The sequence below is a fragment of the Pagrus major genome, chromosome 3 (assembly GCF_040436345.1).
Source record: "Pagrus major chromosome 3, Pma_NU_1.0".
Classification (NCBI taxonomy): domain Eukaryota; kingdom Metazoa; phylum Chordata; class Actinopteri; order Spariformes; family Sparidae; genus Pagrus; species Pagrus major.
This window is the reverse complement of record NC_133217.1, coordinates 20,613,554-20,685,642: the sequence shown is the minus strand read 5'-3', so window position 1 is coordinate 20,685,642 and position 72,089 is coordinate 20,613,554. Positions and strand designations below refer to the sequence as shown.

Genomic DNA, 72,089 nt, shown 5'->3' with positions numbered 1-72,089 from the left:
AGTGGAGAGGGTTATGTAAAATAAATGACATCGAGGCAAGGATGAGGGTGGGTGTTCATTTACAGGACCACTTGGTAAAGAAATGTTAATGAGCAGAGAAAGATCTTCATTGGCTGATTTTTCTTCTGCCTAAACAAACTAAATAATCAAACTCTCTTTGTTTTCATGACTGAATAAACAAACTGACATTAAAGGACAACACAATTTATACTGTTTTACTTTGTTTAGATGTTCAAACAGTGTTCTGGGACCTTATTTTCCTCTGAGAGCAGCTTGTTTATTCACTGATGGAAAAAATGCAAATTTCTGTGTTTGTATTATTTGAATTTCTTCTCCAAAACTACATTGTAGTCCTTTAAACTATGGAGGTTCTCAACTGCTTTAGGCCAGGTAGACAGAGTATAAGTTCTAGCTCCGTTAATTGTGGCAGTGGCCTTTTCTAGTAAGCAAATATCTTTCAAATATAAAGTCAGCCAGGTTCTCTTCATTGCAGTGGTGGGTTTAAACCAGTTCTTAATTATAGTTTTCTTAGCTGCAGTTGAGGCTGAAAATACCACCGTTTGTCCTGAAACGTTAAAAAAGTATTCGGTTTGTACAGGTTAAGAAAGAGAACAGGGCAGTTGAGAAGAGCTTCATTAATGATAGTGCCTACAATATTACTGATACATTCCCAAAGAGGTTTAACGGTTGAGCAATTCTAAAACATATGTGAATAACTTCCTCTAACAAAGCCGGGACATTTAATACAAGTGTCACTGTCAGCCAGTTTTAATCTGAATCTAGGTGTAAGAAAAAAATGTGTGGACAAATTTTAATGAATTATCTGATATTTTTCGAATAGTTCTCCTTTAAATCTTGAAAAAATCTTGAATGGTCTGTAAAACAGTGGATACATTTTTTTGAGCGTCACAACCCATGAAATGAAATGACTCATTTCACTGTCATAATTTGAGCCATTTGGTCCAATAACATTTGGAAAGCCTGGAGGAGCTGCACGATTAAATTATTTTATCCCCATTGAAGTTAGCCAGCTCGGTAGATTGGTCATCTCTAGTGTGCACACCTGGCGCATGCTCTATTGGCCGCACAATGTGGAAGCCATGGTCATGGCCTCATGAGACTTTTTGTAGATCTTGGTGTTATACACATGGGTACCAAATGTCATACATGTAGGTAAAACTTAAAATGGGGGCTGCTCCTTAGGGGGCAGTAGCAAGTCATTTTGCCCCACCCACTTTCATGAGTATTCAAGCACCTTCAGTCTGTCAAAAATATGATTTAATAAAGAAAGAAAGAAAGAAAGAAAGCAAGAAAGAAAGAAAGAAAGAAAGGCCCTAATAATTCAAAGCATCTTACTATATATGAAGTTATTTTCCTAACTCTACCGCCTTTCCCTAACAATAACCCTAACCCTGGGTTTCTTCTTTCACTACTTTGTCATTTCATGACGACTCCATACAACCTTCCTTCCTGCTATAACCTATTTCATTGCTCGCGCTCTAACACCTTACAAAGTTTACAGAATGTATCATAGCTTAAGGATTAATTTGATATGAGTATTTCCTTTAACTAATGATCAAATAACACAATCTTATCAAAAACAAAGGAAAGGGAAACCCTAGTTAAAGAGATCATTTGATGCACTAACATTATCATTACAACATTATCAATATGGGATTATTTGAAGAGGATGATAAAGAGTCTTTCAGTATCAGTCAATAAAATCATTTCAAAAATGCCACTTATTTAGCGACAGTATGTTTGATTGACCAGTTCTTGTGTCATCTCCTGAGCAATGTTGTCCAGCTGCTCCTGGGGGATCCACAGGCATCCCCAGCCTTGACCCTAAAGGTAAGGGTTGACACATGCAGTAGATTGGCTGGTCAAATGTCCTCCTTGCCTTCCAGCTCCTTGATCCCAAAAAACAATTTTAACCATGCTTAAGTGAATGCAAACCATCCCAAAATCAAAATGTTGTTTCTTTACTTTGCTTTAATCATCGATAGTTGTCAGTTGATAGTATAAGCAGCGCTTTAAGTGGGCCGATACTGAACCTACACATTTAGGTTTTACTCTTTGGCATACTGTGACTTTTTCTTGCGTCCCGGCACTTCTACAACCTGCCGCTACTCATACTACTCTTCTGCCCACTCGACATCACACCCTGGAGGCGGAGGAGCAGCGAGGGCACCGATGCGCTGCCCGCTTCCTTTCAGTGCCCATGATAACCAACTGGGGAGTTCAGGCAGAGTGCACCACAGTGTGGAGCTCTGAGAGCTTCTGAAAACCTTCATTTTGTTTGTTCTGCCACTCCTTCTACTGCTACACTCTAACCCAGTAGGTGGTGGTAATGTCACATCATATTCTTCTTTTGCACTAAGTGATGTTAGCTTGCCAATGATTGACACAGCTCTGTAGAGGGAGAGATGACTACAGTAACAGTATGAGAAGATGTGCTCCGTTGTATTATGAGTTCGGTTCAGTTCATCAGTTAATAAACTAGTCATACATACTGTACACATGCAAAAATGCTTTTTGTATCAGAGGCAGGTGATCTCTGCTCATCCCAAACACATCTTCAGTCTTTCCCCGCCTGGGACACCTTTAATCTCGAGTCCTGGACCATGAATGAATTAGTCAAGAATGAGCTGCAGCATTTTGTTCAGAGAAGAGTAAGTCCTGGAGCCAGACCTAGGAAGGGCATCTCCACAGCGAGCATCTGGTGATTAGGCCTTGACCCATAGTGCTGGCCTGCACAGCCAGAGAGAACTACATGGAGCCAGGCCCCTGAGGGCCCACAACCCGCAGGGATAGGGGTAGGGTGCTTTACAAGTGGGCTGGCAGGCAGAGGTAGAAACTTCGGTGTGACTCCGAGTATTATAGGCTGATCCTAGGGAGGTTAAATGTCAATGTCAATGTCTCTCTTGTTGAGAGACTGAAGCATTTTAAGGACACACTGCCACCAATCCACATGTTTATTGCCCTGACTTGACAGATTATTGCTATCCGTTGCTCTGCTCATGTTTTTGCAGCTCACTCTCTCTTGCTTGTTCCACTACACACTTGCTATGCATAACTTCAAACTATCCATACAAAAATGCAATATTAAAGGGTAGAAATTATATATTTATATATGAATTACTGGATGGACAATAATAATTGTTTTCATTTCATTTTTTTTCATTTGGCATTTATTAATACATTCAAAAAGTAAATTAAATGTATCAGTTTAAACAGACTTTTCACTGACAATTCATTTGTTTATTGGTGTAGTTTAACAAAAGTCAAGCCTGAACATTAAGTGTTGGTCTTGTTTGATTAAAAAGAATAAAACAAAAAAATAAATAAATGAAAGGATCCATTTTTCTGCTGCTTTCACCCACGGTCTTCCTCCATTTGCTGATAATAACTGCTTGCAAATGCTGTGGAGCTCCTGCAGAGGAGTGTAGGGGGATTATGCACATTGCGCCTCTCCTGCCTGTCTGACAGACAACACTGAGGGCAAAGAGGGACCACCGACGGTCCGCTGCTGGTACCTAAACACATTGTTACAGCCGCTTGATAACGCTCATCACCGCTTTATCTCATGTTTGTGAAGAATACTGCCCGCTGAGCATCTATTCTCACACAGGATCTGTCCTTCTGCTGGATTACTGAAACAGAGCTGGGTGAGTGATTTTTCTCCATCACACTGTCAGTGATCACAGACAATTTGTTGACATTTTTTCACACTGAGCGCCATTTGCAGACAGGTATACCGCCCCCTTTATTATTCGCACTGTCAGACGCACTGGTTTTATTATGAGAAAACGCAGGGAAACCAGCAAAGGTATAAAAAAAATAGTGTTTAAATGAATCTTCCTTGTAATAATGTGATGCTTGGTGGAGGGAATGGAGCGATGCTGTAGGCCTAATGATATGAAGGAGAGCAGCTGTGAGGTAAACAGCGACGCTTACTGAAAATGAAAGCATAAACTGGACATATATGTGTAATTCATCTGGTGTGTTGGGTCTAATGATCACTATCGTTCTCTCGGTTGTCTTCAGTCTCCATGTTATCCAGCACTGACACAGTAGTGAGGCGTTCGCCGGTCACATCTGCTTTTTCAGACTAAACCATCATGGAGACTGTTGATTGTGTACAATCACAGGGTCAGTACAGAGCCGGGGCTTAGCCTGTAATTATGACTGAGTCTGGGCTCATGATTTGATTAACTAATACTACATTAGATTGAAGTTCTATGAGTAGATTATTATTATTATTATTATTATTATTATTATTATTATTATTATTATTATTATTATAACTATAATTATTATTGTTATTGTAGTTGTTATTGTTATTATTTCAGGCCAGTGGTGAAAAGGGTACAAAAAAATCTTTACTCAAGCAGCAGTACAGTTACATCACTGAAATGTTTCTCAGTTACAAGGAAAACTACTGTTATTAAAACAACACTGAAGCAAAAGTACAAAATATTTTTCTCAAATGTAACTCAGCATGAGTTGCTTTTTAACTGTGTCAGCCGGACCCATGCAGGTCTTCAGTCTACATGACCCCCTGCTCCTGCTCACTTCTCCCAGCCTGGGCCTGCTGCACAGGTTTGTGAGGTTTTGTCTGTATGTCAGGCTTTTCATTGGCCCGTTTGTGATCGGCTGCTCAATACTCAATTATGATTTTGAAAAGCAGCTAAGTAGATTATACTTGAGTACAAGTACTTGCATACTTGAGTACATACTTGAGTACAAGTTAAATTACAAACTTGAAAAAAAAACCCTAAAAAAGTTCAAGTATCCAAACCCCAAAAATTACTTAATTACAGTAATTTGAGTGGATGTAATTAGTTACTCCCGCCCCATAATCAGGCACACCGAACTGTCAAAACGCAGTTTTTGCCTCCTTCAACATATTGCCTATCAAATAAAAACGAAGACCTATTTTAAACAACATAGCCTATACAAACTCACCTCATTTAATGATGTAACTTTCACATGATCTTTATGCTATCAGTATCTATTTTAGCTTATCTATCGATATACTGTATACTTGGGTATTCATATAAAATAGGTGAAACATATATTATATATCTTAACTTATTCAGATTTAGATATTTAAATGGAAAACTTCCAAAGAGGTGAAACCACTGAAATACTTTTTGCAGCTCATTGACACTAATGTTGTACATGTTATCTCAGAATTCTAAAGGCATGCCTTATGAAACAACAAATTCAAAGAGAAAAGTCTACATAATTAAAAAAACACCTAGGTCATATTCGAAGAAGTAAAATTAGAATCTACAAAATTTTACAGTAAACATCACAATATTTCTCCAGTTTATGAGCTGCCACTGAATAAACAAACTGTATGACGCTGTGGTACAACTACCTTTCAGATTCCACAGGGCACGTATGTGTCGCATTCCAGCCGCTACAACTGATCAGCCATTCTAGAGAATGGTTGTGGTTCCACCAGGCTCCGCTCTGCTCTTCGGAGAATACATGAAGCCCTGCTTCTGAATGCTCCCAGAGACGACCTGATAGTTAATGAATCATCAATGAGTAATTCCTGAATAACTGTGATACAAGAACCAAAAAGTAGACGATGATGAGTTGCCAGAGAACAGACTGAAAGATACTATATTAATGAATCATTTGGTAATGATTAGTTCTATCTGTGAAATAACATACTGACCACTTTCCTAATGAATTATTCCTGATTAACTATGAACCAGATGCTTAATGGCACGAGCTAGAGATGAGTCATTAATTACTAATAACAAAACAAAACAAACTATTTGTGGGCTGCTGTAGCTCAGGAGGTGGAGTGGGTTGTCCAGTCACAGGAAGGTTGCTGGCTCGATACCCCGGCTCCCCCAGCTGCATATTGAAGTATCCTTGTGCAAGATACTGAACCCTAAATTGCTCATGATTAGCAGGTCAGCACCTTGCATGGCAGCCTCTGCCATCAGTGTGTGAATGCGTAAATGTGACAAGTGCTGTAAAGCGCTTTGAGTGGTCAGAAAAGTGCTATAGAAATGAAAGTCTATTTATTATTTATTTTATAGAGTGAAAGTGTGGAGGATAAATTGAGGAGTCTCACAGCCTGATGAATGAAGCTGCTCTGTAGTCTGGTGGTCTGGCAGCAGATACTTCTGTATCTGTTGTCAGATGGCAGCAGGGTGAACAGACTGTGGCTGGGTGGGTGTTGTCTTTTAGTATCTTTGGGCTCTGTACAGACAGCTCACTTCACTGATGTCACTGATGCTCTGTAGATGGTACCAGTGATGTTCTGCTGGTTTTAATCACCCACTACAGAGCCTTCCTGTCCTGGGCCGTGATGAACCATGCCAGTTTGTGATGTTTCCACTCAGGATGCTTTTTATTGCTCCTCAGTAAAACTTGTCAAGAAATTGACTCTGGAAATTTGCCTTCTTAAGTTTTCTTAAGAAGTAGAGCCTTTTCTGTGCTTTCTTTATTTACCAAGGTGGTGATGTACAATGACCATGATAGGTTCTCTGTTATGTTGATTCACAGGAAACCTAAAACTGTTCATCTGCTCCATCTCAGCTCCACTGATGTATACAGGGGTGTGTGTCTTGGTTTTGCTGATGTTAAGCAATAGATTGTTCTCTTTCTGTTCTTTCTCTCAATCCTCGTCTTTCCCTTTTTGCACTGACAGTCACACACAAACTGTATGCAGCTTGAAGATCACATAGAATCTGATAATAAATAAAGCAAACAGTGTTGTAAATACTGTAAATGTAAGAGGAGGCACATTTGATTACAGGGTGTTAACATTGCTTATCCATGTATTCATATCCTTCTCTTCCTCCCTCTCCTCCTTTGCAATGTAGTCAGGTAACATCAGAGCCTTACTCTCACCTGAACCTGGCTGTATGGCAGAGAACAGAATTGTAGCCTTTATCCGTCTTTTGAAAAACAGACATTTCTTTGGAACCATACTTAAAATTGTAAAAGTGCTTGAGCATAGCCAACGTCTTTACTGCCTCCAAATTTATCATACAGGACATAACAGAAACAAATGTTACAAGACGTAATGTAAATTATCATTACCTCACGTTATCCTCACCTCAACTGTCTCTCCGCCTCTGCTACATGTAGGTGTGACTGCCAATCTGACTGTCTGGGGTCTGTTAGTGAGGAAGTCCAATATCCAGTTGCAGAGTGTTGAATCCCAGAGTGTTTAATTTTACAATCAGCCTAATGTGTGAGATTATGAATGCTGAGCTGAAGTAAAAAAAAAGCATTCTCATGTAGTCCTTGTTATTTTCAAGGTGTGTGAGGACTGAGTGAAGGGCAGTAGATATGGCATCCTCTGTGGATCTGTTGGTTCTGAAAGCAAACTGATGAGGGTCCAAGCTGACAGGGATGTTGTGTTTGATGTGCTAAAGAACCAGATTCTCAAAGCACTTCATCATGATGGGGGTGTGAGCCACAGGGCGGTAGTTGTTAAGTACTAGACTTTTTTTTAGGTACAGGGACAATGGTGGCTGTCTTGAGGCAGGTGGGAACAGTCTCCTGTGAGACTGAGGTGTTAAAAATGTAACATCAGCTAGCTGATCGGCACCTGTTTTTAGTACAAGGTCAGGTATATTATCTGGACCAGCAGCCTTATTTATATTCACTCTCAGCAGGATTCACGGCTGAGTCTATGTGGAGGAGATCAGAGCGAGCATTAAATGTGTTCAGCTCATCCTGCAGCGTGGCCTCACACATGATGGGGGCGCTCCTGCTTTTGTAGCCTGTAACATTTTGAATCTCCTGTCACATATCTTTAGTGCTAAGGTCCCTCTCCAGTCTCTGCTGACGTCTCCTTGATGCCAGCTTTCTGTCTTGCTCTGGCACTGCTGTATGCTTCCTTGTCACCTGACCAAAAGGCAGCTTTGTTGGCTTAGAAAAGAGCCCTCACCTCTCCGTTCATCCAGGCCTTCTGGTTGGGGAATGATCTTACTGTCTTTGTGACCAAAACATTATCAAACATTTAAGGTACAAGGTGAACCTATTGTCAAGTGTTTAAAAAACAAAATAATGTTTGAAGTTCTTGTGTCCCGCTACATTCTTTTTTGCAATGGAGTGTTGAGGATGAGTTCAGGAGTCTCACAGCCTGAGGAATGAAGACTGTGGCTGGGTGGGTGTTGTCTTTTAGTATCCTTTGGGCTCTGTGCAGACATCTCACTTCACCAATGTCACTAATGCTCTGTAGTTGGACACCATTGATGTTCTAGGCTGTTTCTACAGTCTCTGATTTCCCGTTTGCTGAGTGAGCCTGAGTTGAGCCTCATCCACTTTATTGTCCTGCAACCGGACATTAGCCCGAATAAGCCTTGGTAAAGGAACAGCTCTTGGTCCAAGTCAGGTCAGCTTAGAGCTGATGCCGCCTCGCTTTCATCGGTCTGGTCTGGCTGACCGCTCAGCAGGTGCCGCTGGTTGAGATCCTCTCGCAGTCTGCTGCACTCAGTCCAAACCCCACACAACTTTTTCCGATGTTGTTAAGTGCATGTCTATTGTAGGTAAATATTGCTTCAGTAGAAGGGGGCACTGAGGCGAAAAAATAGAGAAATATATAAAAAATGTAGCAAGTATTGAAGGAGCTACAGGCATACATGTCTGCAAATATGAGCACACAGTTCATACAGACACAGAGCAGTTTGCCTTTGATAATTATGGATAAATATGATGACGTGATTTTCCTTTACTGCATGAGAAGCGCATCTCGTGCATCAGGTGTGAACGGTCTAACCTGGTAATATGGACGGCGAAATGAAAAGCGAGAAGTAACGCCACGCAGCAGCCCTGCACACACATCCAGTGTGTACAGCCTGTCTGACATTCAAAAGCTTTATTTGGCCACGTTCAGCTTAATCAGGTGATAAAAGGCTGAGCCCACTGATGTCTCAAGTTTTTTCTTCGCAAACTTACGATATATGCGAAAACCAATTTTTTTGAACTCCTCCTAGGTAGTGACTCCAATCTGCAAGAGGAAAAGTTATTAAAAGAATTCTGATAATTGTTCAATCAACAATTTCCTGTAGTTAGCATTCAAAACAGGTAGGGTATCATATCTTGGCAAAACTAACTCCGATTATCTCAAAACTCAAGACTTCACAGCTTTAATGAGGGTCTGTGCAAAAGTTGGCACCAAACAGCTGCTTGGGGGATAGAAGTTTATATCTTATAATCAGATTTGTGGATTGGTACAAATTTTGGTGTGCAAGCTCTAGGGTGGCATTTCAGTATATTCCTTCAATATGGTTATGATGATTTAAAGTGGGAATTCACACATACGTACAGAGCCCTGACACTTTTTCAGTACAACCACTTAATGGTAACAAAACTTTGCTGTGCTATGGTCAATTCAGAAGTGTGGCAGTCTGTATTTTTTAAAATATGAAATATTTATAAATGACTGTATCTCCACAAGTCAAACTTCAAATGTTACCAAATTTGACACGGACCTACTCTTGGTGGTCAAATTATGTTCTGATCCGGTCGAACGATGTGTCTGCAGTTATATTAAATATTTTGCTGTCACTTGCAGTTTTTAATCTACTTTCATTATAGTGTTTGACAATACACTTGAGACCGGCAGAATGATGTGCAGATTTTTTCAAAATTGTATCACTAACAATGTTACTTCCCTGTTTACTGAGCTTTTGTCTCATTCGTCTCCTCCCCAGCTCCACTCAGCCCTCCTCCTCCCCTTCCCCTGTCAGTTCAGCTCATAGTAACCCAACTGTCTGCTCTCACAGACCAGAGGCTAATTCAGTTCATAGAAGTAGAAAGTATGTAATAAATTGATACACACATGGATAAATAAATTTAAGTTTTAGGTATGAAACAAGTAGTAGGATTCAGTAAATAAAACTGAAAGGTGTTATTTACAGGATGGACATTTCTAGGAACATTTTTCAGCTGGTGCACTCCTACAACTGCATTTTTCTACTCTCATGACTAAACTACAAAGGGAGTGAGTGAAAGATAAATGAATGAATGAATATAATGATGGACTTGTGGACTCATATCAGGATGTACATTTATATGAATAAATGAGTTGAGCTGCTACACTCGTGACTGCACATCTTATAAAAATATCTGATGCTGCCCTCTATGAGATTACAAAGGGTGACAGGTATGGTTTCATGTATTTTAACTATGATAACTGTTTTACTGTATTGTGGTGGGGGTGCTGGTATTACTAATTACTTAAAGTATGAAAATAATCATGCAGTAAAGTAGTTTCAATCAGTGTTTTCCTATTATATCTGATGTTTTGGGCCTAATATTACAACTGCATTAATATGTGTGTTTAATTTTACTGCTGTAGATGTTGAGTTTGAGCTCATCTTACTACTTTATATACTATTGGCTCGTTTAATCCAAAGCAAAGCATCATATTCTATAAGATCATCATATTTTTTTTGTCATAGCTGTCCTGCAAGAACCAAGTATAGATATAAAGTCAAATTTTCAGTGGAATGTACTTAACTGACTAACAAGCACGATGTGACAGAGAAAACTACACTATACAGAACAGCACTGTCCAATCCAAACAGCCATTTTCTTATGCTCCTAATTTTTCCTTCTCATTCTCTTCTCCTTCTCAAGTTCTTCTCCAATGATGATGACAGTATTTCTGCCATAAGCAATATGTGTTGCATCAACAAAGCCGAAGAAATCACGGTTAAAAAACCTAAACTTTAGCTTAATGTGTAGGAGCTACTGGTTGCTGCATCTTCATGAGCTGCCGTTGCCATAGCATGGTTCCCTGTTTCCTTTGGCTTTGGCCAGTATTTGAGAATTCATGGTATGTTACTTTTGAGAAAATGTTTATTTCAAGATATGTGTCTAAGTATAGCCTAAACATATGAAGATGTTATTGTAAGCAATATTGAACAGCCGAAGTGCAGACTTGTGAATGAGCACTTTCCGCTGAACAGGCAGCGCAAAGTCTTGAGTACAGCATGATGCTCTGAAACTGCTCTGAAACGACCCCAAAAAGAAGGAATCTTTATGTCAAAGATCCCCATTTATGTGTAGCGGTGTTCATGTGTGTCCTTGTTTGTGTGTAAAGTGTAAAAGGATAAGTGAGAGAAAAGAGACTATATGGTATACAACCCTCCTCTTCAGTAGACTTTAAAGCTGACTCGTGGTTGAGATCGAAGTGAGCATTCACATAACTCCTGGAGAGCTATGTGCACGATGCATTGATGTCTCCCTTTGGCATATTTCTGAATTTCCATTAGATGCAGAACTCCTTAAGTATAATAACACCTTATTTCTGATTAGGCTTTTTTCTATCCCCTGTTCTTCTGACTCTGTCTGTCTCTGTCTGATTTACAACTTGAGTTTGATGGCCATGGCACTGGGAACAGCAGCAGCCTCCGTCAGATGCGATCCACACACACAGGCCATTTTGTCCTCAAGTGCCTTATGATTGCAGCCTGCACATCAAGAGAAATGGCTGGATTTGTACACATTATACTGACTTTATCCAGTTAGTTCCATTATCATAACACTGTCCTCTACAGTCAGATATTAATTCCATGTTCACTCAATAGCTGCAATTTCTCCTTCTGTCTTTATTGAAAGTTCCTTAATTTCTATTAAAACGTTCCTTTATTTTCCACCCTCAGGCAGTTTGATGGGTATATCTCATCAGCAGTACATTTTGCTCTGCTTTTGAGACATCTGGTTTTGCATCACACATTTTGGAGTAGTATGTTGCCTCTTTCACTCAAAATAGTTTTTTAGAAATGCTGTGCACAAAGATCAATACATATATTTCGGCTGTTAGGTAAACAGTAATGGGCACGACTCTCTTTCCCTGTTGCCGGTTCTGCCCAGTGTTTTGTAAATTATCATATAGGATGTCATCATACTTGATTATGCCTCAAAAAATGCCCATTATCTGGCTCATTGAGTCTGTGTGTGGTACCTCTGAATGGCAGATTCCTGGAGGCTTAATACAGTGTAACATCCAACAGTCTCTGTCGTATTGCTTTTTTTGACTCATTTGCTGTGGGTTCTCCCATTTCCAAGAAGTGTTTATGCACACTGCTTCTGTCATGCTCTGTCAAAAGCTTTTACATTTAATGTTGGCAATTTTCATCCCGTCTGTGGAATTCAGTGCACTGTGAGACGTTTTCTCCAGTTCAAAAGAGCCAAATTATGCTTTTTTAAAATTGCTATATGTTACCCAGTCCTGCCTCGTTATTCACAGCCAGAGGATTTAGAATATGTCAGGTAACTTGTGAATGCCCTGCCCCTCTGCATCTTTGGACATTTCTTTTACAACCTCTGTAAAAAGGCGTTCTATTGGCCATGGCGCGTATGAGGTTCACCATGTTGGAGTCATTTTATTTAGCCATAATTCTAAAAATTTGTCTCTGATGCTATTACACTTGTGCTCATATCATCCACCTGCTGCTCTGACTCTAGGGTGGGGGCTGCGTCTCCCTTCCTCTGTCCAGCGCAGCTAGTTTCTCCTGCCCTACTGTCGTCTGTAAGCTGGGTTTCCCCTCCTCTCTGGCTGTGTTTGAAATCACATACTAATGTAATGCCTACCTCATACTCAATCAGTATACTGCGTACTACCTACTAAACGAACGTTTAAACTAATCACATCACATTGATTACATTACCGTTCTCCATACATCCATGTGCCAGTGACCGTTGAAAGGAAATTGTTGATCACAAATTGAAATCATCAACATGTCCACCTCTCAGTGTAGCCTAATATTTCCCAGTCTTATTTTAAGGCAAACTAGAGATAACAGCCTTTACCACGTCTCTTTAGCTTTTGTTTGTGGTTCATGTTTGAATTTTAGGTATAAAGTATTAAGCTGAAATAACGATTAGAATCAAAGATGGACAGACGAGATCTTTTCAGATGGTTATCATGCAGTGAACATTTCACACCGTTGCAACCCTAACTGTGGCATATGTGATTATTTCAGTCCTTTTTCTACCACCATTTCAGAATGTAAAGCTTTCTGGCTAATCATAACCAGTCACTGTATTTTTTCTGTAACTAGAAAGCCACTTGTCTTGATATTATTTCTTCCATCACTGATGCGTCCTATATCCAACATCTTGATCTGTAAGGCCCAGTTAGTGTTGGGACTCTGTACTGACCTCTACCCACACAGATGCACTGTGAGGGGAGGGGGTTGGGGGTTGGGGAGGGACTGGGAGACATCCAGCTTCCACATCAGCCTTTAATCCCACACAGGCCCGATTAATTTTAAAGCCGCTTTCAGTCCTTAAGCTCACTTTCAGCACTCTGACACAAGACACCATGCAGTCAGAAATACAGATATGCTTAAGCGTGTTTTTACATTTATGTTTTACAAATGCATTTCATTTTTAACCTATGAACCAAACCACCAAATCAAATAATGTAATAACATCATTATTTTAGTTTGACCCCAGAAATCAATTTGAGAGTTTGGATGTTTTGGTGCTCAGTGTTGAATGATACTTTCCATCAGTTGATCTTTAAAAAATTGTCTGTCTGAATGTTCACCAAAGAGATGGATAAAGGAAGAACAAACATGTCTGTGCACTGTATGGTCAGAGGTGTGTTTAATGCCATTTATTGTTATAGCAGCTGGGTAGAATAGGTCTATATGAATCTTTTGACCTCTCAGCAGCTTAAGGTGAAAAGTATGTTTGATCTTTATCTGGAGAACATCTTTAGACTGACACAGAAATGTTGGTACCTGGAGGATGCCATGAGATCATTATAATTGTGTCAAGATTTTTTTTTTGTTCAGGCCTTGATGGTGCTTTCAGTGAAGATCGTGACTTTTCGTTGGAAGGCATTTCTGGCAGTTTGAATGTTTCACCATGAAACAAAATTGTTGTAACCAGGCCTTAATTTGTGCCAGATGCTACCGGAACAGGATATGGGACCTCCCAGATTGGGACCAGCACCTATTTGATTGCATCCTGCACCTCCTTAGTCACTATCAAAATAAATGTTGTGTTATATTTAGTTATCTTTAGTTAGTTATATTTAGTCATCTCTCCTGTCCTTCTTTTATTTCTCATTGAAGTTTCTCAAAAATCACCTGTGAGTGTATTTTGCAGGCATTTTAAATCTGATTTTTAAAAAGAGATGGAGGGAGCGGTTCTCAGGCATGATGTCTGAAGCGTAGGCTAAATAAAGCTGTGAGTACGTGCACAAAACACGAGCCAAGCTGGCATATGATTTATGCATTTTATTGTCTAAATATTTTGCCATTTGATAACTGTAAACCCCACACATGAGTGGGCGTTGGTGTTTAAAGTAAGATTTTAAAGTAAATAAATATCTGTTAAGGCACTATCTATCGACGAATGAGGTAACACAATGATGATTGAGCCTATGGCCCACTGATGAAAGCCCTTGCATTTGCTGTAATACCAAAGATGTACACTAGGTGTCGGTGGCGACAAAAGAAGTGTGTTGCTGCTCAGTGCACTAACATTACGTCTCCATGTCCCGTTTATTATTGTCTTATTAAACCAACTCAGTCAGACACCCAAGACACTCTGTAAATTTATGGCAGCAGTGTTTCTTTTCTTAGACGAGGACGCTTTTAACCCTGACACAGGGATGTATGTTGGTGTTAACGGGAGATAGTTTCCTCTGCAGGGTGAGACAGTTGGAGATTCATGTCAGAGCAACTGTGGGAAACAGCAGCAGCTACAGTGGTGAGCTAATATGCAACTGCTGCCTTACGACAACACTGAGGGGACACGCTGCCTCAAATTCACAGACAACGATGTCATCGTCCATCATGATGTGTCACTGTAGACGTTGTCATATGCCAATTCGGCAGACATCGCCCATCACTATAACGTTACTTTTATAGCAACCATTTTTTATTCAGTAAACAGGAAGTGTTCCCTTTTTAGCTTTCATGTGCTGTTGTTATGGAGGCGTGGCAATGCTGCTAACTGCCAACTGACTGACGTCACCCAGGCGACACTGGATCTCTGGGAATTAAATCTTGGAGACTGCCACTTTAAGATGTCTGTGCGGTCTGTTGGTCTGAGTGTGCATAGCTGTTCACATACTGAAAAGGATCCGAGGCGATCAATCAGACGCACAGACAGCCAGAACTTGTCACCTAGTTTGGTTTCTTAGCCTGCTGCTTTTTGTAGTTGTTGATTTTCCGGCCCTAGTTCCATTTCCCCCCATTGTAGCAGTCCACAAACAGGGAAGAAGAGTCGACAGGGAGGTGAAGGGGCAGTCGAAGAGAGAGAGAGAAAAAGAGGGGGCGAGAGAGCGTGTATACAGTAATGTTAATCAGCTGTTACTACACACCTCTCAGACATTTTCACAAAGCAACTCTAAGACAAGGGATGTACTGAATGTGTCAGACATCACAAACATGACTCTGCCACACACACCTCTCTCAGTGTTGGATGGCAGAGTTGACAGCACTCAATTCTTGGCTGATTAGCCCTGCTCACTGTATTCTTTATGACTGCAGGTGCACATGTATTGTTGTGAGGCTACAGTGCGTGCCTTCCTGCAAGTTCATAAAGTCCAACATGTGCCCTAAGATGTCTGCTTTAGAAATACTGTGTCTGTATTCTGTAATCACTTGCTGCTAATCTCTACAAAACTATTTGTAGTTATTTGCTTTCACAGACAAGAATGAATAAGTCCTGTTACGTGGCCAATGCCTCTCATTCACGGGCACATTTAATTCAGGAAGAATAGCATGGTCAAGGTAGCTGTGGACTTCAAAACTTCTCTCCAAATAGGACTACTGTACAACAACACGTGCAAACTTCTAACAGCAACACTAACATTAGTAACACAGGAATTATGTGCTTACCCCTACACCCCCCCGAGCAACAACTGCAATCAGCAAGAAACAACGATGCATAAAAGATGCACACATAATCACAAACTAGATCTGTACAGTTTCATCTCATTACCTAAATTTAAAACACGTAGCTGAAGGGTTTCAGGAACACCAAATTGCATATAAATATCAGAATTTACACAGTGCTGCTGCGGTATGTTGCTGTGTGTTTTAAAGACACTGAGGACAACAACCTTCATTATGAAAAGGGCCGTGGTGGACCATGTAGCTGTCCGTGGTGCTGACATGTGAAGATGACAGGGACAGAGTTGCCCATGTGTCACTATGTGTGTGAAAAGTTAATCTTTTTTTACTCACCTCTACTTGAAAAGGAATTACATTCTCCTATCCTTCATTGTGCCAAAACGTTCAGTGACTCTGTCACATAGCTCCTCACAGGTCGTATGTTACAAAGGATTCCATCGATATCCTTGCCAAGTGTCCAAGTCTCTCCTGTCCACAGGTGTTTCTCAAGTAGGTTTTAATCCTTTTCAGGCAGGAAAAAGACCTCTCTGCGGATGTGCTTGTAACAGGTATCGTAAGCATCAACCTCAGCAGCTTGCAAACTTCACATAAGGCAGTGGTCAATTCATCTTTTATGAAAATCTCCAACAGTTCTGCTGGTGGCTTGCCGAAAGAGGGCACCTGCATAGACGACCTGCAGTTCGTTTCCTAGTTCCTTTTCTTTAAAAACTGTATATATATATATTTATATATATATATATATATATATATATATATATATATATATATATATATATATATATATATAGAGAGAGAGAGAGAGAGAGAGAGAGAGTTTCTGTTTTTTAACTTGATTTTGTCCTCAATCTCCACAGCTGGCTGTTGCCATGACAACAGATGAGGCAGAGAGTCTCCAGAAGAAGCCGCGGCAGCAGGAGGAAACGGGCCAGAACCCCGAGCCGCCCTCACCAGAGGAGGAGCAGCTCCGGCCTCGCAACCGCAACTCTGCCAGCCGTGGCCTCTCTCGCCTCTTTTCTTCATTCTTAAAGAGGCGCTCGCAGTGTGAGAGTGAAGCGGGAGAGAAGGAGGACAACGAAGAAGAAGCTAAAGCCCCCATCGCTGATCCTGAACCTGAGCTGAGGACAGAGGGAGAGGTCGCCCTGGATCAGCACTCAGTGAGCAGTGCTGAGGCTCAGGTCAGCATGCGTGCTGTATATCTTTGTCTACAGTACATCTAAAGCCATTTCAGACAATGCAGAAGTGGTTGAAGTATTCTCTGTCAGACTTTTACGTTAATGGTCCTTATGGTTTCATTAAGACATGAAAGAGAGAGCTAAAGAGGAAGAGATCAAGAGACAAGCAGTGAGTTACAAATGTTTTCTGCTCTCTCATAGGCTGCGTCAATGATGAATTTGAAAACGTGTTTGATGTTTAGGCCTAAGTTACCATCATGAGACTTTGCCTCCTGCTTCTTACAGTGATATGTTTTGGCATCTTTTTTCATCATGTGATGTTATCAGAACACAAGCATTGGATGACACGATGCTAAGGTTGGACTCTGGGGCACTGAGGGTGCGGGGGCCTCTTTGTAGGGATAATTACACATTTTTGAGTGGCTTGGGATGATTGAAAACTGGAAAATTGCAACACACCTAAGAATTTACAAAAATCGCATGGTCCTGCAGTGATTGGGCTAGGGCGTGGCCAGTGGGCTCATTTCATTAAATTGAAAACTCACAAATGAAAGCTCTACAGCATTCCCCTTATACCTTCTCTACACAGGAGGGGTATTAGCCATGTTTTTCAGACATTCGCTTAACATCATTCAACAGAATATACACACTAATCTTTTCATTAAAACCATATTTCAACCTTGTATGAGAGTTTGTCTGACAGAGGGTCAGCCATTTTGGGTTTTGTGTGTTATTTTCTCAACTTGTTTATGATGCTCAAAAACTTTGAGCTAATTTACAAGCTGGGGTGTGGCAATCTGGCTTGAAAGCACCCCTACAAAATTTAAACAAAGTAGCCCCCACATTATGTTTCACTGATCATGTGGCATGGCAGCCAACAACATGCAGCAAACTTAACAAGTTAAAAAAAATAAAATAAAATAATTATATCTATATCTATATATATATATACACCGATCAGGCATAACTTTATTACCACCTGCCTAATATTGTGAAGGTTCCCCTTGTGCAGCTAAAACAGCTCTGACCTGTCAAGACATGGACTTAAGACCTCTGAGGGTGTCCTGTGGTGTCTGGCACCAGGGTGTTTTATAGTGGAACCTCTGGGTCCTGTATGTTGGGGGGTGGGGCCTCCATGGATCAGACCTGCTCCAGCACGTCTTACAGATGCTCGATCAGATTGGGATCTGGGGAATTTGGAGGCCCGGTCAACACCTTGGGCCCTTTGTTGTGTTCCTCGAGCTGTTCCTGAGCAGTGTTTGCGGTGTGTCAGGGCAAATTGTCCTGCTGGGGGGCCACTGCCATCGGGTAGTGTTGTTGTGATGAGGGGGTGTACTTGGTCCACAACAGTGTTTGGATGGGTGGTGCGTGTCAAGTGGCATTCACATGAATGCCAGCACCAAAGGTTTCCCAGTAGAACATTGTGATGAGATGATCAATGTTATTCACGTCACCTGTCAGTGGTTTTAATGTTGTGGCTGATCGGTGTACATATATATATATATGTATATATATATATATATATATATATATATATATATATATATATATATATATATATATATATATATATATATATATATTGGGTAGAGAGAGGGAGGGTGACTTGCAGTAAAGGGCCAGTGCTGGAATTAAACCTGGCCTGCTGTTGTAAGGACTCAGCCTCAACACATGGTAGGCAGTCTCCCAGATGAGCTTCCAGGACACCCCTAAATGTTTGATGAGAATCAAGGCCTTAGGATTTGTACAAGTCAATATTGAATCATAATCATAACACCACCTGTTGACAACAGAGCGCTACCATGCATGACAAAATTATTTGATTTAGTTTGAATTTACAATTCGTCTTCACTGGATATACAATAGCATCTGTTGATGTTTGAAACGAGGTTGCCATGGCTGATGGATGACACCACAGCAAACAGGAAGTGTGAATAACTCTGCAATGTCTCATCTAATCAGCCTCAAACTTTATGTGGTAATTGATAAACCACTCCTAATCACAACTGTGACATTCTTGAGCCATAGTGCCACTGACTGGCATCAGGAAGCAAGCCACATTTGACAAATATGTTTTGATTGAGGCTATATGAAATTTACATTGTGTGATCATGTGTTATTAGTGCATGTTCTCTAATGCCACATAGTGGACACAGGAAGGGATTTTCAACTCCTTTGCGCTATGTTGGATAGACGTGGAGATTTAGAGCCTAGTCAACCAACTTACATTGAGACCATGAATGTTGGTCCTGAATTGTGTAGGGGAATGCAAGGGCCTGTTCAACATTGCTTGAATCTGTTTTTTGTTTTTTTTTCAATAATGGCTGATTGTGTTTGTGGCCAGCAATAAAAACATGGGAAAATAAATCTAGTTGGTCCAGTCGTTCTAAGGAGAACATGATATCAATAGTTTGCTTACCACTTTCATGCAGTGTGCATTTACCTTGTAAACCTTGATTATATTGGTCATGAAAGTCAATTAGGAACATAATCGATGGCAAAAAAAGACACTATTCTGTCTGCATGGGCTGCTCGTAATGCCAGTTCAGCAGCAGAAGTTTAAGTCCTTCAGTCACTGTCCCTGGATGCGTTCAGAGAGCCCAACCCACAATCTCAGTAGTTACACACATTTATTACAGAAGAAAATAGTAAAAAGACCGTTTGGCTGCTGCTTTGTCACATAAAGTGTCAACTGAAATAGAAGTGTGTATATTCTGTTGAATGATGTTAAGTGAATGTCTGAAAAACATGGCTAATACCCCTCCTGTGTAGAGAAGGTATAAGGGGAATGCTGCAGAGCTTTCATTTGTGAGTTTTCATTAGTTCCCTCAAGTGTTTTAATGACCATAAAGGCAAACATATGTGTGTGCACATCCATGCCACTGGGACAGTTTAACTTGATTGTAGACAGATTGAAGTTTGTAGTGTTAATGCCTATAGTCAAGTCATAAATCTGTCTAAAGGAATGATTAAGAGGGTGTAGAATGCATTGTCATTTTCTTTGTCAGGCTGTCCAGGTAGAGAAGAAAGAGCCTGAGGAAGAGAAGGTGGAAGAGGACAAAGAGAACAACAAGGAGAAAGAAGAGGAGGCTGTCCTGGAGAAAGAGGAGAAAGAGAAGGAGAAGGAAGAGGAGAAGGAGGAAGAGAAGGAGGAGGAGAAGGAGTCTGGTCCTGAAGGATGCAGTAAGGAAGAGAAAGAGGAGAAATTGACAGAGGAGAAGGCCAAAGCTCCCAGAGGTCCACGCCGACCCAAGACCATGCAGATCAAAGTCACCCTGCTGGACAACGCGCTATTTGAGTGTGAGCTGGATGTAAGATCATTTTCCCTTTCTTTTTCATTCATCATGCACACCAACAATGAAAAATACATTCCAACTGGCTAAATTATTTATGTTTAAAACATGCATCCACATGCTTCTCCTGAAAGTATCATATCCATGTAGAAGTATTAAGCCAGTGTTTCTCAATGGGGGCATTCATACATTCAGTCATTTTTAAAATTCAATGTAAAATAGAAAACTAATTATTTATTACACGACAAAACTACAAAATGATCTGGTCTTAAAAAAAGCTTAAAATGAAAAATGTAAATTGAAAAAGCAATTATACAAAATCTTAAATGGAAATACTCAAACTGAAAGCATTTGTAAAGATGAAATTATAAATGGCAATGAAATAAGACAAGGGAAATCTTGAAATTTTAAACTCAAAATGGGGACTTGTTAAGCTTAAATGGAGTTTGTTAATGGAGAAATAATCAGTAAATCTCAGCAATACATATTCTTTAGGCTACAGCTGTTATGATAAAATCAATGAAAAGGAAATCTAGAAATCTCAAAAATGTTGAGAACCACTTTATTACGCAGTTCTGGGGAAGCTACTTGGAAGCTTTACAAGCTGCCATTTACTTCACGCTGGAAGAAGCTGAACTACAGCAAAGCTACCCTAGGGAAAAATGAGATTGATCAAAGTACAGGTGACAGTTTACAAAATTATAACTAAACATTAAACATAAAAGTTACATGCCAGCAAAAAATTTAATTAACTCAATTAAGGATGCTTTCACACCTAACCTGTTCGGTTCAGTTAAAATGGACCCTGGTCCGTTTTCAAGGTTGGTACACATTGTTTGGGCTGGTGTGAAAGCTGTCGAATGGAACCCTGGTTCAGACCAAACAACTGGACCAAGTACACTTGAAAAGGTGGGTCTCAGATCACTGTCAAGCGGACTCTGGTGTGGTGTGTCTGTGGTGTGAAAGCAAATGTACAAAAATGGAAAATGCAAAAAAAAAAGTGTAATAATTTTAAAAGAAAATTCCCCACTATTCATTGGAAAATGCAAGAAATGTTAGTTTTTGGTTTTATATACATTGTCCATCAGTCAGACACCAAAGGTTGGAATAAGGAGGATAAATCAGTTAGCCAGGTAACTTCTTAAATAGTATGCGACAACTTCTTTCAACAATTTCTAATAAATAGGAATAATGAATATTTCTGATTAATTGGCACCTAAGTCATGAGTGCATTACCCAGGCATGCCTTTACAGCAGTCAGGATGAAGAAAAGGGGGCAGGGCTGGTCAAAGGGGGTTCAATAACAATAGAGCAGCAATGGTAAAATAAAAATTTAAAAATAATTCCTTTCCATGTATTGCCCCAAACTATTTAAGTAGTTAACTACACAACAAATGTAAGTATTTGAATTATAATTGAACTACCATGAAGTTCCTGCAAAATGTAGTTAAACTGCTAGCTTAATTGCTAGTCACTACTCTCCAACACTGGTGTTAACATGAAAACAATAAGACAATCAGTGTTAAAGCCTTCAGTGTTACACTGGGGTTATTTTCAAGTATGTTTTTATTAGAGCTACAGATTATGATTATTGTCATAATGAATGAATGAATGAATTCATTCACTTGGCTTTGTGTTATGGTAATCATGTACCAGGGGCAGTGATCCTGTTTGGTGTAGCTATGCTGGTCTTGGGTCTGATAAACTGCAAGTCATATGCTTTGAGGAACAGAAGTAAGATGCTATTAGCAACCTGGCAGAAGCACTCCCTTAAATAATTGATTAAAATCTTCTCCACTGTTAGTTTTTGTCACTTATTTATAAAACCTTACTGCTGACAAGAGACAACTTTCTGGTAAAGAAGTCTACACTACTCCCTTTATTGAGTGCAAGCGTCATCAAGCTTGTTAGATGTTTGTTAGCAACATCCATGCTAGGCCAGCTAAATCTGGAAACACTGTTTAGAGGGAAACTCAACCAGCTTTGTGACATTACAATGCGGGTAGTATATGCAAATCAACATTAATCTTCCCTACATGGGCTGTTGTTCGAACTACAGATTGTATTGCATCTTTGTATGCCTGCTTCCATGGACACAAAGAGCATAGACGTTGGATTGAGAGAGAGAGCTGCCCTTCTCACCCTCAAGGCAACTTACTCTTTTGAGAGACAGGTTACTTTGCCCCAATCCTAACACATCCCTTGCACCAACCAATCAGCCCTAGGACTGCATTGAATAAGAAGCCTGACAACCTGAAAATAAGCTTTTTATTAAATGTGCACTTCTATTTTTGAGTGAGTGAGACACCAAGTGAAAACATATACATTTTGCTTTAATGGACATAAATTTGACTCATCCCAGTGGCAGGAGACATTTGTTTTTAAGGCGTCAGCATCTCTAATGACTTGGACATGAAAATTACTGTTTTTGTGTTGTGAATATAATAATTGAAATATTTTGATATCCTGCCATCAGTGGTCTGTTAATAAAGAACTAACTTTGAACTCCAATGAAAAACAAGTAGCTACTTGTCATTATCATGAGGTGATGATTAATCTGAGTATACTCAGAATTATGTGTCACTTAATTTGAGGGGAGCATGAAAAGAATAACTAAAGATTAAGTATTTAATTAGATTACTGAGTATTATGTTTGAATGAAGGTACACAAAAAGAGTAACTAATGCTTAAGTAGTTAGTATTTGATGAGTCTACTTGGTAACTACTTAGTATGAAGTTTCACTTTACGTGAAGGTGCACAGAAACAGTCACTACTGCTTAAATTATTTAGTATTTAATGAATGAATTAGTATAGTAATTCATGAGTCATCACTAGTTGGTGCCTCTCAGCAGTTGGTTCATAGTTAATGAGGAACAACTCATGAAGAAAGTGGTCAGTATGTGGTTTCACTGATACTTATGAACTAATCATTACCTAATGATTCAAAAATCTAGTTTCTCCCAGTCTGTTCTCTTGTAACTCATCATTATATACTATACAGTCCTCAGATCACAGTTATTCAGGAAGTACCTAATTGTTGACTTATTAACTATCAAGTCATTCCTGGTTCATTCCTTATTCGCTCCTCAGTAACTACTCACATTTTTGTCTACCTAAAGTGTTACCGTTTTCAGGAAGATATTTTAGTGTACTGTTTAGCTGTGCGGTGCAGTGTATTCAAAACTTTCAAAACGATTTTCTATTCTCTATTCTACTGCATAGACAACCTAGTTCTATCACAATCTTTCCAGTGGTGCGATACTTCTTTAACTCAATGTGTTTGGTGGTCTTTGGAGTCCAATTGTACTACAAGGATGCACTTTATTTCAGAGTGCACTAATGAGATGTAATAAGTCTTAATTTTGTATTAAATTAGACAAAAACTAGAAACACTATGTTCTTTATTAGACAGTAAACAAACACAGTTATATTCTAAGCACACTAATCAGACGTAATAAACTGTACTTTGTGTCAAATTAGACAAAAATGAAAGAAATAGTTTGTTATTAGACAGTAAACACAGAAAAACCCTAATTATCAACCATACACCTAAATAATGCAGTAATTAGACACCTCATATAATGCCTTATTAGATCTAAGATATACTGTACTTAGACAATATTATACTGAATTATACTTTAATTAGAAACCAAATAGGGGATCTTGATTTATATTACATATTACTTTACAAGATCATGCAATCAGAAATTAAGATGCTATTTTTTCCCTTAATTCCAAATAATACTGTAATTAGACAGCACATTAAATTCCACTGACATCGACTTACGATGGCTTTATTTGGCAAACATGCAGTAATTTGACAAAACTAAAACATAAAACACTTTATAGCAGAGCATTAAGGAGTAAGTGAGGAGTCTCATCCTGAGGAATGAAACTGCTCTGTAGTCTGTTGATGCAGCATTGAATACTTCTGTATTGCCAGATGGTAGAAGAACAACTGGCTTATGACAGAACAATTTTTGTTGGCCTTGCTTCCGAGTTATAACTTGCTGTTGGCTCATTATTATGAAGACATGACATAACATTATTAAGGAATGCTGATAACTTTAGCCATGTCAACAACTACCATCTGTTAGTTACAGTTATTAATCTTGTATTCACAGTTTCACACACTACAGATCAAAACTAATGAAAATCAATATTATGTCTAAGCATGATTTGCCCCAGGGGTAGCATAGTGAATTGAAGGAAAGCCAGAATAGACCCTTGGGGGACTCCACAAAAGAGATGAGTGCAGGAGCAGGCACCTCCATGAATAACAGAGAAAGGCCTATGGGACAGAGAATCAGAATCAGAATCAGCTTTATTGGCCAAGTATGTGTACACAATCAAGGAATTTGACTCCTGTTAATTTTTATAATTTTTAATTATTTTGTGTCTTGTTCACTTTGTCTATGTGTGTGTGTCAGAAACATGCCAAAGGTCAGGAGCTGTTCATGAAGGTGTGTGACCACCTCAACCTGCTGGAAAAAGACTACTATGGCTTGGCCATCTGGGAGACACCCAACATGAAGGTGAGAAATTGTCACTAGTGAAGTCTCATTTCCACCTAGCATTAGAATTTTTGTATTTCCATTGTCAAAAATTGTGGATGGTGCCAAAAAAATCGTTCCATACAACCTTTTCTTTCCATCACCCCTCAGTGAGTAAGTTAAGTACCTAGCACACTGATCTAATACTAAAAGGTTGAGTTAGTTTTTGATTTTTTTTTTACTGGTCAAGTCAGATGGTTGGCCAACATGAGTCAAGGTCTGCTCCTAGGTTTCTGCCTCTTAAGAGGTCGTTTTTCTCATCACTGTCGCCAAGTGCGCGCTCATGGGGTAAATTAATTAATATTTTAGACCTGCTCCAATGGAAGTACCATGAGATAACCTTTGTTGGTAATTGGTGCAATATAAATAAAATTGACTTCACTGACTTAAATTCTTACATATTGCACCTTTAAAAGGAAAAATAATTTGCAACTATTTTGACAACCAATTATTACTTTCAGTCATTTTTCAAACAAAAATGTCAACATTTTTTGTTCCCAGCTTCTTAAATGTACACTGCAAAAATCTAAATATAAGAAATAAATGCTTGATTTGAGAAGATATATTTAAAAAAATTCTAATTATCTGCCAGTGCAATAAGAAAATTTGACTTGACAAGATGTCAACAGGAGTATAAATAAGTAGGGCTCTGATAACTTTTCCAAGGTTAGTTAAGTAAGTAAGTAATTTCTGTTGATGAAGGTTCTCAGTCATCCAGGTCATGGTAATTCTAAGTGCTGTACTGTAGGCTACTGGACTTGTTTCAGAGAGGTTTCACCTCTCATCCAAGAGAAGCCTCTTAAGAACTGAACTGAAGAAGCTTAAAATAAGTCTGTGGACTTTTTGCAGACTTTTCCCTTGTATCTAGTTAAAATAAGACAAAGACAAGGCATGTGACATTTACTTGAATCACGTCAAAGAATCATCACTAGTTAATTATTTATACTTAAAACAAGAGCAACAATATTTTGTATCTAAATATAAGATTATTTCACTTGGTTAGATGGTCAGTGTTTGCAATGTAAGGATTTGCTGCTTGTATATGGGTTTTGGACTTTTGCTTGGACAAAAGAAGCATTTGAGGACCTCATTATGGGAAGATTTAAAGAGCATTCATTCACCTTTTTATTGACATGATTATTTCAAGTTTGAAAACACCATAAACAAACATAATTTACTGCATAACCTACTGATGAAATCTGCAGGGGACTGTATTAGACTTTTCTATTTAGCAGAAGCTGTTTGGTGTTGCATGCTTTAAGATTCTTGAAAATTGTGAGCCTATTTTCCTTAAATAAAATGCTTTTTCCCTATTTAGATGCCAAATGACATGATTAAAAGAGAACACATAACAATCTTATGGTGTTACGCTCGGTTGGTGGAGTGTAGACCCAAAAGTGGACAATGAGGCAGGATGTAGGATATAAGGTAATTTAGTGACTTCGCAAGGGTTTTGCATGTAAAGGTGTCCCCGTCTGGGCATGTGAAGGCGTAGGTGTGGTAGCTCACAGTGGCGCTGGTGGTAGCGTGGCGAGTTGAGACTCCGGTCAGCACAGGGTAAGGCTGCTGGCTGCAGAGGTGAGGAGAGCTGGACGCTGGAGCTGGAAACACTGTAATTGGACTGCAGGTGAACACTGGATGTAGAGAGAACACGAAAAATGTTAGATCTCCAAGAGAGAAACATGAAAATACTAGAAGTCATACAAAACGAGGATCTAGCAGGAGCTATGTACCACATCTAACTGATGAAATCATCTGGCAGCAGGTAGTGTGGAGAGCAGGGCTTATCAGCAGGCGCTGATTGCCAACCTGCTGCAGGTGAACGTGTGACAGCAGCTCCGGTTAGCGGGAAGCTCTGCCCAGCCTCTCAATGCATCCTGCAAGCACAACAGAACAAGAAACAAACACCAAGCACCAAATATCTACCACAGAATCTGACCGATCATGATATATGGAACACTTTAAATGCAAAGGATGTTATTGTGTTCTCCAAACTAACAAAATAACCGGAGAACTACTTCCTACAATTGACCCAAATGTAACAGAACCACTGCAGTTATGCCCACTATTAAACTTATTTTGCATCACTGATGCATGGTGTGAAGGGGACACTGTTTAAGACTTTATTCAGGTATGTGATTAGCACACAGATAAACCGCAGAAACATTTGATACCATTTCCAGTAATCAACTAGTTTTCTCCATTGTGCTGATCCAGAATCAGTCCTTTATTATTTATTTCTCCTGCTATAATTACAAAAATAATGTATTTATGTTTACATTCAGATTACTTGACTATTTGTGTGACTGTCTGCTTTGCCCAAGGCACAAAACTTAATGAATGTTTAAACTGCACAGAAATTGGCTGCAAGTTAGTTATGTGATAATACAATTACCTACATCTAAAGCACCGAGGTTGGTAAGCACCAGTAAATAAAATGCCTCTGGGCACCATCATATTGGATTAAAAATTTGCAATGAGCTAGTGTTAAAAAGTAAAATAATACAATCTCTAAAAGGGTAGACAGAAATACAGTAGCCCATGAAAAACTAAAAAAATATACAGAAACAAGGCACTCAAAGCCGCTCATACTTTTCCCCCAAGCAGCAACTGTGTCATTAGAGGGCAGCTAACAGGTACAAGAACAGTACAGCAAATAAACACAAACGTACATGCAGCATGCTCACTTCTTCTTGTCAAATACACCGAACAACTCGCACATAATGCCATTGTAAAAATGTACCTGCAGCAAGTTCCTCTTGTGAAATGAAATGCCGTGGGCAGGCCTCTATCCAAAGGAAAAATAAATCAATCCAACAGTCCCAACCTCAGTATTCCATAAGACAAGAAAAAGGCAGTTCTTTGTATGTAAATATCATTGATGGTTGGATCAACATGTTTAACAGTGTTTAAGGACTTCTGACACTGTCCGTGCAAACCTAATGCTATATACCTCTTTTTTTTTTATTAGACTTGGATGGACCTGACCAAGGAGATCCGCAGGCAGGTACAAGGTGAGCAGAACACCTTCTGTTCTAATGTTCTGTTGTTACATGTTTCTAATACACGTTTACAGTTATTTCATCACAACCTCCTTTTCCTTCTCAAGGTGCTAACTATAATTTCACCTTCAATGTGAAATTCTACCCACCGGATCCAGCCCAGCTGTCTGAAGACATTACAAGGTATTGCATGGGATCGAGTGATTTTGTCAACTGCTACCTACAAACCAAATTTTGTTGCATCAAAAGATTAATGTGAAAATGATTAACATCTCCAGATGAGGTGTGATGATTTTAACATCACATTTAACATAGTATTCAGTGTTTTTAGGAGTGAATGCGTGATTTTATTTGCATCTACCTCGGACCTTTTTTGGCCAAAAGTGACCACACCATCATAAGATCACTACATTATGCTTAGTTCCCTGAGAGTTAGAAAAGCAACTTCATCACTGATAAAGAATTAGCTAAATAAAGATTGCAAGACTACAAGCAGCAAAAGCACCGTCAAAAGAAGGCTGTTTTGTAGTGGACCCAGAGCAGGAGCTTGAGGTAGGCTAAGAAATACCAGAATTTCTCAGTGAACAACTACAAGGAAATTGTAATTTTCTCAAACTATAATTGACTTAACCTGATACTTGTATAGTCTTGCTACAGTTTTGTTGCCTGTGCTGCAAAACTTTACACCTCTGTAGCTCCAGTGGTATGTGCAAAACAGTAAATGTACAGCCTTGCTATTCATTAGTATGCAGACACATTCACACTTTAGTCATTCATATCAAACACCAGAGTGTTTAGTTTTCCAATAAGCTTCATGGGTGAGATTGTGTTGAATGCTGGCAGGAATGTTGTCTCTGATGTGCTGGAGAACCAGTTTCTCTCTAGTTGCTCTGGATAGAGCCCTCACTTCTCTATTCAGCCAGGCCTTCTAATTGGGAAATGATCTTACTGTCTTTGTGATCACCACATCAACACATTTGCTGGTATACTGTATGACATCACTAAAGAAGTTCATTCCTCAAGCTGCTGTTGCTGTTATTCTGTGTGGCAGAGTCTCTGAACATCTGCCAGTCTCTGCACTCAGAGCAGTCCTGTTGCTGCAGCTTCAATTGTCCTCACATTCATATTTTTTAATGATTCTGAGCAAATTTCAGGTGGATCTGGTCAGCCTCCTAAGATGAGTATATAAAAGTATGGCTAGATGGCGCTATGACTCTAACTGAGTTTTGGCATATTAATGTGTACAGGCCGGGACTATTATCAAACGTGAAGTTTGGGCAGATTTGACCATTTACAGTGGAGTTACAGCAGAAAAACTTCTAACAAGTTTTCATTGTTAGGGTGTTCACTGTGCACTGACCCCATGTGTAGAAGGAGTCCAAAACAGTACATCACCTGTAAATGGCAAAACAGTCAAAACTAAATTCAAAATAGCTGACTTCCTGTTGGGTTTAGGGTATGGCACCAAACCCTAAATGCTGATGCAATACACATGCCTACAAAATTTCATACATGTAGGTAAAGTACTGTGGGGGAACCATCATTGAAATATTCTAGGCTGTAGAGCCATACCCACACCCATGACCCATACCAGATCGCAATGTTTGCTGCTTTGGACATGTTTGCCAATTTTCATGAAGTTACGAGCATTCATTGCATTCCCCTAACACTGACAACAACTTCCTGTTTTGTGGCGAAATCTCAAAATTCGTTGTGCCTTCCATGGGAACGCGGTGTGATGTAGACAAAAACTTTTGATAACTTGTCATCCTTAGGGTGTTCACTGTGCACAGGGCCCTAATTATGTGTGGCCAAGAACATATGGTCCGAAGCAGGAGAACAATAATAATAATAAATAGGGTGAATCTTTGCTATGTGCTTTTAATATCAAAATTAACCCATGTGGATCAAACATTGTAATCAACCATTACCGGGGTGTAGAGATAAGAGGTGACTTAATTATGAAAGCTGACAAAAATCTTAACCAAAAGTCCACTGACTAGCCTTTTCTGTACAGTACGAACCCAGTACAAGCCTCCAAATAAGATTATCTGTTATAAAACCTAAGTTCCATACACAGCACATCTGATCCCTGTTTATGCATTGCAGGTACTATCTGTGTCTCCAGCTGCGGAAGGACATCCTGCAGGGCCGACTTCCCTGTTCCTTCGTCACACTGGCCCTGCTGGGTTCATACGCCCTGCAGTCGGAGCTGGGTGAGTATGACCCCGAGGTGCACGGCAGTGAATACGCTAAGGAGATGAAAATGGCCCAGGGTCAGACGAAGGAGCTGGAGGACAAAATGATGGAGCTGCACCATACATACAGGTCAGAACACTGCTGCAGTAAAACAGTGTTGGAAGTGTTCACATACATTACCTAGTAAAGTAAAAGTTATGTAAAAAGGCAAACCCTAAAAATTTTACACATAAATATTATCAGCAAAATTTAATGAAATATCTAAAGTAAAAGTATAATCGACAGTGCTGTACATGTTCTTGTTTAAAGGAGAAATTTGCCATGTTTAATGTGGATATCCCAATCAGTGTTGATGATAAATGTAGTTAATTGAGGCAAGCAATGTTGTAAAGTTTTCAATGAATACAACAGAAACAATAATATGGAAGATAGCTGAGTGGACCGATTCACTAATAACATTCACTGATGACCCGCAGTCGTCACAGTTTGTCACTTCAGGTCATAGTTCAAGCAACTCTGAGTGAAACAAGGAGAAATGTGCATAACACCACCTGACCACTCTGTGTATTATCTTGTGGTATTAATAATGATTTAAAATAACGATCAAAAGAGCGGGACTCAACATGTAACGTCACCATACAGCTGCGAGTATGAGGGATATTATTTGTCATGTGTATTGCCTGTGGTCTGCAAATGTCTCAGCACTTAACCCACAATTACCTTATCACTGCTCGTAAAATGTAGTGTGCATTGATTCTTTGAAACATACAGTATGCGTAGTTTCAGCACAACTAAGGGCATGATAAATAGAACGTTACTGTAATTACCTGTTATAAATGACACACAAAGTGTATCCTGCCCTGTAACCCATTTGTATGAAATATGCAAAATATTTTCTTAATACTGAATGAAGACAAGGTAAGTACCATGAGATGTACTGTTGTTACCTTACACTTTCATAGATTCTACATAGCCAAAGAGATTTTGTAAATACCAGAGAAATTCACCCTAATTAAGCCTGCTTTTACCAATAAAATCGCAAAATTGATTTCACATATGTAAATTAAATGCTGTATTAATGTTGTCATAACTGTCACATTCTACTTTTCCCGTGCCTGGGAAGAAAAAACATCATGGTTGAGCTGGTCTCAACTGTTTTAATACTTATCCTCGTAGCATTTGTGCATTCACAAATAAGTAAAACAAAATGAATAAACCATATTATGGTAATAGCACTTTGATACACAACCTGTTAGCATAATCAGTTCAATTGAGTGTTTAATAGAAAACTATGCAGAACTTTGACTGCATAACAATGAAACTGTGAAACATCACTAACAGGCAATAAAATAAATGGCTGTCCTCTGGCTGTTTCCTTTTGGTACGTAATTTAAGTCAGAGCGGAACCAAACAAAATCAACCTAACAGTAAAAATGCTTGAACTAAATAACAAGACTGGATTTTTAACTGAGAGGCAAAAGATGGCCCATGGTTTTCATGCTTTGATTTTTTTGGGAAAGGCCTGCAAATTCTGAGGAGGGGCCCTCAACCTGACCTCAGCCCTGTATCTCTTAAAATGCTATTGTGTGTTATAAATGACAACAGAAAAAAACAAGTCAGCAAATTTCACATATCTCTACAATGCAAATCAACCATAGGTCGTCTATCTGGAATACCTCACAGTGATCCAGTCTGTAAGCCACAGTGAGTGGCTGATCACACCAAGACGCATTGCTAGAAATCCCTTGCCAAAAAAGCTGCTTGTGCCTGTATCGACAAGCCTTGGTGTGATTAGAGCCTTATTGAACAGACTTCTCTCTTAAATTAGCATGACCAATCAAAATATGACTTTCATTTGTGGTGTTGTGGCAGGTCAATGAGCCCGGCCCAAGCAGACCTTATGTTCCTGGAGAATGCCAAGAAACTCTCCATGTACGGAGTGGACCTTCATCAGGCCAAGGTGAGCACAAAATGTTGTCTGTGGTGACTCTAGAATCAAGTGTGCTTCATAGATCAAATAAAACCTCCAACACACACAGTATGGATGTGAATGTGGTTCAGCCTTCCAGTGCTCTATGTGGACAGTACAGTACAGATGTAAAACAAAAAGGACAACAAAAACAAATCAAGCGGCTCTGCAGCTTTGTCTGTTAGTCTATTTGTTATGCATCATAGAAGTGTGTGTTCCAGGTCTAGACAGTAGGTAAACATGTGACATGTCAGGTTTTATAGTAGAAATCAGGTCACACTCTTTGCATCAGGGTAGGGATTTAAGCTAAAATGGAGGGAGGGATTTTAGAGGACTATACCGCCCTCCTGTGGGTGATGGTGAGCACTACAGATAAAAATACAGTACAAGACAACTTTTCTTTTTGTGGTGTATTCTGATTCTGAGATAAGGAAAACTTTAAGGAAGTGATAGAGTAATCCATTTAAATAAAGATAAAGAATATTGAACTGACAGTTATGATGTTCACAATTATTGCTGAAAAAGCATGAAAATTATTAGGTTAGAGATTCCTAGTAGAGAGGTTTGATCGCATTTTATAGAATCTAAAATTTCAGTATCGAATCAGCTTCCAGAATCCTGATCTCTTTGAAATTCTTATCAAATCCACTTACACCATTTGCAAGTAACAGAACTGAACTCAAGATAATAATAATAAAAAACTCAAAAGATTAATTTCAGATCACTGATCACCTTTTAATAGCTCATAAGGCACAAATAGTTTGTAATGGAAGCCTAATTAATTTGCGCAATCTGTAGTTGCAACCTGAAGATGAAGTGAAAAGCAGAAGATATGAAATGTAGATGAACTATGTATCCGATGCATCATAGATAGCTGCATTTCTACATGGAATGGAACTGTCACATAACATTTACATCAACCCTAGTCATACTGAGGCTGAGAGTGAAGGAACATTCTGAAAAATCAAAAAATGAGTGTGTATTCTGGCAGGTGCTTCACTATAGTTGTTTACCAGAGTAAAGGTAATAGTACTGAGAGCAGAGGAAAAATTGCCCTAAATTGATCTAGTTTCTTTGTCTAGTCTTTCTCAAGTGTTTTGTGAAACTGCTTCTCCAGCACATTAAAGACAACATCCCTGCCAGCATGGACCCTCAACAGTATGCTTTCAGAACCAACAGAGCCATATCCACTGCCCTCCACTCAGTCATCACACACCATGAGAATTAAAAACACCTACATCAGGACTGTTTTGAAAACTAAACATTTGCTTGGCTTGAGCACTGCACTCTGCAACCGGACATTGGACATCCTCACAATAAGACCCCAGACAGTTCAGATTGGCGGTCTCACCTCATATACTTTAGTGCTCAACAATGGAGTCCTCCAGGGCTGTGTGCTCAGCCTCTTCTCATTCACACTGTACATCCATGACTGCACTCCCAGACATTGAAAAAACTCTTTTGAAGAGTTTTTTATTGTGAAGATTGGGACGACACCACCATCAACAGCCGCTTTACAAACAACAATGAGATATTGGGATGAAATCAATGATCTTAAAGAGTGGTCTGCTCAATGTCAGCAAAACTAGGGAGCCGATTGTTGATTGTGCTGTGAAAAAGAATGAATGAATTTGGTGAAAAAGAATTTCCCCTTCACTTAAAAACATGTTTAATTTCCTATAACTTCTTCACAATAAAAGCCCCCCATTTTAAGTCATTTTAAAGCTTTTATTGTGAGGCAGCATTACAGGAAATATTGCATTTTCACCAGCAATAAATTAACAACCCGAAAACACTCCCGAAACAGCGTGGCTCGGTTTGACTTGGTGCAGCCAAACTTCGCATGTGCGCATCTTAGGTGCACACCGGTACTTAAACAAATAGCACTATACCCCCGGATGGCATTCACAGTTCAGTCCACCACCATAAACAAAACATCACTCGGAAAAATGGTAATTTTTTTAAAATCCATCAAGTAGGAGGTGGACTGAAGCTGTTTTGTCTTGTGGTGGAATACACACCTTAATACTGCCTGTCATTTGTCACCCATTTAAGATCTCTCTTCATCTTTGTTGTCCATTTCAGGTTTCCTCAGAAGGTCATAGCACTCTGAAATCTGCGTAATTTGTTGACAGTTGATGGAAATCTTTTGTTCTGTCTTTCTGGGTGTCTCTGTCAGGATCTGGATGGTGTTGACATCATGCTGGGGGTTTGCTCCAGTGGTCTGATGGTTTACAAAGACAAACTGAGGATCAATCGTTTCCCCTGGCCCAAAGTCCTCAAGGTCTCATACAAACGCAGCAGCTTCTTCATCAAAATAAGACCCTCTGAGGTACAGTGATTTCACTATACACATTTTCATCCACCTGTAAAACTTGTTGCTCATTCAGAAAACAGTATGCAAGGAGTGTTGCTCTCAAGTAATAAATGAGGAGCAAGGAAATGTCAAATTAGGAATTGAGATGTAACCCGAACATGATCTGTCATGTGACTTTAACTGCCTATACTAATCAGGTGACTACTGATTTGTCCATACTGATCACATGACTATTTGCGAACCTATATGAAATAGCTCAAAGGCCAAGAAGATTTTATACTTTCCCTGTTGAAACGCATAGGCATGTTTTTACTGTATTTATGATTGAATAGCTGAGACATTAAAAGCTTTTTCACTCATCACTCATTCTGTTGCCCATGGTGAAACACTGAACCAACCCTAACCATAAATGAAACCATAAAGCTGATTTCATTCTGCTTGTTTTTATGAGATTTTTGTTTCTCATTTCAACAGGTGGAACAGTATGAGAGTGCAATTGGCTTCAAACTACCAAATTATCAGGCAGCAAAGAAGCTGTGGAAAGTGTGTGTGGAGCATCACACCTTCTTCAGGTGAGATATTGTATCTATTAAAAATGTAAAGGTAGAAGCACTTGGACTTCTCCAATAGGTTTATATGTAGGTATAAAAATCACAAGAAAACTCCAAGGCACTCCCTGAGAATGGCTTGATGCTGAAACGCATCAGAGTTTGTTTGTAAGGTCTAATATTGATTAACAGCTAGCACTTACCTGTTACCAATATTAAAGATTCATTATTATTATAATAGTAATAATAATAATTATTGTTGTTGTTGTTGTTGTTGTAATTATTATTCCTTTTTAACAATTTCAATAATAATACTTTTTATCTGATTCGTTTTAATAGTATTACCCTCTCATATTAATTTTTATTCTATGCTTTAATTTTTTATGATTTTATATATGTTTTCCCATCTTATATGTTTTTATTGTATTTTATTGTAGTGGATATGATTTTGTCATGCATATTTTTTTGTATTTTTAAGCACATTGAGTCTATGCCTGCCGTATGAAATGTGCTATATAAATAGATAGTGCCTTGGAGTTTGCTTGTGATTCCCAAGGTATTGTGCTCTTTAAGTCAGTTTGTCAACACGGCTGCATGGTGGACATTTTACTGAATATGGTTGCTAGCTGGCGGTCGCACAGTCAAATAAGAAGATCAGTATCAATGTTTTTTTTTGTGGTCAGGCTGACTTCCACTGAGATGGTCACCACTCCTAAGAAATTCCTGGCGTTGGGCTCTAAGTTTCGCTACAGTGGTCGCACTCAGGCTCAGACCAGACAGGCGAGCTCTCTGATTGACAGACCAGCACCGCTTTTCCAGCGCTCTTCCAGCAAGAGGAACTCACGCAGCTTGGATGGAGGTACAGTGCTGTTTGTGTCGTCTGTGTGTGTGTGTGTGTGTGTGTGTGTGTGTGTGTGTGTGTGTGTGTGTGTGTGTGTGTGTGTGTGTCAGGATGTGATTACATCCTGAGTGACACAGTCACAGAGTTTTCACTAAGTCCCCTTTCTGTAGTACACCCCATCACACTAATGTCCAGTGTTCCACTGTGAATGCCGGTGCGATACAGGCCACTGTCTCATCCTTAGTGATCTTCAGGCATGATCTGAGGCAGTGCAGTGGAGGACAAGACGGCACTTCCCATAGGTCTTAGGACAGACAGAGTCTTAGGTGAACTGCAGTATCCCTCTCTCAGAGACTCTGACTCAGAGACTCCCTGCAAAATAAAAAGGTTTCCTTGATTTGTTAAATGCCTTGTTCATGTGTTTTTACTCTTTGTCTTGAAAATGGCAGTTTTGCCAAAAGAGCAGATAAAATTAAGATTCATACAAGACAAAGCTGGAGAATTTCACAAAATTTTCAAAACAAAATTTTGTTCTAAAGAATTCCCTGTAATTTTTTTGGTGTTTTGCATCTCCTTTATTCTTGGCACAACCTGGGATATTTTCTGTCAAAATGTTTTGGTTAGAATGCACTGGAAGCAGAACAAAACAGATACCTTCCACCATCACTTAAGACAGGACCACTGCTATTTTCAACCACTTACTGTACAAAGGCTGTCAGGTAATCTTGTAGATGAAAAGAAGGTAATTTGAGGCATGGACTTAGTGTGCAAGCATTACCTTCTTTTCAAGTGTATCATCACTGTCTTTGGCAGGTAGTACTTCTTAAGCTGTCACAGGAAGTATACCCTCAGCAGGGCTTTTTTGGTTATTCAGCTCGTGTTCAGCTCCCATTTAAGATTCAGTTTCAATGAGACCTTGACAGACTGGTGACTACAGGTGCAGCTGTTGGTGTACAGGGAGAGGAGCAGAGTAGAAGGGGTACAGCTTTGGGGGGGTCCCTTGCTGATGGCTCAGGAGTCAGATACATGTTTCCCAAGCTTCACGTGCTGCCTCCTGTCAGATGGGTCACTGATCCACCTGCAGGCACTCAAGTCAGGCACACTCAGCTGGGAGAGCTTGTCCTGCAGAGGAGCTGAGATGATGGTGTTCAGAGCAGAGCTCAGTCAGTTACGGAGGTCACAGTGTTGAGTGTGTCTAATATATGTCCTCCTACATTAGGTAAGTGCTGTGGCTTTGTTGGCTATAGAACATACACAACTAATGCTAAACTGTACTATTTATTACTGTTTTTATTACTGCACTGCCATAAATGTTTTTTACACATCTGTTTTTTGTTATATAAGTCATCTAGGGACTTTTTTTTTTCGTGACCTTCCTTTCATGGTGTCTTGTCTGCTGAATGTTGTTGCTGTTGAGAACAATTTTTCACTTACATCTTTGATAAGTGTGTATTATGAGAATGACAAATAAAGAACTTGAACTTGAAATTGAAATGCAAGCTGTTATTTGCAACATGAAATAATTTCCTCTTGTTCATTTTGAATGATTGGCACAATCAAAACAAATGCTATATATTTGTCCCATGCATAACCATGCAAGAGTCCTTTTGGATACTCAAATCTATTTTGTGAGTGAAAAATCAATTTTGAAACGTGACACTGCCACCATTTGCGATCTGTGAGCAGGCAGTTCTCGCAAATCATTTTTGTGAAAAAGGCCCCTGGAGGATGTGGCTAGGGAAAAGGACATCTGGGCCTCCTTGTGTACAGTGGCTCGGACTCAGATAAGTGTCAGAAAATAATGGATGAATGAATGGACATTATTATAATTTCATGATCAGTTGATATCATGAGGGCAAATACAAAACAAGGCCAAGCAAACATGAAGTTAACTTATCTTTTAGATTACATCACAGTTGTTTCAAAAAGTTTCCAATATTTCTAAAAGCTGCAGATACCAATTTTCTTTTGTATTGTTTTGTTTTTGAAGTGAGGCCATTGTCTCTCCTCTCTGTCCACCACAGCCATTGAGTCGACTCCAGACAACAAATCCACTCGTCCGGTCAGTGCCCCCGTTATGTCACCGGTGTCTCCTGGGGAGGCAACCCCGTCACCGCTACTACCAACCCTGTTTCGCTCTGACTGTCATGATGGCTCCACACCTAAAGACCACCGCTCTGCTCACAGGAAGGCAGAGGTAAAGCTTGGGAGTCAGCCACCTGAATACACTAAGAGCCACAGCCGCAGACCAGAGTCCACTCCAGAAATCAAGGTAATAGACACTATCCTTTTACATTGCAGGCACAGGCGCAGGCATCAACTCTGTTCATTATTGAACAAAAACAGAGGTTATAGGGCACCCATAATCAGAGGCTAGGGAAGAGGCCATAGAGAAGAGGTTATTAATAAAGAAATACAGTTAATCTTTGGTTGAGGGCCCCCTTGGTGACATTAGCAACTAGAATGGCACTCAGTAGAGCACATATCTCTGCCAAGCCCCAACAGTACCCTTTAATTAAATCAAATCTAATTCAGTATCAGACTTGATAGCACAGAATTATTCTAAAATGGAAACCACCCATAACTGCTTAATCATAATTTAAGATCACCAGATCTGTAACAGTCTACCATTGGGACAACAAAACAATGCAGTTGGAATCATAATCTCTACTGTGTTGTGGAATAATAATAGGTTGATAAATAGGGAAACTGTTAAAACAGAGCTGTACTGAAAGATGCCATTGATTTTAACCATTTCAGGTCACATCAATGGTCATATTGTGCACCTATTTAACAATATTTGCCAAAAAATCATGCAATTTCTTTGTATTTCAATATCAAAATCCAGCCATGTCTTTGTGCTGTAAAACAACATGTTAGGTGTGCTTATGTAAGCAGGAACCAGCCAATTTTATCATGCCATCCACCCATTAATCTATCTTACACTTTAAGCGGTGAGTGAATGTCACAGAACTAGATTGATTAGATTGACAGATTAGATTGTTTCAGGGACCAGGCCTCACTGATTACTGTAGATAACACACATTTATAACTTTATTCATCGATTGGGGTGAAAGTGCATCATATTTTATTGAGACAGTATTTTCTGGTTTTCCCTTTAATGTCCCTCCTACTGCTCTGCCTGAACCCTCTGTGATTGATAGCTGTAGTTGATGCAAAAGAACCCGGTTTAGAGACCAAACACAAACTCAGAGACCAACTGTGGCCAGTTTGACAACAGGGAATCAAGTACTGTGAATGTGGTTATTTGTGTATTGAAAAAGATCAAACCAAATCAATTTTATTTATATAGCCCAAAATCACAATCACATTGCCTCAGTGGGCTTTACAATCTGTACAGTGAACAACACTCTCTGTCCTTAGACCCTCGATTCAAGTGAGGAAAAACTTGGCATATTGAGGGGAAAAAAACTTTTAACAGGGGAAAAAAAAAAGAAGATGGAAGAAACCTCAGGAAGAGCCACAGAGGAGGGATCCCTCTCCCAGGATGGACAGGCATGCAAAACATGTCGCATGTACAGAAAAGAACAACAAAATCAAAGTTTACAGGTTGCATTGACAGAATATCTGATACAAATTATAACATATGTAAAGTGTGTGGATGGACTGAGCAGGATGAGGCATCGCCAAGTGGTGCCCAAGCCACACAACCTCCTCTCCACCATGTTGACCTGGAAGAGGGCAGGCCACACTGGATAATTAGAAGTAAAACAGAAAAGATCAGAGTGAAGAGGCATCAACTTTTACAGAAATACAGATATAAGGCAACAGTAAAGAGCAATGATCCAGCTGAGCCCAGGGTATGATGATCCATATCCATCAATAAGTGTTTTGTACAGTTTTGTATGTCATCAGCAGCACCTTAAAGTCTGATCTTATATGAATTGGGAGCCAATGCAGTGAGGCTAGGATTGGTGTAATGTGATCAAATTCTCTTTACATGTTAAGACCCTAGCTGCAGCATTCTGAACCATCTGAAGACTTTTAGTGCTCTCACATGGCAGACCAGAAAATAAGGCATTGCAATAATCCATCCTAGACGAAACAAAGGCATGAATCAGGATCTCTGTGTCAGCCGTAGACAAGAGGGTATCTAATTTTAGCTATGTTGCAAAGGTGGTAAAAAGCAATCTTGCTAATTTATTTGATGTGCTGATCGAAAGAGAGGGTAGAATCAAAAGTAACACCAAGGTTCTTGACAGTTGAACTTTGAGAAATAACACAGTTGTCAAGAGTTACGGTCACCTGATCTAGCCCCGGGTTCCCAAGTGAGAATCCGGCAAGAAAACCACCTTGTTACTATATACCCTGTAGTCAAAGTGGCAGCTATTGGTCTCCAATGCTGTGTGAGGTCCTGCTTGGGCCATGTTTGGCCAGCCCTTCCATGGCTCAATCAGCGGTGTTCACTGGGAGCTCCTGGTGATCTGATCAGACAGTCTGCTACTTGACACGTAGCTGCATGGCGGGCAGCATAATTCACATTCTGCGCTAACGCTATTGGCTACGAAAAAATCCTCGATCCATCCCTTTATCCGGATTGACACCAAAAGTTAATGTGGTCTATTATGGGCCGAGATCCACTCTACACCAAAGTTTTGTGTTATCCTGCTGAAAGGTCAGCCAACCAGCCAACCAACCTACTGACAAATGGACATGGATGAAAATATTACCTCCTTGGCAGAGGTAATTAGGTGATATAAGTATACAGTCATCTTATGCACATTGTATGAGTAATATATTTTTACATCAAAACTGAAGGAGCCTAACTTTGACCTTGAATTCAAACAGTGTCATGGTCCTAATACATCAGTAATAATATAGCCAAAAAGCATGAAAATAAATTGTGAGACAAAATGTACTGGAAATAAGTTAAATAAGAACTTAATAGTTGTAAATACCACAAGAATGAAAGTAATGGTAGTGAAGGTCACTTGACTTGTAAGGCCACTATTTACAAAACTGTAATTTGTCTACAAACAGGACAAAAGTTTAAATCTAGAGGAAAAAAAAATCATAGCTACAGATTTTGGAATTTTTTTTAACCTTCCAAACTGTATGTATCCTCTCTTTATAACAAGTGGCAAACTTTTTGATAAATGTTGTAATTTACTTTTGTTGCAAAATCATATTGAACTATAGTTTTATGTTTTTGTTTTAGCTTTTTATGGAAACTGAATAGTTTTGTGAGAGGTTTTTAGCCCTGGTTGTGCTTGGAATTGATCCTGAAGTGTGTGCTTTGTCTGTGCTACCAGACAGTGGCCAGGAGAGAGCGGCGGCACTCCCCCTCTGTGACCACTGCCAATGGGGAAAGAGAGAAAAAGAGTCAGGTTTGTTTGCTTGATGCATGTTGGAACCAGCTGAACGCTAAAACTATAACTAAAACTATATACAATATATTATGCACTGTGTACAATGTGTAAGAAATTAGAGCAATATGGATATAAATACATATATAGTACCAGCAAAATATAGATACAAAACAGCATGCACTGTCTATCTTTGAGGAGAAAAGAGGAAACTAAATAAAATTGACCCCATTAAGAAAACTATGGATGATACATACCATCAAGTATGAAATAGTGGCCTTAATTTAATCAAATGCAGAGAGAATAAGACCTTTATTTGAAAAAACAGAAGAGATTGGCCATTTTACCCAAATGTCCCTCTTTAGAAGATAAAAAATATATTGTTAACTTATCTATTTAGTCACAGAGAGTAAGAAATCTCCCTAATCCTCCCTGCTCTCCATGATCTGTTTCACTGTTTCAGTTTGCCTTTTAATGAAAACTCAACACTTCTCCCATGTTTACTCATTTACCATAATGTTCAGTATAATGTACATTTTCACAGCAGTAATTCCATAAGTACAACAACAGAGCCATGCCTTTTTTTGATATCACTGTAAGCTACCATCAACAGAACTCTAAACTTTCTTCAAAAATATGTATCGATAAAAGCCTTCCAATGGCTCACATGGCATCATTTGTCTCTTGCCTAATAGGAGTAACAATATGGATAAAACCCTCTTCTACCATAAATGTAATTGTATATCACAATAGCAATATATATTGTGATGTAATACACCCTACAGGAACAACAGTTCCAATTGTTGATGACCAGACAAAAAATTCTGCTATTGCCTAATCCAGATTGAATATGTGAAGAATCAAAGTGCTAAATCACACTGATGAAAAATAATATGACAGCAGTTTTAAACTGATCAAAATGGAAAAAGTTGAAGTGACCAGAATTAATTGCTTTATTAAACCAGTCTTTCCCCTTAAAAGTGAAATGCGAGCATGATGTGAGAATGTCCACTATGCTAAATTTACCATGAGCTCTTATAATAGTTCATTATTTTTTAGGAACTCGCTGCTTTTATTTGTTCATGCTGGACACTTGGCCATTATTTTATTATAGGCTTTTATTTCAGAATTTAAGTTTTTGAAAAACATTTTATATATTCAGTTCAGTCAGTAGTTAATAGTTTAACTGTCAGAGGAAGTGTTACACCACTTAAGTCTTTCACGCACGTGTTTTTTTACTGTATTACAAATGGATGTTTGCTACACTGGCCAGGTACACTGACAAAGGACCTTAACATACACTAACTATGTCTTTCCTCTGGTGGGGGAGCAGCGCTCTCCTCAGGACAAAACAAAGATGGAGTTGGTGCAAGTGAGGAAGGTTAGCACGCTCCTGAGCTGGTATTCCTGCTGACTCACCACCCCCATCTCTGCATCTGTCACAAATGAAGATACTTTTGTATCTTTTTGATATTTTTGTTTTTCAGTTGTCTGAGAGTGCTGTTTTCATTTGCAGAGACACAGAGTGCTTTAATCCGTTGTTTGTCTTTCTGTGAAGACTCTTGCATGTCCTATCATCTGTATAAGAACGTCCTGATGGACCAAGGACAACAAGTGTTTCTTGTTAAAAACTTGGGTTCTTCTTCAGAAAATAAACATCTGGGTATAGTGGCTTAAAAAATAACATTTGTAAGAGAGAGGATACTTTTGTTTTTCACACATACCTGCTTGTTAATTTCAGTTTTGACTTAATTTAGACTGTTTTAACTCCAAATTTACTGTAACTGCTGGATGTAGAGACCTGAGTACCATTTGGCTGTCCACACACCTAATTGAATTTATATGCTGCCAGCCAGCCAGAGTAGCAGTTATGCAGTTAAGTTGTACACTGATATACATTGACAGTCTAAACTGAATATATATATGTATATGTATATGTATATGTATATATGTATACATATGTATACATATGTACATATATATATTCAGTTTAGACTGTATACACATATATATATATATATATATATATATATATATATATATATATATATATATATATATATATATACATATATATATATATATATGTATATATGTATACATATGTATACATATGTACATATATATATACATATATATATTCAGTTTAGACTGTCAATGTATATCAGTGTACAACTTAACTTATGTATATATACATGAGCTCATTTTTATCAGGAAATAAAAATTGTAAATGTTCAAATTGTTGTGTTGTCATCACAGTTGTGATGTTAACATCATGACAAGAGAAAATAATTTTATAATATGAAAATGCTTGTAGTGAAAAGCAGACACCGTGATGCTGCATCTCCTGTACACTGCACTGCACTGCAGCAGCCTTTGCATGCACAGCATGTGACTTCTCCTCACAGCAGTGAGTGTGCCTGGCTTCTCATACACATAACTGGTGTGCATGTTACTGAATTCCTCACCTGTCCTCTGCTGAGCTGGGCCCACTGGGAACTGCAACCCAACCTATTTGTTCCTGCAACCTCATATTTATTTTAATTTTTGTTGTTCACATCATCTCAGTGGATTCCATTGCAAAGCAGATAATAAAATGTTTGAATGAATTCAACCAGCTCTTCCTTTTTCCTCATTTTCCACAGAAAAGATCTAAGAAACTTGAGGGAGAAACTATTTATATCAGACATAGCAATTTAATGTTGGAGGTTTGTATCTTCAGTCTTCAGATATCTGTTCTGGCTGTTTGCTGTCATGTTTTTCTGCCTGCGTCAGTAATTGTTGATTTTCTTTTTGCTTTGACACCTGTTTCTCTTAATTTCTCATTTTGTTTTCAGCTTAACCCTAGAGGCATGGCATGCACTATTTTCCTCTCTGATTCTCATGCAAGTAGTGTCATTTCACTTTGACATTGTCTTTGTCATTTCATATTTTATTTCTTTGAAATATACTACTGGGGAAGGTCTCTTTTTTCAGTTTAAACTGGTACTGCAGCTTGGCCTTTGGTGCTGAAATAAACAAAACTGTCTGAGATAGAAGCTATAATACCACTGTACAAACTTACAATGTACTTACTGTTGAAGTCAACAATACTTATGCTTCTTTTCAATAATGTAAAGACGTGGATCTCTAAGAAAACAAAATCCAAAAAAGCAAATACTTTACTGTCCTTCCCCAGTCATGTATGTCTCTGTGCTTTCACTAGAAGATTCTGGACACTTTTGTTTCTCTTCTAGTTTCTTTTCATTGATTAATGTAGTGTAAAAACTCCAAACTCCCCAACAATGCTAATGCTGTAGTTACTGTTTGTTGTGACTCTGAATTTCTGTTGCCCTGATGACTGTGATCAGAGAGGGATGATATGTTACATTAGCTTGGAAACACTAATGTTGGTGAATTTTCCTTGTAGAGCTGCATAAATTAATATATTTTATTTTGTCATTAGATCAAAAGACTAGGTGTAGTGACACACACAGTTACAAACCCATGGATAATTATTAGTAATCCCTTCTGCTGAACTGACTTTTATTGTCCTCTACAACCACATCATTACCAGGCTCCGGGTACAACCTCAGCCTGCAACTAATGTGTCATGTCACACCCCTCTTCATGTGTCTTTGCTGTATGTCTTTGCTTCTCTGATTCAGCCTGCCTTCATTTAAATATGCAGTAAATGTATGGATTACATGCTGGCCACACACACATCAAACTGCCATTTCAAGGCTGTACAATATTAAAACAACATTTTGGTAAATAGCTCTGTGTCCTGAAGAGAGCTACTGTATCTCCAGGAGCTCCAGGATGTGTTTAGCCTAGCTTAGCCTCCAGGTCTACCCCAGCACTGCTTCCAGCTTAATTCTTCAAGCAGAACATTAAATCACTGTTAAGCTGTTTGAATGTGAAGTAGAGAATTATTGGGCGCCGATTGTAAAGTTGTGCATGCTAAAATAAAGAGCAACTTTTTCGACACATTTAGCAAAAAAAAAACACTTTTAAAAAACATATGCTAATTTTAAAATGTTACTTTTGACCAGATTTACAGCAATATTTGTGAACTTTGTGATATTTACTTCTCTTGTAAAAATATGTCAATGTTAAATCTAAATACAAAATCTAAATCCAAATGTTAAATATTACATCTAAATGTTAAATCTAAATCTAAATGTTAAATGTTAAATCTAAATCTAAATGTTAAATATTAAATCTAAATGTTAAATTTAAATCTAAATGTTAAATGTTAAATCTAAATCTAAATGTTAAATATTAAATCTAAATGTTAAATCTAAATCTAAATGTTAAATTTAAATCTAAATGTTAAATCTAAATCTAAATGTTAAATCTAAATGTTAAATCCAAATCTAAATGCTAAATGTTAAATCTAAATGTGAGGGTGAAACTCAATATTTAGCTAATATGCAAATTCACACTGCCTATCACCGGAAGTACCAAAATAAAAGCTCATTGCCGCGAACAAGCGCTATCTGCGGTCTCCTCGGGTAGTCAGGCGAGTGATTGCATTGCACTGTTAGTCACGTCTCCTCACCGTGCTCTCATGTTGCCTGCCACCATGTCCAGAGACTCAGCTGGAAACATTGGTAGGGCCGTTTTGGCGGCAATACACATTATAACAGCATCCATATGATTATAAACAGTCAGTGGGTACATGTTTAGATTGACAGGACTCCTGTCAATGGAGGACACCTGGGGAAACACCTTGAAAAAAACACACAGACGTCATCAACATGACGTGTACCGCCACGCCTCTTTAGGAGCCGCAGCGCCGGCTTTCTGTGTGAGTTACACAGCGGTGCGTCTTCATGCCAGCGCTGCTTGGCTCCGTGTGAACAACCAACAGCGGAGAATTGGCGAACCGCCGCTCCGGCTCTCTGTGTGAAAAGGGCTAGCGACAGCTACAGCATCCACCACAGTAGAGCCACCACAGCACTCGGTAGCTTTTATTTTGGTAGTGTGAATTTGCATATTAGCTAAATATTTTGTTTCACCCGTGACATTTAGATTTAACATTTAACATTTAGATTTAACATTTAGATTTATATTTAACATTTGACATTTAGATTTAAATTTAACATTTATATTTATATTTAACATTTAGATTCAGATTTAACATTTATATTTAATATTTAACATTTAGATTTAACATTGACATTATATTTTTACAAGAGAAGTAAATATCACAAAGTTCACAAATATTGCTGTAAATCTGGTCAAAAGTAGGCTAATATTAAAAAATTCACGTACGTTTTTTTAATGGGGTTTGGTGCTAAATGTGTCGAAAAGTTGCTGTTTATTTTAGCATGCGCAACTTTACAATCGGCGCCCCATAGAGAATACATTCATTTTTATGATCCCATGAGGAAGAAACAAGAAGTCTGCCTACTGAATACTGCAAGCATGCTAAAATGTATTAATGCAACATTTTACTGAAGAAAAACTCTACTCAATAGGTAGATCACATGGTACAAAATAACAATGATCAGAAAAAAACAATTACCATTTGAAAACATAATTGTTATCAACAATCTGGTTGCTTTAACAGGGTATGTTTGTAGCTATTGAAGTTCATTCATGACCCTGAAAACAGGGTTTGCAAAAAATGTGTAAAATGTTATAATTATACATAATTAGCCAACACCATTTAATTTCTTTCTGCTGTCTTAATTTACTATAATTTTTGGAAGCTTGAAATATTTAGTGTATGGACTGCCTGTCTCTTTCCTTTGTATGCTGGATGTGCACATCATTTATTTTCATTGCTTTTGTCCCAACAGACCTGCTCTCCATATGCAGGTTTTCCAGAGATACATGACACCTCCTAATATGTCATCAAACATCTCCTCTTGCTAGCATTGATGAAGGCATAATCTGTAAGCCAGTGATTCTGTGCTTTATAAATAACCACTAATCAGGAGTCATCCTCTGTGCATCTGCTGCTTTGTTCTGTTGTCAATAACCCAAGTGTGGGGGGTTTAGAAAAAGCTGTAAAATCCAAATTTCAGTGACTTCAGCTGGGCTGAAAATACATCCCAGATCACAGGAAAACAGATGATGACTCCTCCCAATGCTGTTTGGTGTCTGGTTTGTCAGACAAATACCTTTTCCATGGCCTCAGCATGCCATTAGGAATAGGCAGACTCAATCCAAGAGAAGTAGAAGAATCCAAGCTTTTGAAAAATCCAAACTGAGTCAAAGAATAATTTACAACGTCTTTTTCCAATCTGGGTCATTCATCATTATATCCTTTCTGTACTCATATAACCTTAATTTTCCATATGGTCATATAGTCTTCTCATTTCCTTTTCCCTTCTCATTTTTTTTATTTTGTTTTCTCTCTTATCTTATCTTATTACTGTTATTCTACCTACTCTGACTTTTACATTCTTGTTGAAGGACGTAGATAAGACCCAGACTGAGATCATGCGTCACCACACTAGCATCAGTGAGCTGAAGAGGAGTTTCATGGAGTCGGTACCAGAGTCTCGGCCCAGTGAGTGGGACAAGCGTCTTTCTATCAACTTGCCTTTCTGCACAGCAAGCATCAACGGCCAGCTGCAACCAGTGGTGAGTCCACCAAATTGGGCAGAAAATACACAGCAACAGTACTTTCATACTACATTTATTCCTGAAAAGACATACATTCTTCCACAGTGTCAGATCATCCGTAGACTTTATCATTATAAAACTTCCAAGTTGTTGAAAGGTGTTTTTTCATGTAATATCAATATGCTAGCAGTTTATGAATAATAGCTGAATCGCACTGAGCTGCTTCAGTTTCAGGGTCCAGGCATAGTGCATGCCACCCACTGTAACACTGCCATGAGCCCTTATTATTTTAAAACCTATGCTTTTCCTATCATGACAGGAGTGTGTAGATTGATGTGGGCCTTTTAACACACATCTGTTAAATGTTAAATGTATTCAAATTACAAGGTCAAGACAGAGCCTCAAAATTTGGATAAAGAACGAAATATGAGAGGCTTTCAGGTTTTAGTGAGTTTTAGTCATGCAAAATAACAAACAAATTCAATTTATCAAATTATCAGATCAGTTATGGGTCGTCAGAAGTCATGCTGTATGTGCCCACTATTTTAAATGTTCATATGTACAGACTTTCATGGAGGACTATTATGGGTAAGACACATACATATGTGCAGTATTGAACAAATATACTGTTGTTTTCAATGGAGAATATGCCTACACTGTACTTTATCATCTAAAACTGTACACTGATCTGCCACTTGGTGATGATGGACTTTTTCATATTTGCTAATGTGAAGAAGGTGTGTGTGTGTCTGTGCAAAGGAGGATGTTAATATGATGTTAATAAAAGCTATAATAAAGATTACTGTTAATCACTCGACCAGATATATGACCTTATAGTCAGCCCAGTAACAAGTGAACACAGTGAGTGGATCTGTTAACACACATATTAATTCTGGGGAAATAATTAATTATGATTTTCATAAGCATAATGGGTACACGTTCAGTGATTGAATTGTGAAATGTACAGAAACCACAAAACAACAGTCTTTAATAACTAAAGCAGAATCTTAGGTTTGAATCTAGTATTTCCTATCATAGCCTACACTTAAAATTATAAACACCAACTGTGTTCAACCATGAGAAAATGTGTTGAACCTGATGAGGCTGTTGGGGAAGGAGGAGATGTTGTGTCTGAGGTTGGAGGATGAAGAATGGGGATGAAGAAGGAGAAGGCATTGCACTGGTCGGCTTTTATTGGCATGTTTGCTCCATGCTGTGGCAGGTCCTGTTGGGCCCGCATCTCTCTCTCTCTAGCCCCATTCACACTGCCTTATCAAGTTGGGAATTTTGCACCTTTATTCCGCCTCGCCTCTAGAGAGGCGGAATCGGGGGACGGTTTCGTTCTGCCTCTGATCCGCTAGCAGAGGTAGCAACAGAGGCAAGACGACGTTTGTGTGTAAGGGTAAGCTGGCAGCGCGGGACAGGGCTGTGATGGTGTGATGGCGTTCACAGTCTGACAACTAAACAAATCCTTCCCTCGTCAAATAAAAGAGAAATGTCCCACACTTCAACCCACAAAGCAACGTTACAGGACCAAACAACAATAATGTGGTAGGGTAGGTGTCTTGGACATCTTATGTGAGGAAAAAAATAGAGAATTTATTCATGGAAAAGTGGCTGTCATCCTGTCTGTCCTACCGACTCTTTGTCACACTTCCGCCTGAATATCATTGTCTTTCCCTGGCAGCCACAGCCTGCTGTTAACTGGCGATGATTATGTGACATGATTTCAAGGGAAAACTTTATTATGTCTTTGTGTCTCACATGTCTCGCCTTTCAATATTGTGTTATTGTCATTACTGTCTTGGATAAAATAAGTATTTGATAAAAAAAAATTTAAAAAAGTATTTCAAAATGTCTTTAAAAAGATGCTTTACGATATGAGTGGAAAAATGTGACAGCAAACAGGAAACATCAAACATTAACTGATTGATGATGTGACGTTACATTGACGACGTGACGATAATCCTGACTCTGTGTTCAGCATTGCTTGCCTACCCAATACCCAATACTATCGTTGTGCTGAAATAATCGTGTAAGCCCAACTACCTCATTTATATGCTTAATGTTTTACTCACAGGTGTGTGAATTGACCTGGATATGAAGCAGCAGTGGCAAGGAAAAAATACAACTTTACAAGTTTCGAAAGTAGAAACTTTAGTTTATGAAGTTGTGAGTCCTCTCCGTTTATATGCTTTACTGACAAGTGTGTGACAGCGCAAAATAATATAACATTAGTTTCTAAAGTTATAGTCCTCTTCTCCATTTACGCGTTACTCGCAGGTGTGTTAACGTTAATTGACCTAGTTATGAAGCGCCCATAGCACAAAATAATATAATGTTTCTTAAAAAATAAAACACAGCCCTCTCCAATCCTCCTCTCTTCTCTTTCGTCTTCTCCTGCTCCTCTCCTTTCTCATCTCCTGTCGCCTCTCCTCTCTGATAGAAAAAAATATTGAATTACATTTTTTAAACCGATTTATTACTTACCCATTTCTGTCATATAGATTCAACCATTATTATACCTTTATTGAAACTGGTCTGATAATATAACTATATCTGAGTGGGATAAAGCTTTAGATCAATGTAGAGTCATGACTTTAAGATTAAGTGTTGCACATGTCCATTCTGAGCAACATTTGGTTTGACGACTGTAGTTCAGGGAATTTCTGAGGTATCTTAATCTGTGAAGATTAAAGATGAGCACAACCATAACCAAACAATAACAATAATTTTGAAGGGGTTTCATGAGCCTAACAGGAGGACTTCCTAGACATGTAGAAGCATGTATGTATGTATCAACTTATTAACTTTTATATCATCGATAATTATCAGAACTGAAGATTTGTGTTTTTCACTGGACAGGTCAAGCTTCTAGTTAAAATCTAGTAAATATCTTGCTTATTTGCTTGCTTGCTTTTAAATATCTAATACATCACTGATTGGAGTACTCAGCCCAGTACTGTCATGCTGTGCATATACCCTTTAAAGGCCTTAAATTGAAGCAGTAATACTTCTTGGGGCATGGTGTAGTTGCTTACATGACACCACCATTGGTTATAAAAAACAGTTGGCTGCATAACTGTTGAAGATAATATTTGGTTGCCTAGCTGCAAAATGTATCTTCTCTCTTTGGCACTGGCAAAGAGAGAAGTTATACTTGATTTATCTTGGAGTCACAGCTGCATTTATACAGCAACATTTCTGGCTGTCAGTTCATTTTAATGGGATTACTGCTATCAGAGGATGCCATCACTGATAACAGTGATCCCATTCTGGACTCTGCATGCTGTCATACAGAGTCAAACTGGCATACAAGTCCAACAGGGAGCAGGCAAGAATCAAAATCCAATAACAAGCAAGGTTGAGGTGAAACAAAGCAAAAATCACTTGAGGACCTAACCTGACAAAAGGCTGGAATGCTGAACACACAAAGACAAACATGGAGAGGGGAACATATAGACTAACTAGACAAGGTAATAATTAATGTATAAAACAAATTAAAGGAAACAGACGGGATAAAGACAGTAAGGAAATAGAAAATGGTACCCCACAAGCGTAATGAGCCCAATTAACATACTGATAAATTATATATTTAGATACACACGAAGAGGGTTTGATCAGTCTTTATTTGCAGATGATGGTGCCATTTGAAGAAGAGGAAGACATGCAGAGTGTATTTTTAAACAAGTTCAAATGGCTTTAGTTTCTGTTCAGACAAATGGGGCTTTAAAGTCTCTGCTTTGAGGTCTAAATTTATTATCTTTGGTTTCAGAAGGAAGTTACACAACCTTGGACTGCACATGTATGGATCTTTACGAGAGAGAGTGAAAAATAAAAAAAAACGAGGTGATAGTTTGATGTTCATATTGCAAAAATACTAATAAAATGTGATAAAGTGTTAAATATCATGAGAAGTCTGGCTGAATTTGACTGGGGGCCATGCATTTAATATACAAGTAATGATAAGACCTGTGCTTGATTATAAAGATGTTTTGTTTATGGCTCTGCTGTTAAGTCAGTGCTCGTAAGATATTCTGCAGACCAAAGCATTTAGGCTCTGTTGTTGGGCTTTTCAAACCTCCCCAATTTTTGCACAAATGAGAGCATTAAAGTGGGTATTGCAGGTTAGAGACCCCAGTGAATCAATGTATAGGAAAATAATGTTGAAACTAGATTTTCAAAAAAATAAACATATACAAAGTGACTTCTAGAGCCTTTTTTTGAGAGAGTTTTACTTACACATCTAATGATGGCCCCTCTGATGGACCTCATGGGACCTTTTTTCGGAAAAAAAATATGTATAGTAGTGAATGGAGAGAGACAAATATTTTTTTGATCCTGTTTGAGTTTTGCCATGAATCACACATATGATGTTTGTCAATTTAAAAGATCATTTTTCCAAGTCAATGAAGACATAGTTTGTTGTAAATAAAGGAAAATACCATCTAGTTTTGTGTTATACTGCTCTATGAACTACATCGTCTCGCTCAACACACGTCACCAACGCCAACATGGCCGCCACGGAAGGGGCTTGACTTTGGCTCTCAATAATATTGACGCTGAGGAGATTGAAAATGTATATTCTATGCATACAACGGACAACCTTGTAACTATGAGCCTGCTAGGCATCCAAGAGATCAGGGACAGACCAGAGTTAGGCAAAATAATGGCCAGAGATGAGAAATTGTGTTGTAGGGAGAATTAGTAGAGAACTTGGCAGTTGTCTCGGTTCACATTACAATGTTATAAAGTGTTTTATCAGGCTATAACAAAACAAATATTGGTCGTCTTGCACCGGCAGTAGTGTTGATACTTACCCATAACAGAAAGTCAAGTTTTGCTGGGTTCATGGGCATGTTGGAATTGAGGGACATTAAATAGCCGATTCTATGGCAAAGGCAATCCTAATGAAAGGAAATGTAAATATATCCCTTGGAAAAGTGGAACTCAAGGAGGGTGTTGGAAGAGAATGGCAGGGATTATGGGAAAAGGGAGGCACTATTTTACCCTGCATCCTCAGATTAATAAAGCCCCTTATTGTTCTGGAAACCAAAGAGACTGTGTAAAAATATGCAGAATGAGGCTAGGACATTGTGGGCCTAACAATCAAGCAAGTTTTCCCGGAATGTAGTACATATAATACAGAAAGGAAAACTTTTTGAGAGAAGAGATTGTGAGACCTAGGAGTCTTATCATTTTCTATTAAATGTTTCTTTGGCCAAAATGGCAACCACCAACTGATCACAAAAGCAGTTTTAAAGTTCCTGCATGATTCAAGGTTATACATGAAAATATGACGGGTGATTGTGTCAGTTAAACATTTCCTGCAGTGGGCAGTAAAACTGGCAGCAGCATCCAAACTGCTAAAAGTTCAACAAAAAGTTGTTTTGGAGCCCCCTACTGGCAGTTTGTATGCAGCAGTGTTACCTTATCTCATTTCCTGTGTAGACAGGATGTTGTTGTTCAGAAAGAGATGAATGGCCGTATGTGTGCAACTAACTGAGTTTTAGTTGTAATATTCCTTCATCCTCTTCACGTGCCTTGCAATGCGCAATGTCTATGAGTATATTTGGTTATTAGGCTTATGTTATTGAGGAGCACAATATTTGGCAGCTATATAAGAAAACAGTATCTTTATTTGCAGATTACAAATTTCTGTATGGTAATTTAATCATGCTAATTATGCTGAATTTATTGTGTTCTCGTGGCAGTACATACATATTTTAAAAGACACTTGTTGTCCAGCAGACGACCAGAGCCATGAAAATCTCTGTTCGTAATTGACACGTTATTATTTCCTAACTGTATATTCAGGAGTTGTCTTGTGTTTATGCGACAGATTGTGAGCCAAAGTTTCCCTGCCAGTAAACTCTCAGTCACTTTGGTTGCTACTGCAGTGTCTGTGGGCCTGTTAGGTGAAGCAGACAGGCCGGGTGGTGGCAGGGGAGCCCAGCGACAGCCCACCCTGCAGACAGCCAACCTGTCTGCTCCATCCAACAAGCCTAGAGACACTAGTGACCCCAACAGGAGCAGCAGAAGACCGTGTCGGTGTGAAAAGGAGTGTTACTACAGCTCAAAAAACACCAAAAACAGACATTACCAGATCTACTGTCTGTGTTAACAGTCTGAGTCAAGCATAGAGAATGCAACCAACGAAGCCAACCAATCAGAGGCGGAGTTGGGTGGGTCTAATGAGAACTCAGGTGGAACCTATAATAACGGGAGTCTTGTCTTCTTGAACAGTATGATTGTCCCCTCTTCTGTTCAAACAGAGCAATACAGTCCCTAATCAATATTCAATTTCTTGCCACTGAGTATGTGGTTTTATTTTGTATTCAAAGAGCCCTCAAAAAGTTTGTTGCTGACTGTTTATCTGATCCCTCTAGTCTCCTGTGCTAAAGATGCAGACAATCACCATCTCAGATGTCACAAACTCTCTGAGAGGAAGTGTGACATACAAGGACATCCCCTTAGTTCACACTGAGACCAAGACCATCACATACGAGTCACCACAGGTGAGCGAAATTCAGGGAATTGAACACAAAATAGAAGATTTGATAAATTATCTGCAGTCTTGATTAAATGCAGTTATTTGTCCTAATTGTCTCATGTTGTATGCAATGCAGTGTTAATTTTAAAGCTATCCTAGTACACATGTTGACATAATATAATTATGTTCACAAGCTTGTCTGACCTCTGCCAATGGGTTGAAATCAGCTAAACTCACTAAGCTAGGATATAGAACTTTTTTTTTATCTCAGTTAGAAGAAATGGTCATTTAGTATTTCCATAGATTAACTATTTAGAAGGCCCCTAGTTGCCACATATTTGGCACCTGTGGCAGGCCAGGACGTTGCATGATAGTTCACTGGCATCGGTGTGAGAGTTTCAATGGGTGACTAAGGCGCAAATTGTAAAATGTTTTGGAAAAAGTTGCTGTTTAAATGCAGCCATTACCATTTTACCATGTACAGTGAACCTGGAGCCTTTGGGTATCCTGAGGGTCTGGGGACCAGGGGCCTTATTACAGTATATACGTTACGTGAGTTTTTTTATTTTAGCTGTCATATATTTATTGTGTTTAAAATTGCTGCAGTGAACATGACAGTGCTGTCAGGAGCACACTGTGTGCTGCAAAGAGCGTACTGTACCCTGTCCACACACACTGCCTCCTCCAGTCCTCTCACCCGGCACATCCTCATCACTTGCACATATAGATTGTATAAATTATCAAAGCTTGGAAAGAATAAAACCAGTGACAGCTCACGCACAAACATTACACTCCATATCCTCATTAGGATATTATTTTTATTATATTACAAGTCCACCCTAACAAATGTTCAATAAATAAATTGTGTTTATGTTAGGGCTGTCAATCAATTAAAATATTTAATCGCGATTAACCGCATGATTGTCCATAACCGTTAACTTGCAATTAATCATCTGTTTTATCTGTTCTAAATGTACCTGTTGAGAGTGGACGTACTCCGATGGTAACTCAGTTCATATTGACAGTAAATGTAAAAAACTTTTTCTTGTTGAGAGAACCATCTGGCAAGGCTGTGAAGCTGAACTTACCACTCAAAAGACCCTTTTCTTTATCCATTTCTGCTCAAGGAGTTTTGTTTCTGCTGCCATCCACAACGTTACTGCTGCATCGCATCCTGATTACCCAAACTATGGAACGGGCCGAAGGTCACAACTTGTGTGTGTTAATTGCACGTTAAAAAAATGAACGGCGTCAAAAGGAATTTGCATAAATCCGTTATTATCGCGTTTAATTTGACAGTCCTATTCAAACTTCCATTTTCAGATGATATCGCAGTGTGGCAGATATCACTGATTGGCGCAATCATTTTGGCACATGAAGCAGTCAATCCAATTGCTGTAAACATACAAACACTGTGGCGCCAGACATATTGCTGAGTGCACAGACTGTCCTCGCACTACTGAAGGACAACATGAATGGAAGAATTAACAATATGTGCTTTGTAACCTTCACCTCACCAATAAACGACTTGTTTTCTGAATCAGAGAAATTCATTCAACAGTGATCTGGAGTGAGTTTGTAAATTAGTTTTTATTTTTAATTCATTAATATTGTTATATTAATATTAAGTTATTCTGAGATCTCCTCCAAAACTACATAGTACCTATTTAACATTTATGAGGTGCTTTGCATTGACCCTTTATGGTTGAATATGGGTGGGGAGAGGGGGGGATATGAGGCTGATCCACGTGCGCACATTTCAAAGTTGATTTGAGAACATTCACCTCGTTGTCTTTCGACCAGTTCTGTGAAGCTTTTGTTGCATGTCCAGGATTTCCCTATATCTTGCTGCATTCATTTTACCCTCTAGCTTTACAAGCCAGGGCCTGCTGCTGATTGGTGTGTTTGTGGTGATGTGCAGTGTTTGGTGTCTGCCAAACATAGCGTTTAGTCTGATGGCCAAAAAGCTCCATTTTGGAATCTTCTAGTTGACCTTGGAGTCTCCCACATGCCTTTGGGTGAACTCTTGTAGAGATTTAATGAGCTTTCTTCAACAGTGGCTTTCTCTTTGCCACTCGGCCATAAAGCTTTGACTGGTGAAGAACCCGGGCAACAGTTGTTGTATACAGTCTCTTCCAGCTCAGCTGCTGAAGCTTTTAACTCCTTCAGAGTTGTCAAGGTGTCTTGGTGGCCTCCCTCAATAGTCCCCTTCTTGCACAGTCACTCAGTTTGTGAGGACGGCCTGCTCTAGGCAGATTTACACGTGCCACATTCCTTCCATTTCTTAATGATATATTTAACTGAACTCCGGGGGATGTTCGGTGACTTGGAAATGTTTTTGTATCCATCCCCTACTTTTCGATCACCTTTTCACAGAGTTGCTTGGAGTGTTCTTTTGCCTCCATGGTGTAATTGTAGCCAGGAGTACTGATTAACCAGTGACTGGACCTTCAGACACAGGTGTCTTTATACCACTATCACTTGAGACACATTCAGTGCACTCAGGTGATCTCCATACTAGCACCAGTATGTAAATGCAACTGAATTCTTATGCAATCACTTATTTCACATTATGTATTTTTAATTATTTGACATTACTTTGTAGAAATCTGTTTTCACTGTGACATTAAAAAGCTTTTTTTTGTAAATTCTTTGTTTTGTATATTTTTTGTATATTGACCATGATTCCATTTATAAAAGCAATAAAAGGGGAAAACTTCCAAGGGGGTGAATACTTTTTATAGGCACTGTATGTGGCCATCCACTGCTGGGCCTTCTGCCACCACCGTTTCACAATCATCTGCCCCATCATCAACTCTATTTGACTGCATATGATAAAGTACACTGATATTTAACTGAGGAGGAGGAGGAGCATGGCTGCACTTCTCTCTGTGTGTAATAGTGATGCGCCGGTCTCAGTCCGTGGATCAGGCGGGATGGGTCATAAAAATTATCATCCTGATCAATAGCGGGTGGGATGCAGGTGGGTGAAATATGTCTCTATGAGAAAAAATGAATGGCATTACCTGCAGCGATCCTCCAGCAGCAGAAATGATATGTGTATCTCTACATTAACATGTGCATTTGGTGCATAAGGTACAGCTAATAAACCTCGTTGATTATTGAAAACTCCTGACTCACCAGCAGGATTGTTTAGTAATTCCTGTTAGTGAATGTTCTGTGTTTTTCTACATATGAAACGATCTCATACACAGTTCAGATTCATACAGTAAAATAGTTTGGTGTGAAGCAGCTGTCCGGATAAATCCTGATATCCTGTTGAGGAATATTTATTTAAGAAGCTAAAAGTTTAATTCTGTTTTCTCTGGAGAGTTTTCTCTTCAGCTTTTAGATTAACTGCTTAAATGTGCCACGATATTTGTTACAGTTACATTACTGCGCCCATGGAAACATTTAGGATAACTGAAAGCAGCCTCTGGACCCGTCCGTATAGGCGTATATTACTACCTGAATAATGTGAATAATGCACCATTGATTTTAGACCAGCCCTTTGCTGGTCTACGGTGCAGTCCAGAGTGTAACGCCTGACTCGTTTTTTTGACGGCCAATTTCAGAATTTCGGCCATAAAAAACAACTACTGGCATATGTTTAAAATGCTGTTATAGTATATAGTGTTCATTTGTAATAACAAATGTTATCATTGTGACTTTTAACGCTTATTATTAACAGTTAATGTATTAATTAACTGTTAATTAATGCTTATTACTGTATTACCTATTTAGCGACTTTATAAAGAATATAAAGAATAATGTGAACATGAATACCATTTGTAAATGATCACTAGACATATTAATTAACTGTTGTTAACGATTACTACTGCATTAACTAATGTTAATTAATTTACCCTTATTGTAAAGTGTTACCATTAACTCATCATGCCACACACTTTAGTCAAACTAAATAAAACACACCAACTGTCTTAGTTTGTGTCTCTACAGTCAGCTCAAGTTTGATGAAGATAAATTCTCAATTAAAGAGTGAGATGTAAAATAATACCGGCTCTACATGCCGTTTTCACCCACTGCTGATGTTTGGCTCTCTGTTGCTTCCCTCCTGCCTGCTTCATTCCTCTCCTGTCCTTGCCCCTTGGAAACTATTGATTGAATCAGAAATTTTTAGATCAAAGAATAAGACAAGAAAAATAACCAGTTCATTCAGATATGCAACACCATTTCAGGACATATTTTGGTCGGTTCAAAAAAGTTCTGAGGTTCAATACCCAGCTGTAGTTTCAAGTAGTAGTCTCACAACTTTACAAATTACAGTTCACAAATATAAATTACAGATGAGAGATAATTGAGTATGCTTAAATATTGTGTAACACTTAAAAGCTGTCTCTCCCACAGCCTGTGGACAGCCTGGCAGAAAGGGACACAGGAGTGCTGCTGAGTGCCCAGACCATCACCTCCGAGACCATCAGCACCACCACCACCACCCAGATAACCAAGGTCTGCCCACTAACAGCCCCACAATCAGTAAATAGAGATCAATACAAACCACCACTTACCACTTTCATTCACTTGTACCAGCAATATAGACTCTTCACACCATACTACTTAAGAACGTGCTGCAGAGTGACTAAGGAGACTATAAGCGGTCTGCCAGTAGTTCTCATCAAAATCAGGGATACTAGGTTTTTAATGTGTATGTGGCCTCACAAGTCTGATATGAATTGTTTGCATTTACATTTACATATATACACAAATTATTTGTGCAACACAACATAAGTATACTGTGGAGTAAATGTACGTTTTCTGTTTTATTAAAGATATAATGTAATCTGGCCTGCAAATTATTATCTTTTTATTTAATTATCGTTTTTTAGTTGTTTCACACCAATTTAAACAACACTGTCATATGCAATTAAATTACAAACACAATTCTATAAAATAAGTGAGTTGACTTTATTGACTTGGAAATTCAAAGTCAGTTCACTGCTGGCGTTCATCAGAAATGCGTCCACAGAGCAAAACAGTGGTCATTTTCTGCATTCCGACATATTGCCGAATAGGCACTTTTGCTTTTCACTTTGACAACAAATCCTCCGCCATCACCTTTTGCAGTCAGCTCTCCTAACTCTCTCCACTCCTGTTACTCTGTGTTGCGACTCTGCTGCTGGCCCCGCTGCTGCATGGAGGAGAGGCCTACAGTAGTTTGTAATTGCAGCGTCTGTCATCAGAGTATTGATTTTTTTTTTTAATAAAATGACTGTGGCCAAGTTACGTAATTGGTATAGCACCTGGAACACTGACTACGCAGCAAGCCTAGTGCAAGGTTTAAATATGTAATTTATAAGGGGAAAAAAAGATTTTCACTGTTAAAAACTTATGCGCAGATGTATACTTCTGTTTGCATTTTTTGTTAATTATGAAGAAAATGTGAGCAGAAGTGCTGCCAGGTCTCTGGCAAGAAATAAAGTACAAATGTATTTCATGTATTAGTTTAGAGCAAGGTTTCAATAAGTTATTTAAGAGTAGGGAAAAAGATCTGCACTAATTGTTAAAAATAAATCAAATAAGAAGGTATACAAATGGCTGTTTGCATCTTTGTATTATTATGTTCATAATGGAAATAAAACATGAAATTTTCAGAAATATCACTCTGTAGTACTTGAACTATACATTCCTAAGCGCAGCTACTCAAACTCTAACTAAAAATAACAAAATCACATAGTGTGAAGTTTTGAAGCTCAGTAGTGGTTCATGTGATGGACACATTGTTTTTATTAAACTTCTGTGGCATGGAGTAAGTGTGCAGGCATTACATTCTGGTACTGTGAAGTGCGTATAACCAGCCTCTCCTAAGTAACTAAGCTTTGCCTAACTGGAAGACCCTGTGAATTACTGATGAATGACAGTGAGCTCTTTTTTTGCATCCTGCAACTAAAAAAACAAAAATAACCAAGTTTATTATGTTCATTATGTAAATATTTTGTGTTTTGAATCAGATTGACCCCAGCAATTTAATCCTACAAATCAACTGTAGTTTACAGTGTTACCAAGTTACAGTCAGACCATCAGCAAGGAACACAGTGTTCAGAATTAGAATACTTTATTGGCCAAGTACTGTACAGTATATTTGAACATACAAGGAATTCAGCGTGGTGGTTGCATGTATATATCTAAAGACAGAAAGAATAAAACATCATGTAAACCAATAAAAAAGAATAAAAATAAAAATAAAACATTAATAAAAAACACAATAGGAGGGCTCGAACTGTCTCCCTGTGGTCATGGTGATCTCTTGGTAGTGGGTTTGTTCTTGGGCCTCCAGGATTTTGATGGTGATCTGATAGATCCAGTCATTAATGTTTACTTTCTTCCAAAGGGGTAAAATGATTGACCACATTAACCTTATAATAACATCCCAGTTCTCAGTAAAATTCTTGAACAGATAGAGACAATTACACTATAACTTATCCTCTAATCCATAATATCTATGATGGTTTACAAAGCTCTCACTGGCCTGGCAGCTAGACGCTTTTTTTTAATCCCAAAAAGTATCTTACTGCTGCAACGTCCCCCCACTCTTGCTTTTCCTTAAGACAGCAATGCATTAAGCTGCTAACTATTACTCAAGAAATGCAACTCAGCCTTAAATATATTTTGCATCCTTCAACCTCACTCCACTTTCCCAACTATTTATACTCCTTTAACTGCTACGTCAAGCAAAGTAAAGCCAGCAGTTCAGTTTATCATGAGCTTTTCAACAAACAACGAATAATTCTTTATTGATCCCTGAGTGGAACTTGGTTCATTACAGTAGCTCCTTCTAGAATAGATATCATCATAGATAGATTGAATAAAATATAAATAGAGAAGACAAGAAATGAGATTAAGAAAAATAAAATAAAATATACTTGAAGTAAAATATAAAATAATTGTAAAATCTGCATTTAACTATAGATGTACATTTATATATAGAATTGCCTATCTGTGACAGTAGTCAACAGTATAAGTAATAGGTAAATGCTCGAATATTGCACCTGATATTGCACAGAAAATTGATAGGAAATCAGTCAATTGAAATATTGGGCAGTTAGCAGTATTATAAGTATGTAATGCTACAGAATTAATAAATGCTACATAAGTTGTGGTTTTGCTATTCAGATACTAATCCTACTCAGACCTAAGCAGCTTTATTGAAAGGATCTTCACATTCAAATGAATTTGACTCTATAACAGTTTCTTGTTACTCTTAATGTACTAAGCTGAACAAAGACAGGTTAAAAAAAAAAACAGAAATATTATGTTATTATGTTCTATTTAATATACCGAAACAAAACATTGGAGGATAAAAAATCATAATTATTGTCAGTGTGTTAATGTTACCAGTGGAATTTGGTACAGCCAGCAGAGATGTGCTGTGCCATCTCATCAATATGTTTCAGCATGACATGCTGCAGGTCTAGGGATTTATTTTCATTTATTTTCATTTGAATGCGGGTTCAGTCTTAAATTCTTGAGTAAGATATTGCCTTACCAGTACAGTTTATTCATGTTATGCATACATTCATGTTCCATTGCATCATTCTCCAAGAAAGGGTCACCAGACAGTCTTACATGGTGATTGACTGGCAAGTGTTGCCTGGGTTTCATGTCAAATTGGATTCAGTTCTCATTCAAAAATCTTTTAGATAAGATGGGTTTTGGCTATGCGTGTTTTTGCTAGCTTGAATTTTTGTTTGTGTCATTTCTCTGTTGTAGACAGTGAAAGGAGGGATCTCTGAGACTCGCATTGAGAAGAGAATAGTCATCACTGGAGACACTGAAATCGATCACGATAAGGTGAGGAATGTATATGATCGAAAAAGAGTCTCTGATGGACAACATTTTTTCAACCCTCACTGTTCACACTAAATTTTGTTGGGGTAATGTTTTTCTCAAAACTCTGCAATAAAGAGGTGGTTTAATTGTGTATCGTCACAGATTTCAGTTTGAAATGCACATGTGCCTGATAGGTAAATCTGAAATTATCTATATGCTTAATTTGCCTCATAGATTGTGCATGCAGTCATTTGAATTAAATGATGTGTTCTACTCACCTGAATTGTTGTCCTTCTTTCATTCTTCAGGCTTTGGCTCAAGCCATTAAGGAGGCAAAAGAGCAGCACCCGGATATGTCTGTTACCAAAGTGGTTGTGCACCAGGAAACAGAGATCACTCCAGAGTAAGACTGACTGATCCTTTGTGAGGTGAGTATCCAGCCTGAACCCTCACTCACCTGCCCCTAACCATCCATTCTCTGGTAAGATTGGAACTCTTCACACAATAAATCACCTGCTGTTCATGCAGATGATATGATTATTACATTCCCTCACCATAAAACTATCACATGACACAGCAACTTAAGCTAGCATGGGCTCACAAACGGAACCTGTGCCCCCTAACCTCCCTACTCCACCCAACAACCAGAAGGCTAAGTAATGGGTCAATTAATAAATACAAAACACAACAAATTATAAATTAATTCATTAATCTATTTAAGTCAAATAAGGTTCCTAGCCAGCTGAGCTGTAAAAGCTATAGCCGGGTTGGACAATACGTGACTACAACATATGAGTATGATTAGCTGGTGACTATTAGTTTAACAAGTTATGCTTGTGAGACTACATTTTGTTTGGCTATTGTTACAGTAAAGCCAGAAACAAATCTTGCATTGTAAGTCAAACACAAGAAAGGGAAATGATCCAAATGTAGACTAGTATAATCGGTCTATTCTCGTGCTTCCATTTGTCTTTATAATTAGTCATAGAGATAGAGTTTAACACTCAGAGTCAACAACTGAGGTGAATCTTTTTGATTTGGGTTTAACAAGAGGTATAAGTCAGTTACTGAAGCGTAAACAAAAAAGTGTGTCTTGAAATTTCAGTTGTTTTGACAGACTGAGAGGATCAAAAAGGCACCATTGTTATAAAAATTTTTGATAGTTCTGGGTTATACCAGGGCGAGAGCTGATAAAGAAGGCACAAACATCTGTGCTAAAATACTAAAGGTAAAGGCCAATTCAGTTTACATGTCTATGTATCAGCGAGAGTCTGCTTTGGTCCGTGTGAAAATGGAGCTTTTGGAAAACTACGGCCAGGGTCCATCTATGTGTAATTATAAAAGGGCAGTGGAGGAGAATTGTCCAGAGGAATCCGCCAGGCTATAAATGATTGAATTTACCATTTGAACAATTATAGCACAAGTCATTCCAGCGTGGCCTTAGTTTTTTCCCTGGCCTTTCTTTGTTTGTGTTGGCCATTTCCCAGGCTTCTATTTGAGAAGTACCACTTAGTGAACACCTGATTTTATTTGAAATTTACTGCAACCATCATTACCATCATTTACATTATTATGATTTCAATATCAAATTTCATAATGATCAAGTGCCTCCTTATGAATAACATGTAGTAATGATCTAAATTAAAGCTAAATATAAAGTGCAAACGTTTGGTTGTTAAATTCCACTAAAGATATTTCTCTGTTTTTCTCTGACCATCTTTTCATCTCTCTTTCTCCCAATTTACCAATCTTTAAATCACCCCTTAGACCTGTCAGTTGCCCCCACTCTTCCTCCATACTTGTGTCACATCATACCATATTGACTGCAGCACCCCCCAGCCATCACACCCAACTGCACGGCCTTTGACATGAACCACCAGACCACATCAGAGGGAACAGGCTTCAACGTTGAACAATAAACTTTAACCTCCATGCGTGTGAAGTTTGCCCTGAAGGAGACAAATCACCAGAAAATTCCTAAGAACTTTCCCCGTATTCCCCACAATCCCCTCTTGTTCCACTTACTGCCAAAAAATCAACCGCTGGACTGATGACAAAAATAACTTTTTTTAAGGAGGAAAAAAAAGAACATAAACTACAGCATTTGTGGTTTATTCCTCTGGAATATATACACTCTAGAGATTTTAAGAAACATTTTCAAGGGCATTTGGTCTTTTAATCTTGAGATTACTGGTACATTATTTTTCTACGGCTTTTCTTACCATCAGAATTGGTTATCAATAACTTGGAGGTCAAGTGTTTTTAAATGTGTTCCAAACAGCATTGACAAAAGAGAATTGTAGGTGATTTTTTGTGGGATTGTACACATTGGGAACCGAGCAACCCTCTCAAATCTTAGAGCGAGTTTGGTGTCATTTCTTGTACAGTTAATATTTTATTTTCCTTCTCAATGTGAAAAAATATTTTTTCAATTTATGTACAAAAAAAAGATTGATTTTATCAACGGCGGGGGCAATTACTCGTTTCACCTTGTGTAAAGCTCTGGCTTAAACATTTGTTGATGATGGATTTTACATCTTTTGATTGTTTTTAAATTGTTCTTGTTGTTGTAGTGCTTGTGTCACTAGAATGGGGCTTTTATCAGTATGAAGCAGACAGCAGTGACCGAAATAACCTTTTCTTTATGTATTCGCCACCTCTGTCTTTTTTGTGTGTGTTTTGTTTTGTAAAACTACTCTGCAAGTGTGACTTCAACATTTTGTATTAAGAACATTCCTGTCACTTGATACAGTTTTAAGGGCCTTCCACATCAAGAACAATAACTATAACTGTCAGCAGAGACCACACCTCAACTATAACGACAATGACATCAGGAAACGATATCGCCTGGATCACTTTCAGAGTGATTTCATAATTTATAGAATAACAGCCAGGGACTTTTTTCCAACAACATAATATTGCAGGAGTTCTTATAATATTGGTCCTTTATGGCGATCACCAGGATAATTGATGTTGACTCAGCCAAAAGTATGAAATAAAATTTGTCTTCAAAAGTAGTCAGCTCTCCTAACAGAGTTGGGTTCTCCTAACTCCACATCTTTGAAGAACTTTGTAAAACCATATTTTCTTTTTCATTGCTCTGTGCAACATTGAGCAGCAACAGGTCACTGCATGCTTGGTGCCACTGTTAACAGAATGTTATTTTTTCATCAGTGTGGATGCTCACATTGTTATTGTTATGGGTATGGTTCTTGGGTGTGGACATCCCTTTACTCATATCTACTAAGCAAGGCATCAGTATCTACAGTATTTTCTGGTTATGTTTTACATTTGTACTTCATGTACCAAATGGGCAGTGTGTACTCATCTTAAGGGGGATTAACATGACATTAAAAATTAGGTTAATTTGAGTGAAGTTTAAGATTAAAGATTAAAGCAATAATCATTACAACTATTGCAACACTTCAACACATCTAAAAGGTTATCTGGTTAATGTTGTAATTACACTAATTAATTAGACCAGTTCCTAACCTACAGTGAGTGGACTTGCATGACATTCTCATCCCAAGCACGTTAGCACTGCTTTGTGACATAACTCAACACCTCATTCAGATGCACAAGGTAACCTTTAAGGACAGATGACTCCTAGCAAACAAATTACAAATTCTACAATGTCTGCTGCGATATTCCTAAACTTCTAATTGTGCAATCTGATTTAGTAACATTACTTGAAGGTAAATTAATTTACAAGGTTACGAGGTAAATTTATTGTCATTTTTTTTTAAAAAGTCTTACCAAGGGTTTAAAAAAACAAAACTATGTTTGAGTCCTTTGTGCTACATCTATATGAGAATATAGAGCCTGATGAATGAAGCTGCTCTGTAGTCTGGTGGTCCGGCAGCAGATACTTCTGTATCTGTTGTCAGATGGCAGCAGGGTGAACAGACTGTGGCTGGGTGGGGTGTTGTCTTTTAGTATCTTTGGGCTCTGTGCAGACATCTCACTTGTGCTTTTTTAACCAGGGTGGTGATGTTGATGACCAAGAGAGGTTCTCAGTGATGATAATTCCAAGGAAACTAAAACTTTTGACCTGCTCCACCTGCTCTACGCTGATGTAGACAGGGGTGTGTGTCTTTGTCTCCTTTTTTCTAAAATCAACAATCAGCTCCTTGGTTTTGCTGACGTTGAGCAGTAGATAGTTCTTTGTGCACCACGGTTATGGATTTCCTCACGATATGAACTCTCATCGTTGTTTATAATGCAGCCGATGATGATGGTTGTTGTCTGCATACTTCACAATAGAGTTCTCCTGATGTCTGGGAGTGCAGTCATGGGTGTACAGTGTGAACAGGAGGGGGCTGAGCACACAGCCCTGGGGAACTCCAGTGTTGAGCACTAACGTAGAGGAGATGTCACTGTCAATCAGAACTCTCTGGGGTCTGCTTGTGTAGAAGTCCTGTATCCAGTTGCAGAGCATGTGTACTGAAGAGTGTTTAGTTTTCCAATCAGCTTAATGGGTGAAATTGTGTTGAATGATGAGCTAAAGTCAACAAAAAGCATCCTGATGTAGCTGTTTTTAATCACCAAATAAATCACTTCAAACTATTTAGACGGTTTTTATATAAACTAAGGAATTGCCAACACCATGACCCAAGTTGTGATAAACTTGAACCTCTGAACCTAAAAGTGATGTTTTTTCTGTTAAATAAAATTATTTAACAGAGTCAGACGCTTCCAATAGATCAATAACAAGTGTAGCACTGTGTGGGAGCCTGTCTGGGTCACTGGCAATTTAATTTATTAAAGCAGTACTCTGTAGTTTTGGGGAAAGAATTTTAATCAGAAGAGAAAGATCCTCATTGACTGACCTTTAAAGGACAACTCAATTCCATACTGTGTCTATACATATATATATATATATATATATATATATATATATATATATATATATATATATACATACATATATATATATACATATATATATATACATATATATATATACATATATATATACACATATATATATATACATATATATATATATATATACATATATTATATATACATATATATATATAATATACATATATATATATATATACATATATATATATACATATATATATACATATTATATATACATATATATTATACTATATATATATATATATATATATACATATACATATATATACATATACATATATATATATATATACATATACATATATATATATATATATACATATATATATATATATACATATACATATATATATATATATACATATACATATATATATACATATATATATACATATACATATATATATACATATACATATACATATATATAGTCATATATTATATATATACATATATATATACATATATATATATATATACATATACATATATATACATATACATATATATACACATATATATATATACATATACATATATATACATATATATATATATACATATACACATATAATATATATATATATATACATATATAATATATATATATATAGACAATTAACAGTATTATTTATATTGTTAATTGTTAATATTATAAATTCTGAGTTTGAATTTCTTCTCCTAAACTACATAGTGTCACTATGAAGCAGGAAAACCATCATTCAAACTATTGGTTCAACCTTATTAGTCTGAAAATTGGGTTAGGGTTAGAAAAGAAAAGTACAAATATTATATGTATGCAAATGCACTATAACATTACATTGTTGTAACAATACATAAGCCACAAGCCATAAGTTCACTTCCCTCATTCGTGCACACTGCCCATTTAAATCAGACACATAATTAGCGTACACACGTAGTATATATTTTGTCAATTTTTAAACATGATGTGGTTTTCATAACACGGTTGTCTGTGAAGTCCTCCCAACATTTTATAGTTTTGTCACCGTTATGTTTGTCTTCATCGTGGCATTCCCTTTTTTATTTAAAACAAGCAACCCAACATTTCTTTCAATATCTTTCTTACTTGTGCACCCTAAATTTGCCATTACAGGCAGACATGTAATAAAATAGCACCATGAATAAACACAAAGACCTTGTATTTTATCTTGCTCTGTGTATACCTATTGTTCATATTTTTGATTATGATTTCACTGTTCTTATTTGTCTCATGCATACAGAGCCACTTAGGGGGACATGGCCAGAAAGAAAAATCATTACGTTTCTGGTAGCTTGTGAACACATGAAAGTATCACATGCTCACGAGAAAGTATGGTGTACACTCAAAAATATACATACAGCAACTTGAACAATCAATTTAGGTGATCATAGAAAGTTGTGTGACTCAAATGTTCTTTGTACCATGGCCTTTTAACGTCCTCTCAGTGATTCTGATTGACAGCAGCAACAGCTGGTGACTTTTCTGGGCCCATTTTAATAGGGCTGTTTGATACAGCCATTAGACTCAGCCACAAACACTACAATGGGAAAGTCTAAGGAGCTCAGCATTGATCTGAAAGAGCACATTATTGATTTGAACAAGTCAGGAAAGTCACTTGGATCCATTTCAAAGCAGTTACATGTCCCAAGATCAACTGTAAAGTATAAAGTGTGTGGCACAGTTGTGTCACTGACACGATCAGGACCTGCTGCTGAGAGAAAACTGGTCAGGATGGTCAAGAGTCAACCAAAAACCACCAAAAAGCAAGTCTGCAGTGAATTAGAAGCCGGAAGACAGAGCTGAGAGGCTGCCATGTTAGGAAGAAGCCCTTGCTCCAGGCATGGCACCTTAAAGCTCAACTGATCACATGGACAAAGAAACCCCTTCTGGAGGAAAACTCTGTGGTCAAATGAAACAAAAACTGAGTTGTTTGGCCACAATGAGCAGCAATATGTTTGGAGGAGAGAAGGTGAGGCCTTTTACTCAGTTTTTATTCAACTCACATGTCAATAGCAGCACATTATAGACACAACACTTCTAGTTTTAAAAGTATCTCTCTTGAGATATTATCTAAACTTCAAAACCAACTACCTGCATCCTGGACCCTCTTCCAGCAAAACTGTTTAAGGATCTATGGCCAGCACTGGGACCTACAATGTTCAATATTGTTAATTTATCACTCATAACCGGTGTTGTCCCTGCTAGTTTTAAGTCTGCTGTGGTTAAGCCTCTACTTAAGAAACAACATCTTGACCCAGGATCTCTAAATAATTATAGACCAGTATCAAGCCTTCTCTTCTTCTCTAAAGTCTTGTAAAAAGTTGTGTCCCAGCAACTTTCAGGCTACCTTCTTAATAATAATCTTATGGAACCTTTTCAATCAGTCATTCCAATGGACCTGTCAAAGTGCTAAATGACATTCTACTTACTTTGGACTCAAACTCTACCTCAGTGCTTCTGTTACTGGATCTCAGCGCTGCATTTGATACCATAGATCATGGCATACTGTCAGACCGACTTGAAAGTCAATTTGGCATCTCCGGCCCGGCTCTCGCTTGGCTAAAGTCTTACCTATCCGAAAGAACACAATGTGTTTCTTACAATAATACTACATCAATATTTTCTGATGTGAGTATGGAGTTCCCCAGGGCTCTGTTCTTGGCCCTTTGCTCTTCTCTTTATATATTTCACCCGTTGGTCAAATTATTCAGAGTTATGGAATACATTCAATTCAATTCAATTCAATTAAAAGGGGCTTTATTGGCATGAAAGTTTTAACAACAATGTTGCCAAAGCATCTGTCCAAACACTCGGACAGAACATTTCACACATACATTTCCACTGCTATGAGGATGACACTCAGCTGTATGTGCCCATAAAGGCTGACAATAAATCCCAAATCACGAAATTAGAGACCTGCTTGTATGCAGTGAAGAAGTGGATGTCAGAAAACTTCCTGCTCCTGAATTCAGATAAAACTGAGATGCTAGTCATTGCCCCCAATCGACAGAGACACCACTTTGATCAGGTGACAGTAACTCTTGACAACTGTGTTATTTCTCAGTTTCAAGTTCAACTGTCAAGAACCTTGGTGTTACTTTGATTCTACCCTCTCTTTCGATCAGCACATCAAATAAATTAGCAAGATCGCTTTTTACCACCTTTGCAACATAGCTAAAATTAGGTCCTTCTTGTCCATGGCTGACGCAGAGATCCTGATTCATGCCTTTGTTTCGTCTAGGCTGGATTATTGCAATGCCTTATTTTCTGGTCTGCCGTGTGAGAGCACTAAAAGTCTTCAGATGGTTCAGAATGCTGCAGCTAGGGTCTTGACATGTACAAGAGAATTTGACCATATTACACCAATCCTAGCCTCACTGCATTGGCTCCCAATTCATATAAGATCAGACTTTAAGGTGCTGCTGAAGACATACAAAACTGTGCACGGCCTTGCCCCGTCGTACATATCAGATCTCATTATACCATATATTCCAACTTGTGCATTACGCTCTGAAAATTCAGGGCTCCTGATGGTTCCTATGGTTAAGAAGAAGTCTTCTTTTCTAGGAAGGCTTTTTCCTATCGTGCCCCCTTCCTCTGGAATAACCTCCCAGCTGACATCAAACAATCTGGCTCTATTGACGCCTTTAAATCTAAACTCAAAACTTACTTACTTACTTACCCTTTAATTAGTCCTTGACTTCGATTGCTAGCTTCTTCAGTGGGTCGGTCTCAGTCTAAATGAGTTACCTATAGTATTAGAATTTACATTGTCCTGCCGACGAGAAACTATCTGCTTATTCTAATTAACATTGCATTTCTCTAACTTTTGTTTGTTTTCTGTCCCCACAAGCTGCAAGCTGTGTCGCTTTCTCACTCTCTATAGCTTCCTCCTTCCTGGCCCATGTGAGGCACTGGTAACACATTACAAACACACTTGCATGCCAGGAAAAGGGGGAACCTTGGAGCACATCCTCAGTTGCTGTCCGAAGGCGTTGAGGGAAGAAGGATATCGCTGGCACCATGTCCAAGTCCTTAGGTCATTGGCAGACACAATCTGCACAGCAATCCGAGAAAGCCAGAACCAGCCCACCCCCAGAGGATCCATTACCTTTGTCAAAGCTGGGGACAAAGCACAACACAAGCTTACTTCATCAGGAGGGCCTTTTGTCTAAGCTCGGGACTCAGAGCACAACCACTTTGCTCCGGCCAAACATGGTATTTACATCAGAGTCAACAAATCAAGTGGTCTTGCTGGAACCCTCTGTCCCCTGGGAAGACAGGATTGAAGCGGTCAATGAACGCAATACGCAAGTCTCACCGCAGAGTGTTGAAGAGAGCAATGGCAGCATGGAGTAGTGTGCCACTTGGACGCAAGTCGAGGACTGATCACCCTCGGCTGGGTCGCCCTGGTGAGGATATCAGTTAATCAAAGACCCGAAACAACCTATGACCCCGGGTTCATCACTAAAGATGTGTCCAAGTAGCACCTGTATGTGTATTCTAGAACGTGATAACCTAGAAATTTAGACTTTATGGTGGAGAATAAACTCAGTTTTGAGAATGTTCCCATGGCGATTTAATGTACATTACATCTTATTTGTAATTATAATCATTAATAATTATCCCAGATAATCATTTATTATTATTGATAGCCAAATTTACCCACAATTTCCTGTTAATGTTGCATAAAACGCCAACACGATTGGTCCCCCATGGGAGGCAGTGTAATGTTGGCAATAATTCATAATTGTGCAATATTCATTTCAGCATAATGTTGGCAAATGCTAAAGTCTTTGTCAATTTTCAATTTTAATCTCAATCTATTTGAATTTTGGGCATACTGAGGAACACACCAGGAAGCCCCTTCAATGTTCTCAGGGGGCGCCTTAAAATCTGGTGTCCAGTGACATTAGTGGTACTCGAAAGAACTACAGGCCATTTCAGTTTGGATATCTTGTCTCCACCTCTGGGTATCTGATACATTCATGGCATGATAGATTACATACACGAGGGGGTGTGTCACCTGGGACTGAAACACAAAACTTCTTTCTTGTCTATGCAAATTAGCCGTGTGTTCAACAGTGAAAGTGTCATTTTAACATGAAGGCAGAGGAAGTTATGGAGGGGGAGACTTTTTACAGTGTTTTTACTGACTCTGATACTCAAGCAGGATCTCTATTTGAGTCAAAGTCTGAGCTGCAGCTGAATTAGTGTAAGAAGACATTGTTGACAGTGACTATCCAGAGTTGCCGTCAGAAAACA

The 72,089-nt window shown here is 38.5% G+C and overlaps 1 protein-coding gene across 1 annotated transcript; it reads left to right on the top strand.

The window, feature by feature from the left end:
• Positions 1–16,735: 16,735 nt before the first annotated feature.
• Positions 16,736–62,340, top strand: epb41a (erythrocyte membrane protein band 4.1a). Its single transcript, XM_073463078.1, has 20 exons — positions 16,736–17,044; positions 20,050–20,352; positions 24,766–24,870; positions 27,860–27,902; positions 27,998–28,073; positions 30,000–30,218; positions 31,962–32,049; positions 34,238–34,390; positions 34,850–34,947; positions 35,607–35,782; positions 37,789–38,036; positions 41,038–41,112; positions 42,425–42,472; positions 43,737–43,799; positions 43,929–43,976; positions 47,500–47,670; positions 54,042–54,170; positions 58,499–58,615; positions 61,874–61,954; positions 62,242–62,340. Exons 1-20 carry the CDS (start codon positions 16,736–16,738, stop codon positions 62,338–62,340), a joined length of 2,649 nt encoding a protein of 882 aa, XP_073319179.1.
• The last annotated feature ends 9,749 nt before the right edge of the window (positions 62,341–72,089 follow it).

Excerpts from the sequence above, each read along its gene's own strand:
- epb41a (XM_073463078.1), top strand. The coding sequence starts at position 16,736 with ATGACAACAGATGAGGCAGAGAGTCTCCAGAAGAAGCCGCGGCAGCAG. Across the intron at positions 32,050-34,237 it reads TGGACCTTCATCAGGCCAAG|GATCTGGATGGTGTTGACAT; the intron begins GTGAGCACAAAA and ends TGTCTCTGTCAG. Across the intron at positions 34,391-34,849 it reads TCAAAATAAGACCCTCTGAG|GTGGAACAGTATGAGAGTGC; the intron begins GTACAGTGATTT and ends TCATTTCAACAG.